This window comes from Clytia hemisphaerica, unplaced genomic scaffold (assembly GCF_902728285.1).
Source record: "Clytia hemisphaerica strain Z4C2 unplaced genomic scaffold, Clytia hemisphaerica genome assembly, whole genome shotgun sequence".
Taxonomy (NCBI): Eukaryota; Metazoa; Cnidaria; class Hydrozoa; order Leptothecata; family Clytiidae; genus Clytia; species Clytia hemisphaerica.
The window spans coordinates 1,044,139-1,112,385 of NW_027104274.1; the positions used below are offsets into that span (position 1 = coordinate 1,044,139).

The 68,247-nt window shown below is 33.8% G+C and overlaps 1 protein-coding gene and 1 long non-coding RNA gene across 3 annotated transcripts; both read left to right on the forward strand.

Annotated features, from left to right (window-relative positions):
- The first annotated feature begins 3,025 nt into the window (after window positions 1-3,025).
- Window positions 3,026-20,119, forward strand: LOC136816782 (lysophospholipid acyltransferase 2-like). 2 transcript variants are annotated; one of them, XM_067073102.1, is made up of 16 exons: window positions 3,026-3,132; window positions 5,590-5,676; window positions 6,224-6,369; window positions 6,787-6,864; window positions 7,126-7,218; window positions 7,767-7,822; window positions 8,727-8,772; window positions 8,920-9,046; window positions 10,164-10,196; window positions 10,598-10,688; window positions 14,572-14,670; window positions 15,041-15,144; window positions 15,424-15,488; window positions 16,154-16,286; window positions 17,200-17,351; window positions 18,099-20,119. In XM_067073102.1, the coding sequence occupies exons 2-16, from the start codon at window positions 5,611-5,613 to the stop codon at window positions 18,265-18,267; spliced, it is 1,458 nt and encodes a 485-aa protein (XP_066929203.1). In that variant the 5' UTR covers window positions 3,026-3,132; window positions 5,590-5,610; the 3' UTR covers window positions 18,268-20,119. The 2 variants fall into 2 exon arrangements, with proteins under 2 accessions (XP_066929203.1, XP_066929204.1); XM_067073103.1 differs by having other exon boundaries at window positions 5,602-5,676.
- Window positions 20,120-23,131: 3,012 nt separating this feature from the next.
- Window positions 23,132-51,628, forward strand: LOC136816720 (uncharacterized). The gene is made up of 3 exons (XR_010847975.1): window positions 23,132-23,241; window positions 30,678-30,779; window positions 51,516-51,628. It is a non-coding gene; the product is annotated as an uncharacterized lncRNA (long non-coding RNA).
- Window positions 51,629-68,247: the final 16,619 nt, after the last annotated feature.

Below are 68,247 nucleotides of genomic sequence, written 5' to 3' on the forward strand. Positions count from 1 at the left end.
TCCAGCTTCAATTGGATAAGCCTAACTGAGACAGGGTTTTCCTAGCTCTTTAACAAATTAGATAGGTCTAGCTACTGTGAGCTTTGCAGCAAGCATGCAGAGCATGCATGAGCATTAGAATTAGAAGGCACAATCAATGCCGAAATATTTGGCACAAAAAGTGAATTCCCTCAAAACTTTAAAACTTCAAGTGATCTTTAAGTGCTTTTGAAGTACAGTTCGGAAGTAGAGTTCAGTCAGTGGAACTCTGGGTTTTAACATAAGACTTAGGACTTTAGGATCTCAGGATTTACAAGCTCAAAAATGTTCCAATAAGGCTGAGAATATAGTCTGGAAGCCCGGGGGGGCACTGGGTTTGCGGACTGACGGTATGTGCGGGCCAAAAATTGGCTTTTATAATTGCACCCTTACAGTGCAGCAAAAATCAGTGAAAATCATACCCTTAGAGTGCATTTTCCCCCAAATTTTCGATCCCTCTCGTGCAAAAAATGGTCAAAATTCTAGCATTTTTGGTCAAAATATCTAGATTTTTCAAGAATTTTCTGAAATTTCTACCCTTACAGTGCATCTCTAGTTTTTCCGACCCTTACAGTGCATTTTAAACATATTGGAAAAGGTACCCTTAGGACCCGCACATACCCGTCGGTCCTTTTGCCCAGCTGCCCCCCCCCCCGGGTCTGGAAGCCACTTAACCCCTCCCAAATCGAAAAATCCAATGAAGCAAAGTGGAATTGCGGAAACTGTAATTCTCGCCCAACCTTTAAATTCTGAAAAACGTTAAAATACACAAAATTGCCAATATAATTATTTCAGCGATTATTGTAGCCATTTAGCACAGTATATATAATGTGACGTTATAGAAACAATAAGCTTACAGGCGGAGTAGCATATTATCACTCGTATGATCAATGCATACTATAACCACAAGATCACCATAGCAACTCTATGACAACGCACAATTTGCTCACTAATTTTGTTATTATAGCGTGATCAAATCGTACCATACTTTTAATACGGAACTTCCTAATTACAAACACAAACAAGATTGTCATGATTAACTTTTCTAACAAGTGTGTGCAGTATGAATGATAATTTTTGAGCTATGTGCATAGTTGTTGTATCATATGGGTTTTTTAATCTAGGTTGTTGAGTTAGTTTAGAGGTACAATATCAAACCCAGACTAGCCTAGAAATGATCACAGTATGCCGAATATATTCGGAGTGAGGCAGCTATTACTTTTGGTGTATTGGCGTAAGGAGCGGATATAAAGTAAGATATTGGTGTAAGTCAAAACTTCGCCCCCTGAACCCCCACCAGGACCCTGGACCCATTGGGGGGGATTACAACACCCCTCAAAACCACCTACAAGCGGGTATTTTTTTGGCGTAGACTTCAGTTCCAACAAATAACAATTCGGCGTAGACTTTGCATCGTTTCCACACTGGAGAGCAACTTGTACCACTTTTTTGATGTTATTGATCGACGTGATACAATCATGATACCTTTTGTGAGCACTGCATATATCAGAATAATCGTAAAACGATCTAAAGGACTTGGTTCGAGTTTGTTGCAGGTAGTCTCATATTTTTCAAGTACAACTTCAAAACACCGTTCTTAAGGTCCCCTAACGTCAATATAGCGCTGAAACAACGTTGTTCGCTAGCTGAATGTCTGGACATCTCTAGATTGGGGTGGGATGTATGCAGTCGTCAAAACCTTTTTCATCTTCATGTGTAGGTATCAACATAAAATTTAAAAATTGTCAAAAATTGAATTTGCTGATAACACTGGGTCATGATTTAAAATATGAAGTAAAGTTTTTTTAGAGCTTGAGCTTACTTTTGAGTTTCATTTTCGTTTTAAAAGATCATTGGCCATTGATAATGTTTGGGCAACTCTACTACTTAACTCATCTTTAATTTGAGCTCGGCGGATATCTTTTAATCAAAATTGTTTGAATCACAGAAACTAATCATACTCATTTATATGGGATTTTTATGCAAATTGTGTATTTACAAAGTACGATGTTAAAATGTTTTTTTTAGGATTAATTTAAAGTGATTTAGACGGCTTTTTTTCGGAGAGCTTTATTGTTGTTAACGCTAGCCAGGATTCATGAAGATTCGTTCTAAGACAGATTTAAGCCTCCCACGCGAATTCAAATTCTTATCAACGGTTAGAGAAGAAATGATGGATTAAAATAAGCCTAAAATCAAAACAAAATATTCTTCTTCCATTCTACTATGTCGTTTTTTAAAATAATCTAGATACGATTTTGTTTGAGCTCATTGGATCCGTATGGTGTATTTTTATAAATCAAATTGCAATAATGGGCCATCTTACTATCAAAAATATTCAGGAAATGAATAAGATAATAGCAGCAGATAAAGTATGAATATTTACCTACAATAAAAATGAAGAGAAGCGGAAGGAAGATTTTTTTTCAAACGTGCGAAATTTTAGCAAGGTAGCAGAGCGGAAGAGTTTAACTTTTTTTCTTAAATCTAAAATGGAGATTAATCCAGCAAGTTGCAAATGCGTTTTTGAAAGCTTTACGCAGATGGTTTAGAGGTTGATTGATTTTGTTTAGAGAGGCATCAGAAAGAAAACAGAAAGGTACATTATGACATATGATGGAAACGTTGAAAATGATAAAAGTCAATACCATAAAACTAACTTTTACATTGGCGCTTAATAAACTAAGTACAGTACAACAAGTCTAGTTTTGTAATGTATAAATTTGGACAAAGCTATTTATTCATCTGAAAGTTTTGGGAAGAGCCTTGATAGCCCTTGATATACACCTACCCAGTCTGCTGAACGAAAGGGCGCAGGCGGGATTGGGCGTGAAGTTTAAACGTGGCGAAAAAAGCGCGCTAAAAAGTTTAGTGGGTGTGTTCGTAGGAAAAACCGCGTAATGAAATAAGAGCACGTTTTTGGAATCAAAATGGTAGCCGACATCATAACAAAAAAAAATTTTGGTCAACGTCAGGTGAAACCGCTTTTTGCCTTTTTGCAGCTTCCAAGTCGGTTAGAAATTCTCCATCATTTTTCCTATAATAAAGACTTATGGAGTAAAATTATTACATTATTGGCGCGTACTCTTCATAGATTTAAGTCTCTGAATTTCTGTGAGTATTTTTTTTATTTCTTTTCCCATTTTCTTTATAAAAATCACTACTAAAGTGATCCTTGCCCTAAACATACCCCCAGTTTCGGGTCATGTTTCTGTACCAAAATAGCAAAACATTCTTTTGGCTGAAATATTGATGATTGGGTCAATTTTGGGCCACAAAACTTTAGATATTTGCTTCTGAAAACCTGGCATGAACATGACATGTGCAAGCCAGGTTTGGGTCATGTTTTTCTAGGAATTTTCAAATTCAAAATTGCCAAGTGGCATGAGAATACACCTTTCCCGTAATTTGTAAAACTAATGCGCGCGCATTATTTTGATGCTCTCCACCGTTTGGTCTCTGGAGGTAAACAAACCGGTTTTTGCCTGCGTTCCCTTAGGGAAAGTTGGTTTTTTGAGCTTTTCTTAAGTTCTGTCGAACAAAATCCCCTCAAATTTTAGTATGTTCAATCTATTCATGATATTATACCACCCTGAAAATATTTTGCCAAAAGAAGATCGCTGTCAAAAGTTAGAGGCTCAAATCCCACTTTCCCTAACCCCTCGCAGGCAAAAACGCGTTTTTTACCTCCCAAGCAATTTTATACACAACGGTGGAGCGCACATTTTCCCGGGCAATTTCTGAGAAATTTGAATTACGGGAAAGGTGTATTTGGGCTATACCGTGAGTATTGTCTTTAAGCTAGTTCTGGTTTTTACCAACTGACGAACCATCCTGTTGTTTTTTTATTTTGCTGAAATTCTAATTCAAGTGTAAGCAGATATTCATTAAGGACCAGAATAAACTCTTTGGACCAGTGGTTGTAATCAATAAAATCAATCATCAATTTAAAATGATAATAGATATCGATAACTAACAGTCAGGGAAATCCCTCAATTGCAGTATACTGCAATTGCGGTTGTTTTCATTTGTGGTTAGCCTAGAAAGGCTTATAACGGCTACATATAGTGCTGGTCAACCAAGTTAAACAAACATCCACTGTAAAAAACATACAAGAAGAAAGCTTTTCTTTAATAAAAGAATCTGATCTACGGAAAAAATATTTTGTCTATGCGTTAAAAAGATATGATGAATTATGTACAAAAATTGCCTGTTTTCTCCTTGAATCTTGAATTCTGTTTCTTTAATATACTGCAATTGCGGTATATGAAAAATGTAAAAGTGACATTTATACCCCAATTGCAGTAAAAAATTACTACCGCAATTGAGGGATTTCCCTGACTGACTAATCGATTGATCAGTTATTGATTCAAATCTATAATCGTTCGCTAATAATCAATATTCATAATTTTGTTGACTTCCATTAGCTATCCATTGCTATCAATCCAATCGATGTGATCAATTAATAATCGATGGATGTTATCAATCGATACCATCAATTTGGAATCGAATTTTCCTTTAGGCTTACAATCTTTTGTCTAGCAATGAATTATTGATACTGCAAGGTAATCAATATTAATTGATAGATAATCAAAATTAATCGATTGCTCATCAATATCCATTGTTGACTAATCAATCGCTAATCAATATTTACAATTTTTTTGACCTCGATAGCTATTGATTATAGATTTTAATCGATAACTGATAGCTGACACGATAGCTGACATTTTATGTCTCTGTTCTACCCTTTTTAAACCCCCTAGGGACAGTTTGTGTTTAAAGTCTTCTTAAAAGTAAAAAAAAGGTCTGTCTCAAAATTCAGTAAAGTTTAAAAAAAGTATGTATGTTTTTGACCACAGAAGGAGGCAATCCTTTCTATTCCTTAATTAATTGCTCCATTCTCCTTTGGCTACTCTCTTTAATTGCTTAGCAACCATTTTGTACTGAGAAAATCCAACCACAACTCTGCACATCATAGCTGAATGCTCTACCTTGCACTATGGTTCTTTTGTATTGTAAGGTTTACCATTATTTGTTAACTCTTATTAAAGGCTTTCGGGGAAAACATACTTTTATTGCTTGAAAATCCTTTTTTCAAAAGTTACAAGTTAAAAGAGTGAAAAGAAAAAGTGTGATTCATGATATGCACCATTGCAATGTCTTCCATTCCACCCAATAGTTGATTGGTTGAAAGTGACGTATTGACTGATTATACGTCACTTACAACCAATCAGCTGTTGGGTCCATGATGTAATGTCAGAAGACATTGCAGTGGTGCATATCATGAATAGCTAGATTTGAGTAGTGGCCAAAGCTTATCTTTCAAAATTGTAAACTCTGATATTTATTTCACCAGAATATTTTAGTATCCTTTAATTCCCCCATATATTTTGTGTTCAAAATATTAATGGAGAAAACAGACAAATTAGCAAATTATCAGGAAAAAGCATACTCAAAGCAGATGGAAATTTTTGATTTATAGCATTAGGGAGGTATTAGAGGGGGTTTATGTAAGTTGTTTGAAAAATTTTGATAGTTTTTTGGAGAACAATATAATTAATATATTTGCAGTTTCTACTTTAGAATTTAATAATGGTAGATCATGGGGGAGGACTGGTGGAAGATCTTGAAAAGAAAACTGGCTTAACTGCTGATCAGGTAAATCTGGTAAATCTCATGCCATATTCCTATAACATTTATTTGGAATAATGTTTAATCATCTTTCGGATAACAGTCTACATGGTCATTAAAATGACATTCACAGTTAGAATTTAACACAACATAAATAATCTTGTATATATAGTATGTCATGACATGATATACACTTTTTTTATATAAGAACAAGTAAAATGTTGTTGAGGCTCAGCTGTTCTTATTTTTTTGGCACTTTGAGCCTCAAATTGTTCTTATCAGCCTGTTCTTATTTATATTTATAAGGTGTAATTGAGGTGTTTTGGGTGTTATACCCAATTTTTTACTACTTTGACCCATAAATTGCATGAAACTGAGTAATTTCAGACTGAGCATTGTTCTTAAATTGTTCTTTTTTTGGCGATTTTGAGCCTCATTATTCTTATAAAAAAGTGTGATTGAAAATATTCTTGAAATCAAAACTCTCTCTCCTTTTAATTGGACATTTTTTCCTAGAGAAGAGTGTGTCAAAATTTTAAAATAAGAGAATCATTCATTCATTTCATTGTTTTAGATTGTACCGCTTATTACATTATTCTTTGCCTTCTGGGTTGGTCACATCTTCCGAATATGGTTAAGTCCACAGCGAATTTCAAGTCAAAAACGACACTTCATATCAATGGCTCTTGGAATTATCATGCTATCAATAGTTTTTGGGGAGTAAGACTTTATAAATTACTAGTATCAATCATAGCCCCGGCAATAACCACATCTTTGTGATAATAATCCAAATAACAACAAAATTTATTTGATTAGACCTTTTCTACAGTTGAAATTGCAGAAGACAATATATGGTACAAGCATGGGTTTTGCTTTGTTTTTGATAGGCTGGCTCAAGGAAAAATTAGCTCTGGCGAAATCTAGATTCTAGACCGGCGAATTCTTAGCAAGCCCAATGTATTGATTGGCATGAATATGTACTTGAGGCAGCGAATGGAATTGTTAGACTGGAGAATCTTTTTTGTGCCTTGGACCGACGAAATTCGCTGATTGCCGGGCCTTAAGACCCCTGGATACAAGTTTTCTATATAAGATATGTAAGACAAAGTTATTTTAAATATATTTTCTCCATTTTAGACAAGCATTCCATCTGCTGTATTCATGTCTCATCTCATACACACTGATGCGTTTTGTTGACACTAGTGTTGTACACGTGTAAGTAACACAAAAAATGTTAACGTTTTATACCCTTTGTAAATATGGGAAATCATATGCAATTGGAAGAGGGGAGCCAAATGAATTAAAATTCTCTTAGATTTTGAGGAAAAAAATTATTTTGTTACCAAAGCTTGAAAACTGAAATGATCTCTGATTAACTGCTGTTTAACATTTCTCTCTCAGAATAGCGCTCTCATTCAAAATTACAACATTTCTTTTTAAAATTGTGTAATCTTATTTCTACTTCTTCTTTTTCAGATGGGTTATGGGTAGTGCAATGTTATATTTATCATTGATACATTTTAAGAGAATGATGCTGCAAGATGATAATTATGTTGTGGATATTTCTGGGTAAGACCAATGACCTTTATATATCCTTGGACTAAGCTATATCCGCCATCTTTGATCATAGTTTTTTTTGAAATTGGTATTGAAAAGAAGCCATTGCAATGTTAAAAATTAACGTCTAACGGCGCTACATCATCAAAAGTATCAGAGGAAAAGTAGATCTAGCGCTATCAATGTATTTTCACCGCTATTGAGTAGTGCCGCCAATAGGGCTCAGATCAAAGATTTTTGGTTGGCCCGGATTGAGTAACTTGGTAGGGATATATAAGGTTCAGTGGGTAAGACCCTTTACCTTGTTCTTTATTTATTTAATAGATTGGTTGAAAAAATATTGTACACCAGTAGTGAATGTAGTCTATTAGTTCTACTTTACTTCGAAAGACAATACGGGCACGCTTCGCACAGTAAGCTCGAGCCTGACTACACAATTGTATCATTGGGGATATAAAATGTTATATGCACAACACTAATAGCGTTTTTCAAGCTGTCTATCATTTTTATTGCATTGCTACTCAAATTTTTCTGATGATTTATATGTTATTTCTTCTTAGACCATTGATGCTTGCCACTATAAAGATAACTTACGTTGGCTGTGGAATACATGATAGTAAGATGTCATTTAAAGCATTTTAAACTTTATACTTTAATGGAAAATTTTTTTTGCGAGAATTAAATTTCGCGGATATCGTGAATTTGGGTCTTATCTGCAAAATTAAATTTTCAATTGGAATTTGAAAAGACCTCATCCACGTAATATTTTTGAGAAAAACGCAAAAAAATGTCAAATAACTATTTCTAAAATGTTTACTGGCATCAAAGAAGCACTGATAATGCGTGCTTCGACAGTCGACATGCAAAAATAGGTGTAAAAAGGCACAAAGTCGTGAAAGAATTGTCTCCCTATAGTATCATCCGCAAAATTAAGTCCCGGCAAAATCTAAGGGATGAGCTCAACTGCAAAATTTAACCCCTGCAAAAGTTTAAACCTTTAAAAGTATGCGTTCAGGGCTTGAAAATTCTCAATGGAGGGCAGTTGAGTGTAGGCAGTTGCCAAATTTTTTGGGAGGCGATATAAGGCAAGAGGTGCCTCTGATTTTGAATTTCAGAGCTCCTCTGCTTTTTTACACCCTAGTAGGGTTTGGTTTACACCAAAAGAGGAACCACTACTGGAGAGAACCCATTTTTGTGTTGTTTTTGTTTTAACTGCAATAACATCAACAGTGGGGAAAGCTCTTACAGTCTTAGTCTCTATCAACTTCCTTGCCCTAGATCACAATTTGAATAAAATCTCCCCCCTTCAAGTGCACGATGAATTTTTCCCCACTTTCAAGGTAGAATAGGATATTTTACAGACACTTTTTACTCTACCTGAATATCGAACTGACCTAAAATTTGAAGAGTATTGTCTCAATTTTGCTCTAACTTAATAACTAGATGTTTTTCTGTGATCTATTTCATGTAACGTGAAAAGGAAAATTCATCACTTTCCCTTTGAAATTCTTGTTTTCTAGAATATCATCCACGTACAACATCAGATGATGCTCGTATCATTTTAAAGTGAGTTTTTCTTAAAAGAAAAATTTGAATTTCCTGAAGGGGAATGATCTTTAAAAGACCTTTTATTTCTACAATTTGCGTACATGTTTAAATATGTTGATTTCTAATACAATTTGCTATTGTTTTAAATCTTTTTTTTTATTCTAGAAAGTTTCCTTCTCCTTTGGAATACCTTGGCTACATTTTCAATTTTTCATCAGTGTTTACCGGACCACCTCCAGAATACCAAGATTATATGGATTTCATAGATGGAAAACAATATGATAAATATAAGGTTACCCAGCTTGCACACAACGCTTTTTCAACGTTTATCTAACGTTCACAACGTCCATATAACGTTAGATGAACGTTGAAACAACGCCGCGTGCTAGCTGGGTAATGATCTATTAAAAATTTTAAATCTCGACTTTGGACAATTAGACCAAAATACTTGGCGGTAGAAGGTTATATTACAGGCCAAATATCTCAAACCATCTGATTATCCCTTTAAAGGCTTTATTTTTGCATAAGTGTTCCTGTTTCATATCAGACACATATTTCTTATCAGGACAGTGTCTGTCTATTGTTATATTATGCTGATATAAGCAAAAAATGTTTTTCTTTTTCTCTTTCTGACCAATCTTGCTCCTCATCCGTGTCAATCCAATGTGAAAAAGCTTGTGAATTAAAATTAATGAGTAAGCAAAAAATATCGCTCTTATTTAAAATCAAAACCTTTAAAGGGATAATAAGATGGTTTGAGATATTTGGCCTGTAGTAACCTTCTACGGCCTACGATCCTGAGTAAAACCTCCAAATATTTTGATCTAAATATTTTCAAAAGTCGAGATATAACGATTGGAAATTACTGAAAATGGGTTCTTACACGGTTCTTTTGTTATATTTCTTACTAAAAGTAAAAAAACTTGTAACTAATATATCATAACTTAGGAAAATAGTTAGGCAAAAATATTTTGAGGTTTTGTTCTTGAAGGAACCCACATGCCAAATATCTCAAACCATCTGATTATCCCTTTAAAAATACTTTTGGAAATTCAGTTTAGTAAAAGAAATATTTTACTTTTTTAAAACACTTACCTAATAAATGAAAGTAAAATTTGAATTTCTTCAACTTGCCTAGCCCTAGTTTTGGTACCCTGTCCAGATTTAGTGTAATGAGGGCAAAGGTTCGATAAAAAATAATAAAAAAGGTAAACTGAACATATCGTTTGTTTATTTGTCGTTCTTCAAAAGAATCTTTTGTTTTATTTCGGTTTATTAATCTTATTTTTTACACCAAATCTGGACATCACTCTTTGTAAAGCCACAAAACCCTTTTTGGTGATCCCTTTTTCGGTTGGAAAGTTTCCTCTTCCCTTTAATTTATTTTTATTTTTTTTCATACTTTTTAGGACGAGTTGAAAGGGAAGCAACCTTCACCTATGGTATTGAAATTATAACTTTTCTTGAAATGTTTTGTTTTGTAGAAAGGACTACTATTAACACTATTACTAAAACCTGTTTCTTAAAATTTGCGGTTTATTCATTTTTTGTAAATATTTCTCTTGAGAGATTACTCGTTGAAAAGATAATTTAGAGTGGTTTTGCGAGAAAGTTCGAATATGAAGATAAAAATTGAAGAAGAAAAAATTGTAATCGTATATTTTAGGTATCACTTTAAATGCTATCTTTTATTTTTCCCTCAAAAGTAATGTTTAAAATGTATTGACTGCAAATGTTTTTGGAACAGATCATTTATATCAGACACAAAATACATGTTCCCGAAAAGTCCAAATTGAAAGTGATTTATTTTTTTCTCATACCATTTTTTTCTTTGTTATTTCAGCTCGTATCCATCCAAAAATTCATTCTTGGATATATGGCTATTGGAATGTACGGTTTTGTCAGCTCAATATTCAAGCCTGACTTTTATAAAAGTAAGTCGTAATCCATAATAATTAATACACCCAGCGAATATTATGGTAGGTTGTTACATAAAAGGTCTCCTCTTTAAATGAATTTTAGTGGTTTAAAAAGCAGCCAACGAGTAAGGAAATTGTTCTCCTCAACATTGATATGATGGAGGATTTCTTGGAAAAGGACACAATTGTTATCTTGATGGACTTAGATTTTTAAATATGTAGGTACAAGTCCGATTAATTCAATGGGAAATTTACGGGAAATAAAGTGCTGATAAGCTTGATTCATTTAACAATCAGCCCTTTATACTTAACTATCCCAGAAAATGACTTTTGGTCTTTCAGTGTTTAAATCTTATAATCGTCAGCCGTGCAAAATTACTCGAATCTGATTGGTTTAGAGGAGTGCGATTAATCGTTAATTGCACTATTACCACTTTTTGCACTCTTCGGCGGGGGGGACACTTTTGTCCCCTTATTCTTTTCTCTCCCAAGTCCTGTGTCAGAGACTTTTTTTTACTATATAATAAAATACAAAGACATTTTTTTTCTTCAATATAAAAAAGAACAAAGAAATTTTACGTTACAATAGCTTCTTTTAATTGAAAACAAAGAAAAATTACACTGCAATGTTTTTTTTTTAAACAAAAGAAAAAAAGGAGGTTTTCGAATGTTTACAAAAAAACTATGATTTACTAATGATTATTTACTGACGATTACCTCGGAATCGTATGTTTTGTCGTGCAATTAACGATTAATCACTCGTAACAAAGGAGAAAATACCGTAATTTGCACTCGTCCTTCGGACTCGTGCAAATTACTATTTTCTCCTTTGTTACTCGTGATTAATCGTTAATTGCACTCCAAACCATACGATTACTAGTACTAATAGCATCAACACGTCAATTAAAAAGAAAATATCTTATTTTCACATACCATTTTCAGTAAAAAGTGTAAAATAAAATCTAAAAGAAAAATTATCAACAATATTTTTATACATTTTAAATAACCTTTCATTCCTTTTCATCTTTACCAATTTATAATAACTTCATTAAAACAACAACAATATAAAGGTTTGCTTAGAGTGCCAAGTAAATCTGTCCAGTTCCCAACGTTTACGGATAAAGATTGAAAGAAAGAATTTTAGCCCTCTACTATTCTTTGTTTTATTCTACTGTTTATAATTTTACTTCTTAATTATAGTAGAATCTCGGAAGAGATATCTTCCTTTTTAAAATAAGTTCCCTTCCTTTCTACTAGAGAAGGCCTTGAATGTATTAGGTATTTTTATTGAGAGAGAAGTTTCTTCTATAATATCAAATTTTGAAAATGTAGCAATTCTTCTAGTTGAGAATTTATCAATAAGATCCCTCTGTTAGAAGCTCGTGTATTGTAAAGAAATTTCTTTGATAAAGTCATCACACCTGGCTATCGACATAATTTCTATAGAAGGTTTGAAATTCGGGCACGATGCCTGTAGATAAATCATTAATTGTTGACTTATTTGATTTATCAGTGTAACCCTCTAAGGATCTTTGCGCTGTTTTTTCTACCAATGTATTCCCTGATGGGTTACCCACACTACAGATTCTACCTGATTGTTGCAAAGTCAAGTCATGCATTTATTCTGTTTAACATCTGTAGTCTTGTTCCGTTTTGCCGAAATATCTTTTTCCAAGTACGAATTCCTTGAGTACGAAATCCTGAATGTTTCCCGAAATAAACAGCCGGGTTCACTATAGAGCTAATAGACCATATAAAGCGTCCAATTTGTAAAAGTTCATTATTGTGTTGTTCAAATAAGATTTTAAAATGTTCAGGCAATGTCGTATATCTGTTGATAACCATGGCTAAACGTATAATGAAAATACCGGAAGATAAAAGCCATGTTGCTGCAACCACCCAGTTAATAATCATCATTGCTTTTTCGTTACGTTCGACTGATCTTTGTTTGATGACATCGGATTTAGCTTCCTCTTGTTGTCTATGTAAATCTTCCTTGGTTTTCTGTGAGAATAAGTGAACAATAACAGCTAATACTGGTATTGTTATAGTGACAAAAAGATCACTGGCATCTTTATTTATTCTTTTGAGAATCATGTAAGGTATTGGCGAGCACCAGGGTAGTACCAGCAACGCAGTCTTCTTCATTTTACAATTAGCGCCAAAGCCTGATCGGACAATTTTGACATACCTATAGAAAGCTATACTAATTAAAGTATATCCACTAATCGCTATAATACCTGTCAATGCTTTTGTCAATGTGTGCAATAATGGACTTGCTACTTCTAGAATCTCCGCAATCGTCAATGGTGAAAGAACTGTACTGACCAATAAATCACCAATACATAAAGAAATCAATAAAGAATTTGGTAGATTTTGGAGTTTTCGATATCGTATGAAAAGATAGATAATGAATAAATTTATAGGTATCCCGAACGTCATTGTTGTGCTGTATCCTGTTAATAGAATGTATCTCCATACTGTCAAGTTAGCCATATCTTAAGGAGCGATTGATGAGGGGTGTGAGACGTCGACTGCGCGTGGACAAATCTTTGAACAAAGGCTTAATCTCAGAAGATCGGTAACGCAAGGCTACTATGCTTTATACAATACCCTGTTCTCGTTCAAGTTGTCTGCATAGGATTTATCTCCGGTGGCAGTCAACGCCGGGTACGAGTCTGCCCTCCTTCCAGTGGTCTGTTCGATTCACAGATAGTCGAGACGGCTTTGTTTTTATTGAAACATTTCGAATGTTTTGAATACGTCGAACGATTTGATTGGTACAAAATTGATCACGTGCTTAAAATACTGCAATAACTTCTTGGAAGAATACGATAAAGCACAACACAATTCTTTGCGATATATTTTATCTCTCTCTCGTGAGTAACCTTCTGATTCAAAGTATAATCTTTTCACTCTTTTAAACTTTTTTTAATAAAATCTTTGTTTTTAATTGGCTCATACGACCTCCGTTATGCTACAATTTTTTTGATTCACGAAAATTTCACAATTTTTTTTAATTCACGGAAATTTCACAATTTTTTGTAGTTCACGGAAATTTCACAGCAAACACTTTTTCTTCAAACAACTTTTACCGATCTTTTTGGGCGTTTTAAAGAAAAAAAAGTCAAATGTAATAATGTATTATACTTTAAAATGCAAAAGGAATATTTAATCCGTTCTTTAAAGTATCCCTCACTTTGAACGATTAATAGAATAATAATAATGCTATTTTTCCGGCATTTCCAAAATTTACATTTCGCTCTTCCACCTGAAAATTCTGTATAATATATATGCAATGTCTAGAAGATTTATGAAAAATAACCTGCTGGTATACTGAGGAATAATATTGACGGGCCGTATAAGACTTTACAATTAGGCCTATTTTCTTCTCTGTGCACTTTTTCACGTGAATTTATATTTTCGATTTTCACCGTCTCATCCGAACATTTTCAACGGCTTTCCTTTGCGGCAAAAAGTTAACGGAGAGTATCTGTAAAAAATTCGTCGGCAAAAACTAAAATCGTCACTCACCAACAAATTCGTCCCTTTTTACCGACAAATAGTTTTTGCTGACAAGTAGCGTCGGCTTTTTAAAGGAATCGAGGCTTGTAAAGGAATCGAGGCTTGAAAACACCTATAAACTGAGCAATAGATGGGTAGAACGGAGAACTTGGGATGTCTAAATGTTAAATTACAGTTGACACTCTCTAATTCGACGTTCTACTATTCGATAGGCTCCCTTATTCGGTGAAATTTAAAGTCCCCGTCAATAAGAAACTCTCATAAACGGCGCTCCCTTTATCGATAAGCTCCCTTATTCGATGAAAATCCAATTCCCCTTGAAGATCGAATTAGAGAACGTCAACTGTACTTCTGTGTTTTCTTTTCATTTTAGCACCAGAGCTATACGAAAGTTCTTTTTGGTTCAAAGTAATGTTCGCTGAAATCATGGTTTATCATCACAAATTTAAGTATTATGGTGCTTTCGGATTAGGTACGTTATTGGTTAATACACTGGATTCCTTTTCTAGTTTAGTTCAAAGATGGCAGAATATAATACAACTACCTAGGTGAATGAAGTCGCTCAGTAGTTGGCTCACAAGTAGCAAAAATTTTAAAATTGCTGAAAAAAGACGGATTCGGATCCTCTGGATTTTTTTTCAATTATGAAGGACCCCCTTAGGTTTTTTTCTCATTTTTTGGACCACCCTGGATTTTAAACCTCGTTTTACTGACCACCCTGGATTTTTACACTCGAAAAACCAGACCCCCTGGATTTTTATTTACCAGACCACCCGAGACGTCACTCCTCCTTAACATTGGATGTAATTTTCTCATTCGATTTTTAATTAATTTTACTTCAGGTGAAAGTATATGTAATGCTTCTGGATTGGGATTCAGCGGTGTAGATGAAGACCGCAACCCAACATGGGATAAATTGAAAACATTAAGGCCACTTCAAATTGAGGTATAGAAAGCGTTAGGGCTATTTTATCAATTTTTATGCACTAAACACTTAGTAACCATTGAGTTTAAAGCCGAAGGCTAGAGAGGATTCTTCAACCTTTTCTAAAGCAAAAAAAATAAAAGAATTGAAGCCACTTTAGGGATGACGGATTTAACCTAGCGCTTTTTTTCGAAACCCGGCGATAAATCATCTTCGCTTCTTCGGGGGTTTAAACTCAATGTTAGTAACTCAATAAAAGTCGTATCACGTGAAGTTTTATTGGTTTTAATAATTTTCCAGTATGCAACAAATATTCGTGGCTATGTGGATTGTTGGAATTTGACTGTAAATGTTTGGCTTAAAAAGTAAGTTTGGTTAAGCCTTAAGTTTATTTCCACCTATTTAGCAGACAAATTTTTACATGTAGCAAAATCATCTTGGGAATTAAATATCTATTTATTGAACCAAAATTTTACTTTATATAAAAATTTGTCTTTTTTTTTTTCGAAACAACTAATAAATACCGTGGTATTGAATTTCTTTCAAGGAATGTAAGATCACAATATCATACGGTTGATTCTCTGTAGTTTGAGCTTCCATTTTTCGAATCTTCCTAAAGTTTGAACTAATTCCCACAAAGGGGTAACTCTTGTAGACTTGAATTAAAAGGGATGAACCATAACTAACGCCCAGTTCCCACAAAGACACCCCCTTCTCACATACCCGGTGGGATTTTTTCAGCCAAAGGGGATAGGAATAACGGACTATAACTGATAACTGAATATTTTGTTTTCAAGTCAGAAAATCCATTGTGCATGGGAAAAAATGGCATAATACTATGCAGTGAGAATTGGGTTATCTGATTATTTTCAGTGGGAACGAAAATGGTAGGATAATTTTCCACCGGGGACGATATTTTGGACAATTTTCCAGTGGGTCTGTGAGAAGGGGGTGTACGCAGAAGAAACTCTTTATACTTGAATTGAAAGTGATGAACCATAACTAACGAGATTGTTATACTTTTGTTTAGATGTGTTTATTCTCGTCTGAAAGTAATACCATTCCTTGGTACTTGGGTATTCTCGGCATTATGGCATGGTTTCTATTCTGGTTATTACACATTCTTTATACCACTTGGGTTTGCGCTGTTCCTCACTCGAAAGGTATGCATTGTTTTACATTTACAATTTTTTAGGTGCCTTCTCTATTTCAATGAGATATAATTTTACGGTTTAGCTCTCTACCAAGAAATTTCAAGATTTTACCAGGACTTTTGGTTTGTGGCAGATATTTTCAGTTAATCTAGATTTCCACCCCGCGGTTTTTTATGATGGATATTTTGATGGAACTTTTAGGGGAAAATCATCCTATAATATTCTTAGAATATTCTTAGGTTAGGACCCTAATTCAAACTAGATTTAGCATGTAATATACACGTCTAAAGCATAAAATGACAATTTTGTGAAAGTAGTGAGCCTTACTTGGGGGTAATTGGCAAATTATAATTGAAAGTGCTCTAAAAATGGCATTCTTTTATTCTTAGCATATTCTTAATTTTTTGGTCAATTTCATCATGAATATTCTGATAAAGTATAATTCTTATATAAAAAAGCGTGTATTCTAGTTTGTTGATTAGGCAACAATTAGGCTAAAATTGAATATGGGGGTGGAGGATATAACATTTTTTGTAAGATCGGGTTAACCCCCGGACATTGTGACTTTTGACCACCGGACAACAGATTTAACCCCCGGACAACAGATCTAACCCTCCCGGACAAGCATCATTTGACCCCCCGGACATTCATAATTACCCCTAAAAAGAGCAGTTTTGCCCCAAACAAGCCAAATTTTTCACTACCCCTGGACAATATATCCAATATATCCTCCACCCCCATGTACGATTTTCTGTAAGAGCACAATTAACTGAAATGATAATCAAGAAGACTCAAAAATCTCAAATGAAATCTATAAAATAAACAGGTTTTACTAAGGATAATGGAAAGAATCTTTTAGACTAGATTTCTTTTTTATTCGGCTATCCCTTTGAAGACAAAAGCTTTTCAAATTACATTACAGGTCCGAAGAACAATTCGTCCGTACTTTTTATCGTCGCCATCTTTGAAATTATTTTATGACGTCATCACTTGGTTCGTCACTAGACTCTTGTTAAATTTCTACGCCGTTGGATTCGCAACATTGAACTATGCAATCACCTTCAAATTTTGGAAGTAAGTTTACCACATATCTTATAAAACACTAGAAGCAAAGCAAAAAAATTAATCCACAAACCTTTGTAAGATGACCCCAGTTTGGTGCCGGCAATTTGATCAATCAAGACCATTCTCTCATCTCCTCGTTTTCTGCCATTTCAGTTGTTTATTCTGATTGAACAAATTGCCGATACCAAACTGTGGTCTAATACTGTGATCTACTCATCAAATATTTTTTGCTTCAACTGCGGTGGCTTGAGAAAGACAGGGTATATCTAGTGTTTTATATAAGATATCTGTGGTTGACCAAATTAGCTAGAAACTTCAAAACAACTTCTATAATGTCCTTGTAGCGAATGACTGAAAACCGAAGCCCATTTCATAATATGCATAACTGTAAAAACATCGTGGAATTATTTCTAACCAACACGTCAATAATGAGCTGGTTCATGTAAAAATGACCGAATGTTAGAGCATTTTGCACGTAATAAGACAGAGTTTTTGCCTCTTTCTTTAAAGTTGATGTCTTTGAAAATTCTTTCTAGAGTAATTTGCGAAATTTTATGCTCGGGAAAATTCTTGACAAAATAGAAAAACTTAAAACAAAATGTAAGATCTACGGCACTTTTTAGCCTGTTAAAGCCTCATAAGTGAAAGGACAAAGGTTTCAATCCAACTCAAGAAGTATTTGTACATTTGAAGTATTTTCATTTCAAGAAGTTATTAAATTTCATCTAATCCAATATTTTACTACCCTCTTGCTAGCTCTGCAAGTCATTATGGAACCGCCATTTTACTTCTTGGCACCTTATTGGTTATTGTGTTTCAAACGCAACAGCAGAAAAAAGATCACAATCAGAACGACCAATCACCTTCCATCTCTACCAACGGTCATCCCCATGTAACCAATGGCAACCATAATGGGTCCAGATGAAAATACCAGTTGTGTTAGCTTCTTGGATGGTTGATTTGTTGAGTATTAAAAAGTTTAAGATTAGTTTGACTGTCAGGTTCTTTTTAACACAGTTGACGCTCTCTAATTCAACATTCTACTATTTAATACCATCGATGTTAATACGCTCCATTGTTCGATAATATTGAAATTCTCCTAGACGAGGCTTTGCCATTCGATATTCCCTTATTGCATGAAAATGCCATACCTTTTGAAAATTGAGTTAGCTCTCTAATATTTTCTCGAAAGCCATTGTATCTTATTTGCGATGATTATGGGGCTTCAGGTACGCAGTGATCTAATTCTACTTTTATCTCCTATTTCTCTGTGACATTCTGGTGTATGTCGTTTAACCACAAGAACAAAATTTCTCAAAATGGCCATTTCTTTTTATATCCATATAGGGAGTGGACGAACATTTCCAGTGGGTAATCCAAGATGAATTTCCAGGGGCTGTTTTTTCATTTTTCTAAGGGGGTAAAAAGTTATTCTAAAATTTCCAGGGGGTAAAAGACTGATTTTAGTTCGTCCACCCTCACTTTTAAGATATGAAAAGAATTTTTTAAGGTACTTTTGCCATTTTCCAGGGGGTATCCACGCATTTCAATAATTTTTTTTTTAATTGAAAAGGTTTATCCACCCCCCCCCCCGAACGGTTTTTTAATGGGACAGCCCATTGTGAATTTTAGGGTATCAAGCTCGTTAAAATTTTGTTTTTTTTAATCAAATATTTTTGATAGTTGTACATAATAGTTATCTTTAACAAATTAAGTCGAGTATTTTTTTTTTAGTTCACAAAATTTTTGATAATAATAGTATTTTTTTGGGATAGTTTTGATACAGTTAATATTTTTTCTTTGTTTTATATTTACAACTTTGTTTTGTTTATGCTGGTTTATGATATATTTAACCTTGTTTTAGTGCAGTTTTCATGCGATTAAGCACCTAAGTTTACGGTTAAGACCATTGAAAGAAGAATGAAAAATGAAAGAAAAATAATCAAAGAATGGTGTAAGGAAGCCGAAAAAATGAGTGCTTAAATCAAGGGAGACAGCGCAAAATGGAAAGTCCGAAAAAAAATATATTTTAAAACGGTCATTGTAAAAGTACGAGCGGATAATAAAGGCCCATGTGTCTCCACGGTGGCCTGCAAACCTGTAAAGCTTTATTATTATAAGAAGAAAACAAGGCATTTAAAGTTCCAAAACGAAATAAAAACGCTAAAAACGTTTTCTACGTTGTGAAATTATGGCTTAAAATTTTCAATTCTCAAAAAAGGTCCAAAGTAATATTTTCTTTAAAAAATAATTATTGTTTGGAGACAATTTTTCATTCGTGGGTAATAGACGATATTGGCTTAACATAAAAACTCAGATTTGATCCCCGAGAATTCCCCACAATGCTTTGCGCGGAAAATATTTCACCGCGAACTTTTTCCGCCCAAAGCATTGTGGGGAATTTGGTCTTTACTTCTTAAGAAATATTTTAGGTTCTCTCACGTTTTAGGATTTAAAGAATTGAAAGTTACTGCCTAAGTTTATTTTGTTTTTTTTTGAAAATTTTTGTTGTTATTTTCCCGGTTTTTTTGTTGTTTTTTCTGTTTTATTTACAATGTTTATTCATGTACAGTTTATTTTTTTATGATATATTTATATATTTTTTTCTATCTTCTATGTTAAAATTTTGGAACAAATTTATTTTGAATAAAGGGGCCAATAACATATTCTCTTTATCTAGTTATTAATGTATATTTAGCAATGTTTATATTGGTTTACAGTTAAATTTCTTTAGAATTTCTTTTGATATTCGGCAATGTTATCTGCGTTTCAATATTGTATTTGTTGACCAAATGTGGCCATGGTAATAATCCACGACTTGGTAGGGTGAAATTCCGAGTGAAAACCTTGAAATCACAAATATAATTTTTCCACCCTCGACTCCAGGCCTTACCTGACCCCTTTACGATATTGATAATTCTGATGGACGTGTTGACGGGAAATGTAACGATGTAAACGATTCCTCCAGTTTTACGGTACTGGCCTGTTTACGTCGCAGAATCGTTTAACGGCCCTGGCTCGCGAGGGTGGTATTTTTCATATTTTTCCCGTACTCTTATGAGAGGCCTAATTTCAAATTGTCTCGCGGATTCGGAGGAAATAGGCTCTTATCCAAACAAAATTAAAAGCTTAAGGGCTCTGACCATAGTCCGAAAATTTAAACCAAAATTAAAATTGGTCAAAAACCACTATTTTTAAGATTCTGAGACAATAAAAAAGCTTTTATAACAGTCCTCCGAAAATCTATTTTTAGTTTGGTTAAAGATACATCTTCTAAACTGGAAAATTTTTTCAAAATGTTTTTTCTTTGCCGAAAATAGGGTCTTGAAAGTTGAAATACTTGTCTTCGCAAAAGTCTTCATTTTCTTCTCTGTCAAATTTTTTCATTGCAATTTTTAAATTTTCAGATTCAGGAATAGTTGGCCTAACAAAAAATGTATAACATGCTATAGTTTTGTTTGGTTACATCAGGCAGAAAGAAGTCTTTATTTTGTACATGGCAAAGTTGAAAAATTCACTATGGTCAGGAGCCCTTAAATAGTTTTAATGGAGCCTTTTAGAACAGCTGGCTGGTTTTTCTTGAAGTTAATGGATCATTTCATTATATATGTGGACGAACATTTCCAGAGGGTAATCCAAGAAAAAAGCCAAGGGGGTAAAAGGTTATTCTGAAATTCCCAAGGGGTTAAAGACTGATTTTAGTTCGTCCACCCTCACTTTAAGGTATGAAAAGTATTTTTTCAAGGGTATTTTGGCAAACTTTGCCATTTCCCAGGGGGTATCGACACATTTTCAATAAGTTTTTTTTACTTGAAGAGGTTTATCCACACCCTGTATGGTTTTTTAATGAAACAGCCCAATATGGAATTTCGAGGATTTGTTTCTCTGAATATATAGATTAAGGTTCGAAAATTCCTTGTCTGGTTGTCTATTTAGATAATGTCGATAATATTGATAACCGATAAACTTCCTACTTTTTTTTTACAGAGCTAAAAAAAATTCAGATACAACAAAAAAAGACAACTATAACCTATTCATCGAGACTACATACACGTTTTTTTTTTATTAGAACCTAGTTTATAAGAACATATAGGCTGAAATTCGTCGAAAAATTAAGAACATCTTAAGAACATGCCCAGCCTCAGTTTGGAAAAAAATGACAAGAAACTACAATTTTTTCCTCTTTTTAAGCAGTTTTAACCGAATTTAGGGGTGGATCTTTAAAAGTCGAGAGTCAAATATTGTCCAAATTTTGCTAAATTTAAGTCCTCTTTATTTTGTATCATATTGTCGATTTAGAGTAGTCTGAAAAATTAAGAACGCATTTAAGAACATTTTAGGCTGAAAATTGCTAAAAAAAATAAGCACATCCAGGCTCAGCCAAATTTTAGGTGTTCTAATAAAAAAAAAACGTGTAATGAGGACAAACGTTTTGGATGTCGATTCTGGAGCAAAAAGGTGAAACACATGTTAAAGGTGAGATTTTCTCATTTTGTCGCGTTCCAGTCTTATAACCTATTTAAATGAAATCAGGAAATAGAAAATCATCCTAAGATATTCTTACAGCATTCTTAGGTTAGGATCCTAATTCAGACTATATTTAACATTTAGTACATACGTCTCAAGCATAAAATGGCATTTTTGTGAAAGGAGTGAGCCTTTCTTGGGGGTAATTGACAATCTATAATTGAAAATGCTCTAAAAAGGGCATTCTTAACTTGATTAGCAAAATTCCATGATGGTAATATTCCTAGCATTATCCTTTTTTTTTTTGCCATTTTCACCCATCTAGAAGCTAGGCCTCTAGCCTAGAAATCTAAGCCAGATTGATTCAGTCACTTGGTAAAATCTGATGGTAAGTTGTGACTTTTCAAGGCAAACTTAAAATTCCGTACATCATAAAAAATCATTAAAGCGCCGATAACGCTATAATGCCGTCAGCCGTATCTATAGCCGTATCTTAGCCTTGTAAAAACTGGCTTGGTTAACCAGGCTACTAGGCCATCAGAGAATGTGTAAAGTAGATCTCGCCAAAGCACGTTTATAACGAATGAAAATGTATAGGGTTACCTTGGTTACATCGTAAATAAACATGGCTAATAGGTTTTTCTTTCAATTACCCTTAACTATCGATTATTCTCAGACATTAAGCTTTCTATCCATAAATGATAACTTTGAGTGTTATTAATAAATTTTCTAAGAATGTTTCTTTGCCAAGGTCAAACAAAATTCTATCTAAGTCTGTAAAACAAATATTGGTCATACTGAAACCACATTAATTGATTTTTGCTTTAAGTTATCTGGAAGAAAGATCATGCTAAAAAGATTTAGCTGAAAGTTAAACATACTTTGGCACATGTTTGATTTTCTTCAAAGCCAATTAAATCAGTTCTTTTGAAAAATGTTATATTCTTTTAACTCAAAGTCCATATATTCCAGTTCTAGGATTTTCAAGGAGGCAGTTCTCCCCTTTTCTGATCTTTCCCCTTCAGAATTTCAACGTAAAATGCGCTAAGTCGTGTCGTTCCAGGCAATAATTGAGCTGCACCCCGTCTGGAATTTGGAAATGTTACATTTATCCAATCATTTTCCTATACATAAATCAGCAAACTCTATATAGACAGATTTGCATAATATATTCTTATAATTTTTTTTTAACCGTTCCATTTTTCAAAATTAGCCTCCTTGTGGACATGATTGGTACCTCCTTAGAAGGGATTGTTAAGATTTTTTTTGGAAATAGGCCGATCTTTTTACCGAAAAAGCATTTTCGTTAAATCTTTAGATGGCTCTGATTCACAGTCGCCCATTACTTAATCATACATCCATCCACTCCTCTCAGGAAGTGACAAGAAATAAGACATGACGTATGCATGACACTCTGATGCAATCTTTAAAGGTGAGGTAACTTTAATTTACTCATTTGTTAGTCTTGATAAATTTTTCTACTGTCCCAGCTGGCACACAAAGTTGTTTCAACGTTCATCTAACGTTTTTTGGACGTTGTGAACGTTAGATAAACGTCGGAAAAACGTTGTGTGCTAACTGGGGTTGATTGCCAAATCATCTGCAATTTTATTTTCTTTGTTGAATACACCGTTAAGCGATGAAACCCTAATATAACGTTAAAGCAAGGCGATACTGCTGGTATGGTCTTCTAATCCCTCAGATCCGCACATACCTATTTTGATGGGCGCAATATCCTTTATCCTTGAACTATTGTAGTTTCGAAACAATAAACTTCTAATTTGATAAACTTTCATTAAATTTTCATCAAAAGCGTGGATGAATTTTGATTCAACCAAAATAGGTTTTGTTGTAGAACACAAAATCATTAGTTAGTTTTCGTTATTGTTCTGAAGCACGCTGAAATTTTGGTATTCTAAATAGTCGAAAAGTAACGTCCTCTATATGATCGGCTTTAGGATTTAAAGTGGTGAATTCTAACTGTTATTGTGATAGCTGTGTTTTCTTTATCAAGAGAGCCGAACGGTTTCGTGGTAAACCTAAACCGAAGTTATTTTCCGATTTCAGATTCTAGAAAACCGCCAAGTAATGTTATTATCCAAATAACCAAATCATCTGTATAGACATGCTATCTGTATGAGTCATATATCTAACCTAATGCCGGCATTTCTTTATAAGGAAGTTGGTGGATTATTTTCCTGGTTTTTATTCTTGCCGACGCACTTTGGAAGAATTTGAGGAATGTTTTACGATTTTCGGATTAAGTTTGTGCTTCCACGAGCTCCTGACATACATAGGAAGTTGAAACGTACAAAAAACTTTACTGTAATCTTAAAAGAATTTGATAATCAATCAAAATAAATTTGGGTTGATTAAATTTGCCATACTAAGATTACACTTACTTTTCCACAACCCAAAATAGCTTAAGTTGAGTTAGGAAATTTTCTGAAGTTTAACCTCATTTTCCGTAGAAAGTGGCATTTGAATCTCAGCCAAAATGATGGTAGTTATGAGGAGTACTGTAATCATTAGCTCCCAGTCTAAGCTAAAGCGTATTTTTCATTCGCTCAATATCAATAACACTTGCTGATTTAAGACAATAGAGCGCGAGTACGTCGGTAACATGCGAAAGAGTGCAATGTTCGTTAAAAGACAATGAAATTACAAATATAAATCTCTTCATCTGATAAGTTCGACATGGTCTAAAACCGCCTATGATTAGGTAATTCCTGGATTCACGTTCTTTGGAAATATTGACACAGGAAGAAAAACTAGTAAGTGACTAAGGTGTGAAGATTGGACCTTTGAACTTTACCCATTCGATTAAGAATGATTTTCCTAACCTTATTCCCCACCTGATGATATACCCCATTTTCATGTGAGGTTTTGCGGAATGACAGGAGTGAAAACTGAAGATGTAAGCAAGTCCTTTGCTAAATCTTTTAGCCAGAAAATCAGCCTTGTGTTTTGAGCTGATTCTCGCAACCCTTTTTGTAGTTGGGTTTAAATTTTAGATTTTAGATTTGGAGTTCCAAAAAGGCATCCCTTAAATAGAGATGACATACTTATCATGTAATGCAATTCCGAATCTGCTTTTGTAACTTTAAAGAAGACTGATATCGTTTGCTTACTCGTCAATTTTAATTTACAAGCTTTTTCACATTGAATTGACACGGATGTGGAGCAAGATTGAACAGAAAGAGGAAAAGAATATATTGTATACACTGTCCTGATATGAAACTCGTGTCTGATATGAAACGGGAACACTAAACTAAAATCTTTAAAACTTAGAGCAATTCACGATTATTTGATCAAATTGACACCATTTTCACTTGCGAAAGTACAATTAGTACTATCGACAGATGGTCTAACCAATCATAGATTACAAGCAGATCATATATAGAAACCGAAAATAGCGAGAAAATAAAATGTAATGATCGATTATAATGATGATACGTTTTCAGATAGTATTACAACCCACATTTTTTCGCCTAAAATGATGCCACCTGGCTAATCAATTTTCACCCAGCTGGCACACAACGTTGTTTCAACGTTTATCTAACGTTCACGACGTCCATATAACGTTAGATTAACGTTGAAACAACGTTGTGTGCCAGCTGGGCATGCCAAATCTCAATGATTGATTGACATGTCTAGCATCGCATGTTTTTACGTTCATTCATCCGACAGAGCCTGAAAAAACCGAGACCGGAACTCGAATTACAGAATGGCGAATGCAGAGCGTCGCTTATGAGACTCAATTGAGTAAATTTGATGGTAACTTTATTGCTCAAAACGACCGTTTATTGAATTAGGGGACGTCATATATCAGAGAGTATCATCTTTAACATTTTTAGCATCAGGTATAGTGGTTCAATCGATCTTGAAAATTATTTGAAAATTTATAAATGTTAAAAAATTTGCACCTGAAAGTTGTATTTATTTTACTTTTTTTCTAAAAACTTTGGACTAAACAAGTATGTTATGAGATTCCTATCCTCAAATTTTCAGCCCTTAAATTAAAAATCCTAAATTGTAAGGTTGCCATTTTGTTCTATATACACTGGGATTACTCATTTCAAATCCCGACTCCTAGGAGAATCAAAAATGATCGCTTGACATTTTAGCTTTGGAGACTTTCTGGAGAAATTTTGATCCTTTTAAAAGAGGAAATTTTAGCTGACTGTGATTTTAAGACCCTTCCAACTGAAGGATTGTAGTTTTTAACCATTAGTGAGACAGTGGTCTGAAAAAAATTCCCCGTAAGGTTTCGTACCGGATTTTTTCGGATTTTGAGTAATTCGTAAAGAATTTTCTTCCTTCAATTACCCCCTTTAAAATGAGACGTTGTACAATCAATATTTAATGAAAGGCTATAAACGCACATTTGTCCTTCATTCTCGCCCTTCATTATGGATTCAATACACGGGTTTCGAATTAAATTTTTGCTTAGCTTTAGGTTTGATCCCATGTAAATTTGCACGAAAAAATATCAAGTATACAGAACGAAAATTGGCCGTGTATCAAGCAATTTTAGCTCATTTTTCCATTTTGACAGACTTTATGGGTCATTATGAAAACAAAAAACATTAAAATAAAAAGTCAATCGTTTAATCATAATCATATTTCTTTTATTGAATTTAAAATAGAAAAACATCTTTTGAATGAATTCCTGGCTTTCAAAAGAGAAGAAAGGAAATCTATCAACCTTTTATAAGGCATTTCCCCTTATCGCTCCTTTTTATTACTTGATTTTTTCTCTCGCGCCAGATTTAATTCGAAACCCGTGTATTAAAAGTGTAAATGTGCCATGTAAAAATTTTCAAATGTAGAGAGCAATTTTAACTCGTTATTTCCCCAATTTGTTTGCGGCTAAGGCATCTCTTTGCGGCGTTTCTTTAATTTTTTCTTTTGCTGACACGCTGCTGTTCAATTTTGATGAATGACTCTAGTTTAAAAATTTGATGTCACTTTTGTCATATTTTATTTTATTTCCAGAAAGGTAATAATTCTTTCTACTTTATCTCTAGACACTTAAAACTAATCCTTATCTCTCCCGAATTCATGATTCGTACCGGTTCCACCACGCCTATTTCGGTTGGGATTGAACTCCATTGTGTCTCTTAGCTTAAAGCCCCATGATTGTCGTATCCTCGATTTAAAGGTTCGCTTTCGGTCAAGAACACACTTGATCTTTAAAAACTTTGACTCTGTAGTTCTTAGGTTGTATAAAATCTACTTTTATGAAAAATATTCAAAATACAGGCTTCAATTACTGATGACTCTTGATTGATATCATCACCAGGGGTGCCTGAAAATTGTACAACAGTTGTTTTTCCTTTTCAAACCATCATAAATCAAACACCAGACGACACTAAATTGATATCTTGTTCGCTATTTCCAAATTTGTTTTGCCAAACACCGCTCTTTGAAGCAGTTATCTAACCCTATTTTTAGTACATATTAGTCATCGCCGCTTTTAGTATTACCCCCAGCTGGCACACAACGCTGTTTCAACATTCATGCACCTAACGAAATATGAATGTTATTTGGACCTTGTTATGACGTCTTTTACCAGTTTGGGATTCCCTAGCACGGGGGCCACTTATAGCTTTTTTTGCTTGAGGTGGTAGCAAATCCAGTCCACTAGATCCAGTCTTTAAAATATGTTTCATTGTTTTGGTGTTCTCGTATGATTTTTGAAAATAAAAGTGAAAAAATCCAAGATGGTGAAATCCTCTAGTCTACTTCACTGGACTCAGCGCCATCAAAATCATCAAAAAGCAAAGTTCAGTCAGAAGTAGACATGATGGCAACAGTTTTGTAACGATTATGTTCCTGGTGTTTTCGTAAACATTAGTGCAAGAGTAGCCTATACTAGACGACGCCAAGGCTTTTTTCCAACGCAGAGAGAAACAACATAATATTTCGCCTTATTTGGTAAATTTTTCAGCGACCAAACCGTTGTTTATCTAAAAGTACAGTTTCATTTTTATTTTTTCCCTCGGTCGTGAACGAAAAAGATTTTAAAATGGGAAAAGTTTGTAGAACTACACGTTTTTTTTTTTATAAGAACGTCAAAAATCTTCGGATGTTCCTAGTTTTTTTGGATTTGAAGCCTAAAAATGTTCTTAAAATGTTCTTATTTTCAGCATTTTTTGAGCACTTTGACTTTGATTTGACTTTAATTTCTTAAGAAAAATGCATGTTTTTAAGTCTCCACAGCCTTAGAATGTTCTTAGAATGTTCTTAAATTTTTGGGCCTCGAAGCCTTATGTTCTTATATAGTTTGTTCTTATAAAAAAAAACGTGTAGATTAGTGAGAGTCCACTGCCAATTTATATGAAGGGAACTCGCCCATGAAACGATGAATAAAAATTACGGTGATTTTATTTATTTTATCCCTTCGCTTTGTCAATTCAAGTTCATTTTGGAGGAAATGGCGCATTGTAATAATCAGCGAACAAACATTCGACTATTCCAATGTCGCTGAACTTCATGCCGCTTCGGCTTCTTGTTTCCTTACACACATCATTTAAATTCAATTGACTCCAGAATATTCTAAACAATTATTCTACCGGGTATTTTTTACTTTTCCTTGAACTTTTATTAGACATCTGACTGCGACTTTGTAGTGATATGACCGGAAAGCGTTTACCCCATGTTCTATAATTGATGGCATTTTGTGGTCGATTAAATTTATACTTTTTTCAAGAAATAAACACAGCTAAAATGTTGTGAAATTCGAGAAAAAAAGGAGATTTTAATGAACAATAATCTCAAAGGAAACCATAATTAGTTTGGTATTTTTGTAATTGGTATTTTTGCCGGAAATTAAAATATCCGATCTTTGTCATGTCTAGAAACTCTTTCAATCCCGCATTTGTTGTCAATTTAACTACCTAACTATAATAATACTCCCGAAATTAAATTCCCAATTAATACATCAATTCTATATCTGTATTTGTTGTTGAATTCTAATGGTCAATTTAAACGGTCTGTTAAATTTCCCGAAACGTTTGTCTGCAAACAGAGCCGATTTATACAAAAATATCAAGATCCTTTACCGTAGAGCACTACGTTACGATATATGTGAGATACATTATGGTACAAATTAGATAAATGTGGGTTTGTTGTAAGAACATTTTTGTATAAACTTGTCTGAAAGTCGGTCAAAACCCTTAAGAACAGTTTCCTGTTTAGAATCCCTGGTCGTAGTTCAATAAAAAGACTATCTAAAGGTTCTAGATTATTCGGCTATTATTCAGACACCCTGTTTCACAGTCCTGGTGAGAGTTTTTCCCTTGATGGGATGAAAATTTCCCGGGGGGAGTGGGTTTACCAACTGACGGTATGTGCGGCGAAAAAATTGGCTTTTAGAATCGAACCTATACAGTGCAGAAAAAAACGGTTTTAAACTCTTTTAGAGCAAAAAAATCAAGATTTTCGAGCAAAGATTTGCATTTTTTTCCCAGATTTGCTGAAATTTCCACCCTTACAGTACATTTATCAGAAGTCCACCCTTACAGTGCGTCTCTGATATTTTGAAAAACATGCCCTTAACCGCCGCACATACCCGTCGGTCGAATTCCCAATGGGGATATAAATTATATTGTTCCTAAGTCGAAAAATCCAGTAAATGAATTGTTGGATGATTGGAGGATTTTCGTTTGAATTTCAAATGGAGATCTAATCAAAGCCAAGTTCCCGGTGGGTTTGAAATAGTGAGAGCTGCCCGAGAGCTGCAATGTTCTTCGTGTGCACAGAGTTGTTAAAAGCAATCTAACTTTTTTAAATGATCAATTAGGTTTATAAGATCACAAAAACGAGTGGTGAGAAAAATTTTGACCATTTTGCTGGTCCCCATGTGACGTCATCACTTTCCCTGGAGCTTGAAAATGAAAGTGAAAATTAGAAGCTTATATATGACTCAAATGAAAGATATTTATCCAAGGATTCCAAAAAATATCACAACATATACCTGAAAATTAATATTTGAGAAGCTATAAAGGAAAATAACTCAAAAAATGACGTCATCGATGACGTCATCGGCAATTAAAAAATCGTCGAAATCGAAAAATTTTTGTTTCATTTGAAAGAGGACCTTCTTGGGAACAAAAATATTACTATGGAAAACTTTGAATTTCACTTGATAGGAAATTATTCTGTAGAATGCGTTTGACTTGACTCTCAAGCTTTTTAAAGATTCCTGGGCGTGCCCGAAGCTAACCTTTCGCAGGCAAATTTAATGAATTACAAATTTGCTGACACGGGCTTATAAGGAGAAATTCAGATTTTTTTGTAGTAATATTTTTTGTTCACTAGATGGTCCTCTTTCAAACGAAACAAAAATTTTTCGATTTCGATGATTTTTTAATTGCCGATGACGTCATCGATGACGTCATTTTTTAAGCCATTTTCCTTTATAGCTTCTCAAATATTGATTTTCAGGTATATGTTATGATATTTTTTGCAATCCTTGGATAAATATCTTTCATTTGAGCAGCCCTATATGGGCTTCTAATTTTCACTTTCATTTTCAAGCCCAAACAAAAGTTATGACGTCACACGGGGACCAGCAAAATGGTCAAAATTTTTCTCACCACTCGTTTTTGTGATCTTATGGACCTAATTGATCATTTAAAAAAATTAGTTTGCTTTTAACAACTCTGTGCACACGAAGAATGCTTTCAGAACATAGTGGCTCTCACTAAAAGTGTAGGGTAATTTTCCCACGAGAGACGAAATTTTGGTCAAATTTTCTAGTAAGATTGTGACAGAGGGGTGAATTCGCGTAAAACATCGACTGTAAATATTTTGAGATAAATCATAGTTGTGTCACATGTATTACAAATTCTATAATTGTAGGTCAAAAACGATAGAGGGCTGACTATGCAGAAAGTTGATCAATTTTGCGGCCAATATTTCAATCAGTGAAAGTGGGTGTTAAAAGAAACCAGAAGTTTTGCAGTAAGTACTAGCATGAAATTACATTATGTGTTTTTAATTATGCCTAATGACCTAGTTATCATGATTACTCGGCAAAAAATCAATTTTTCTTTCCGGTTTTTTTTACGACATTTTACAAGTCAAGAAATCTGATTTATTTCTTTCATCCATTTCTGATAAATTCTTACTTCCTCCACATTCTGGTTAATTTAGAGATAGTAATGCTGACTGTGTTATAATCTTCCTTATTTGAAACTTCTTCTCTGTAAAATACGGACACTTCTGAGTAATTTCCTAACTCGTACCGTACTCGTACCGTACATCCTGTGCCCAAGTTCAGGAGTTGCCATAAAGCCATTATGGTAATAACCGGGAGGGCACATTGCTATACATTGTAATTTCCTAACTCTGTAAGTAATCACCACAAGTTAGCTTTCTCTGAAATTAATGTAATATTCGTACGCTGTGGCACTCACGGTATGTAAGTAAGGTTTATAGAATCAATTTAAACCTCGATAAGCAATAGATGAGCATGGAAGTGTTAAACAAAATACTAGTCCCTTTTCTTTGATTGGATTGGATAAGATACTATTGGTATTTGTACTATTGGTATTCGACCAGTTCTGGTCTGAAAATTAAATGGGCTATTTTTCAAATTCGACCAATCCAATTAATCGAATCAATCGAGTGATCAAATGCAGTTTTAGTAATGTTCCACAATAACGTAACGTTTACATCACTTACAACCAATCAGCTATTGGGTCCACGTGGTATAATGTCAGAAGACATTGCAATGGTGCATATCATGAACAGTGCCGTAGGAAGCATTTTCATATTGGGGGGGGGGGGCTGAAGTTTAGTGACACCGCGAGGGCCAACCATGGTTTGACCCGAGGGGGAAATTTTGAAAATTTGAGCTCTAGATTTCTTGAAAATGCACTCATAACATGCTAAAAGACAATTATGACAAACTAAAAAAGAAAAACTTTGCATTTTGCAAAATAACTATTTTTTAAAAGATTATTTGGGGGGCATATTTTAAGGCTTTGCGGACTCTAAAACGTATAAACTATCTAAAACGCCCGAGTTCTTAGGAAATTGGTCAGAAATACTCACCATATAGTGGGAATAAGAACATGTTAAGATCATTTTCGACTTAGATCTCAAAGTTAAGATCATCAAAAATTTTTGAAGCATTTAGGAAAAAATGTGTATCCTAGGAGCATTGAAATAACGGAGTAGAACAGACACAATGATTACAAGCTTAATATTTAGATTACCCTGCGAAAATGTAAAAAAAACATGACGCTTAATTTACACACTTGTCAGTTAAGCAAATATTGCACAAAATTTGATATAGGACGATATGATACGAACTACATCAGGAAAAAATAAAAGGAAACGGCTCATTTACATACTTTGCTGCATTTTCCCAGATCATCTTGTCTTGTTGAGTCATTACTTAAACTCTAAGCAAGAAAACAAGCAAAGGTCAAATATTGAAAATAATTGAATCTACAGTGTGATATTGGTTTTCATACACGTTCTTTTTAAAAGAACATCCGAAAGTTTTTAAGCCTTCGGATGTTCTTAACTTTGAGTTCCAAGCCTAGAAATGTTCTTATTTTCTCTATTTTATGAGTATTTTTGTGCAATTTCCTAAGAAATTGGGTCGTTTGAGTCCCCGGGGGGGGGGCACTCGATTTCGAAACGACGGTATGTGCCGCGTAAAATCTGCTTTTCAAAATCGTACCCTTACAGTGCAGTTCAATATGACTGAAAAGGTACCCTTTCAGTGCATTTTCTCTTGATTTGTAACCCAACCCTTATAGTGCACTATATTTCTCAGCTGTAAATCTGCGTGAAAGAAGAAGCTTGGGAAATTTTCTGTTTCAAAGAAAAACTGAGAAAATTATTCTTGTCAGCCGTAATTATCGGACAATAGAAATTTTTTCAAACAAACGAGAAGTAAAAACCTTTCTTTTTAACAATTATTTTGAATTTGTTTTAAAATTCGACCCTTGCAGTGCAATCTCACAGAAACACACCCTTACAGTGCATTTTGGGATGCTGAAAAACCCCACCCTTAAGCGCGGCACATGACGTAGGCCAGATCATATGAGAGCCCCCCCCCCCCCGGGTTTGAGTCCCTAAAAGGAAAGCCTTAAAATGCTCTTAACTTATACTTAATATTTTAGCCATCGAGACCATTTGTTCTTATATAGTTTGTCCTTATAAAAAATGTGTATTTAAATCTTTGACTTTTATGATATTAGTCTTGAAAATACAATTTTTAGTTACACATAGTAAACATGCGATTTCGCTTCAATTAAGCCCGGATATATAGGAGATCTATTTATTAAAAAAGGGAGGAATGAATGAATTCCCCTTGCAGGTATTTCTGCAATGCAGAAAGGATCTATTATAAGGTTACTTAGAAAAAAGTGGTTATGTGAAGTCCTGAAGTCCAAAGCTCCCTTCTACCCCGTTTGGTTGCTGGAATCTTTGCGGTCCTTCTTTCCATGCTTCGTTCAGGTTAACCTTGAATTGGAACAATATTTTGGATTTGACGATGTCGGCTGGTAAGAATGGTGCTGTTTCATTTCATCGTGGATATTCTTAACTTTTTGGGAAAAATCATCCTGAAATATTCTTACGATATTCTTAGGATCCAAAGCAAGCTTAAATAAATTAAATTTTTGAAGCATTCGGGTGTTCTTAACTATTTTAGTTTACGCCTAAAAATGTTCTTAAAATGTTCTTATTTTCAAAATACTCTTAATTTGTTCTTAATAATTTGGTAATCGACGCCTCATGTTCTTATATAAAAAACATGTATATACAGGCCTTTCGCATACATAAACACAATCTCTCTACGTTTGGCACACGACTGCAATGACCCACTCAATATTTTAAATTCCTATCTCTTATATTTTGGTTGGCAACAAATCCATCCTTGAAACCACATTATCTCACACTCTATCTGAAGAAGCCACTTTAACACAAACCTTCACCACATTTTGAAGTGGTAAGATCTTCAAAGTTGGCACGTTCTTTCTCTACTAACTCAAGGACTGTTAGAAATTCATCAAGAGTGATTGCATGCACGTTTTTTTATAAGAACATCTTCGGCTGTTCTTAATTTGTTGAGTTTCAAGCCTAAAAATGTTCTTAATATGTTCTTTTTCCCCATTTTATGAGTATTTTTGTCCATTTTCTTAACCCTTTAAGTGCCGATGTCGTATATATACGACATGGGCTATATAGGAGGGCGAAGCCCTCCTGTAATGCCCAATTTGAGTTAGAAATCGTTATTTTTGGTCGAACTCGTAGGAATTAGATTGTCCTTTATGGTCAAGCAAAAAAAAATTCAAAAGTGAGTCTTTCCAGCGAAATTTTAAGCAAAAAAGTCAAAAAATTGCAAAAAATTGACAAAAATTCACTTTTTTGAGATTCTGACCGTTTTTTGACTATTTTTGGTCAACGAGTGATCCAAGAACCTCCAAATTCGGCCCTGTTTTACTTTATTCTGTCTTCTAGTGAATTGATTTGAAATTTTACCACTGGGCACCTTTTCATCAGTTCAGTCAGGTCCGCGCAGCGGGCCTGACTGCTTTAATTCCGTAACCTACCCCCCCCCTTGGCCGCCGCCCACCACGCCCTTCCTAAATCGGGCGGCGCCGAAGGCGCCCAAAAGAAAGAAGAGACTCTAAGCTATCCAACGAGCTATATACGAGCTTCTAATTCCTTCTAGATCAGGAGATATAAGCCCTTAAAGTTTGAACTAGCGATTTTTTAAAAAAAACTTAGAAAAAAGGACCCTGGCACTCAAAGGGTTAAGAAGTTGGGTGTTTCAGAGTCGTCAAAGTTTTAAAATGTTCTTTACAACTTGTACTTAATGGTTATGCCATCGAAGCCTTATGTTCTTATATAATTTGTTCTTATAAAAACGTGTATGGTAACGTGTCGCCCTGGTAATGAAATATCTTGAACTTTCACTCCATTTGAAAAGCTTCATTTTGTCCGTCACCCTTATAGAAAAAGAACTATTTTAAGATTCCAGACTAAGTTATTTAGTTGATAATGGTAAATTTAAACCATCAAACGCTGAAGATTTTCTTTACCCCATGAATTGATAGGAATTTAACCTCTCACAGACAGGGGTGTTTTATATTTTTTACATACTTTCGGGTACCTAATAAACGGGGGACTATGAATAAGCGGGGTTGGTGGGAAAAAATGTCCTGGGTAGAAATTTTTTGAAAACGAGGCTAATAATACAGCAGAATTAGAACAAAAGAGAGAACTTTCAAAAAAAAAATTTCCTATAAATCAATAAACGGGGAAATGGAATAATAATGTCCTGGGTGGAAGATTTTCGAAAAATTAATTAGCGCCCCCCCCCCCACTTGAATTTAATACCGAGTTTATGTATGTGTGTTTTTCAGCGACGGAGGCGGTAAGGTTCTAATTTGGCCCATTGACTCGGTCATATTTTTGACCCAGTTGACCCTTCTATTTTTTACGACTCGAGTCGCATAGGAGGAGGTCTAAGTAACCAATCCTGTATTACTAAAAATAGGCAAAAAGAACGACACATTTCATAAAAGAAAAAAGACAAAAGAACGACAAATTTCGCGGGAATTAACTGCATGTGGTTTAAAAGAACGACAAATTACGCATGCGTGTTACAATGGCAGGATTTGCAAGACGAACCTACTGATAGAGACTCGTTCGAGGAGTTTTATAAATTTTTTTTATTGTAGATCCAAGAAAATTGGGAATTTATTCTATTAATAGGGGCCCTATAAAATATCTTACTACTGAAGGGTACTTTACAGTTAAACACAAGTAGTACATATTAAGAAATAATTTCGGTGGGTTGATTTCATCATATCGCCGAAACACTCCTGATCTTGCAATTTATGTTTAATCTTTAGCTGATGAAATTCTTCCGTAACTAGATGAAATTCCTTTTGGATTTTCTTTCCAACTTTCGTCACATTGGTGTTATATCTGCTTTCGAGAAGACACCCACGTGCCTTTTTAACCATGATCCGAAAAGACTCCGACAGGACGGTATTATCTACATGAAAAGTCATTTTTCATCTCATGTCGAAAGCCTTTTTATGTAATATGCTTGTTTATAATATTTCTTTATGATTTTATGAAAACTTCCCGCTTTGGTCTAAAAAGTCTCCGCGCTATACACGCTTTTTTTAATAAGAACATGCAAAATTCTTGAAGCCTTCTCAACTTTTGAGTTTTAAGCCTAATAATGTTTTAACATGTTCTTACTTTCAACATTTTTTAGTATTCTTGTCCATTTTCCTAAGAATTCAGGTGTTTTAGAATCTGCCTTAAATTGCCTTAAATTTGTTCTTAACTTTCTTAACATTTAGGCCATCGAAGCCTTATGTTCTTATATAGTTTTTTTTTAATAAAAGAAACGTGTAATGAATACTGGGATCTACACTTGGATAAAAATCCTTGAAAAGGCGGGAAATCTATTGAAGTCCTCGTTACATGCATTTGATATCGAAATTATATCGTCTGATCTCATTTGTCAGAAATTCTTCATTTTAGGCTCATTGAACTGGTGACGAAATTCTGCTCTCCTTTGTAAGTTTCGGAAGTTTGCGTTGTCTATCATGGGGGGGGTTGTAGGGGTTCGAAATACCGTTTTCCCGTCAAAATTTTTGCTGAATCCCGGAATCCCGAAAATTGAAAAAATAATAACACCGTCACACCGGCTTGCACAGGGCAAAAATGTACCTAAATACCGTCACCGTCTGATTTTAAAATACCGTTTTCCCGTCTCTTTTTTCGTCAAATCCCGTAATACCGTACTAAAAAAGGGCCAATCCCGTCACACCGTAAAAGTACAAACCCCCCTATCATTACACCATTTAAGAACCAGTAAATTATGACTAAGCCTCGATTATTATTTTTGAGATTTTAAAGGCTTCAAGATTTCCAAATGTTTATAAGGTCATTCATAATGTTCTTATTAAGAAAGTACATGTACATCGTGTTTTCATAAGAACAATAAGACTCAAAAATTCGAAAGAATAAGAACAATTTAAGAACAATGCCGAGCCTGGAACGGCTGGATTTCAACAGTCTGGCCTCGTCAAAAAAAAATTACTTAAAAATAAGAGTGACAGGATTCACGTAATAAAATATACACTTTTTGTGTAAAAACATGAACTTGTCATTATCAATCAAACTTTCCACGTGTTTTTTTTCTGTCAATTTAGAGATTGGAATTTAGGGTCAAATTTTATTGGCCTTGATAGAAATTTGATCCACGAATGAATTTATAGCACTCATGGTTGAATTCTTCGATAGGTTTAATATCTCAAAACATTGCTTTTCATTTCGCGAAACTTTTTGTCTTTTTTGCTTCAAATACTACTTGCTAATTTACAGCGTAGTCAAATAAATGGGTGGTTTTAACCCTTTAAGTGCCAGGGTCCTTTTTTCTAAGTTTTTTTTTTTAAATTGCTAGTTCAAACTTTAAGGGCTTATATCTTCTGATCTAGAATGAATTAGAAGCTCGTATATAGCTCGTTGGATAGCTTAGAGTCTCCTCTTTCTTTTGGGCGCCTTCGCTGCGCGGACCTGACTGAACTGATGGAAAGGTGCCCAGTGGTAAAACTTCAAATCGACTCACTAGAAGACAGAATAAAGTAAATCAGGGCCAAATTTGGAGGTTCTTGGATCACTCGTTGACCAAAAATAGTCAAAAAACGGTCAGAATCTCAAAAAAGTGATTTTTTGTCAATTTTTTGCATTTTTTTGACTTTTTCGCTTAAAATCTCGCTGGAAAGACTCACTTTTGAAATTTTTTTTGCTTGACCATAAAGGACAATCTAATTCCTACGAGTTCGACCAAAAATAACGATTTCTAAATCAAACTGGGCATTACAGGAGGGCTTCGCCCTCCTATATAGCCCATGTCGTATATATACGACATCGGCACTTAAAGGGTTAAGAACCTAGGTAATGACTTCGAGCAAGGAATTTGAAATATTTCAAATTCCTTGCTTCGAGTCAACGACCTCTTTGAAAAAGAAAATTCAAATATGCTTATTATTTTATGCTATTCGTTAGGAAAATCAATGACTTTGCTTTTTCTTATTTTTCAGTTTCAAGATTTTATTTCAAATTTTATCATAATAACAAAAAATATAATAAGATAATACATAAATATTATGTATTATAAAACAAGTTGAATATTATACACAAACATTCCAATATGATATAATTAGAGGTAAGCCTACACTTATTATCAAACCTAGCATTACATTAAAAACCATATTATAATGATTTTAATTACAAGGTAAGATAATAACGTAATATCATAATATTAGAAAAATATAATTACTTTTTTCTTGGCATCTTATATTTTACACTATATTACAAATTAATTGCATTAGTTTTATAACTATAAAAGCATATTATATTTACATGAATAATTTCCCCCCTTTAGAAGGAAAACTGGTCCAGGGACCCTTTTTTGTTGTATTATATTTTTTCTTCTGAAATCCAAAATAGCACAAGCATGTCAAGTTTAACACTGTCATTAAAATATTTAATAAAACCTGTTATCTAGCATTTTTACTATAAGTTCCTTTTTGTCCCTTTTTTTTTACGATTCCCTAAAATTGTGTTGTTATGAAAATCCTATAATGGCTTCTCAAAATTTGGGTAATGTTTTTAGAAATTGATTTCGAAATTTTGGCATGAAAAGAAAAAACTCATTTCAAAGGTATTCGAATATATCCTACTCAACACTTTTCAAATACGTTTAATGCCAAACCGCTTAAAATCCCTTAAATAGAACACTCATTAAATTCTATTGTTTTTCATCCTTATAAAAATGTGTAATTTCTTTCCCCTCAAGAGGGTCATTAAACATTTTTTGAAGGGATGGGTTTAGTTAATGACCGCTACCTAATGATCTATTGTCTCATTTTTCCGCGCTATAATTCATCAGAAATATCTTAATTGTTATCCGGCAGCCATCATTTTTCGATTCCTAAACGAGTTTTTTAAGATCCTGTTCCTTGAATTTAAAAAATCTAATTAAAACACGCAATTTTTAAGTTTACTCGTTAAAATCATAGATAAATTTTATGATTTTTGAATTTGGTAGGTAGTATCCGACAGCAAAATCCGCTAGATTTTGAAAGCACAAAATTGTCAATCCAGCTAACAAGCCTTGTTTTTCTTCTCCATTATATTCAGAATACCCAGACATGAAGTTCTTTAAAAAATTCAAATTTTTTTTCCATCATCAACTTTTGTTTATCAATAAAGATGTCATAAATTCTGTTCACTTCCTTTTCCTCATTGTTTTTCTTAGGGTTTCTAGAAACTTGGAATCTAGTTTCTCTTCTCTAAAATCACCCACGAGGAAGAAGGAAGAAATGTCAGACGGTTTTTCCCTTCTCCCACCAAATCGTGTCAAAAGTTCGTTAAAAAGTTTCCAATATACTTTCAAAGTTACTTAATATTGTTTACGTCAGCAAAGTTAAGTTTCCATATGTAATAAACATCGTCGGATGCGACACATTTGAAGTTGTGATGTAACATACGTTACATTTTATGACCAATAAGAAATTGTCATATCAAAATAACTTTAGAAACTTTATATTACCATAACATGCCAAATGAACACGCTTAGTATCCATATTTGTTTTCGTCAATTAATTAAACTAGCCATGCTGTGTCAATTAGCTGATTGAACTGTACTACAAACAGTCAAAATCGCGTCCAACCCAACATTATTTACTGCAGAGCTTTCAGATTCTTTAATTCTGTATCTGTCGTTGATATTCAAATTCATTGTTCTATCTCTGCCGATCTTTACATTGTAAATTTAGCCATCTCACTGCATTTCAACGAAACTAGTTTGGCGCTCATGGAACGGAAACTCTTTTTTCTGTGACGGTGATATTTCAAACAAAGACTCAGTGCGGCTCATTATAATTGAACCACGTTCGTCAATTCTGGAAAATTTTGGATCAAAGCCGTCTTCTGGTGCCTTTCTCGGAATAAAACTTGAATGTCGTTGGTGTGTTTTCGCTTTATTTGGTTTATAGTTCAATCGTACGCTTTTGTAAAAACCAGCCTTGAAATTCACTACATATTTCTGTGTGATAACAGTCAGTAAACAGGCTAACCATGTGTTTCGATCATCTTCACTTTCAGAACAAAGTGTGAAAGTTTGTTTTCCTTTACAGATGCGGATCAAATATTTTGATTTTCCTTTTAAGTTTTCCTCAGGGTAAATACCTGTATCAGCTTCAATCTCAATTGCAGGTGTAGTGTCTTGAAAAATCAAATCACCTTTACTTTTAGTGAAAAACAAAACATCACCTTTGAGAGTGAAGTATCTTTTCTTCCATAAATGATTTGGGAACATCCATAATGCTTTGCTTTGTATAAACAAATACCCTTCGCAAAGACTTGAATTGATGCCTTCGAGTTCGTTAAAACTACCTTTAGCGTTTAATTCAACGGGTGATGGAGGTGAGAATTTCATCCTTTTGTGATGTGATATATCGCCACCGTCAATACTCTTGGATTTGACGTGAAAACAATGTCGTAGATTATTCGTCGTCGGAGTCGGAGTCGGAGTCGGAGTCGGAGTTGCTGTTCGTTGTTGGTCTGGTTGTATTAGTTGAGCTCGTATGTCGTTCATCTCCCAAGTTAGTATGGAATGGATATCTTTCCTTTTTGTGCTCTTCGTTGTGTTGGCACAGCGATTGATATGTGCAATTAAATTCCCCGTTTTGAATTTCGGTTATGATGTCTCCTTAACTTTGGATCTGATGTCGTGGGAATGTTTACTTTTTGGCTTTGTTTTTTTGTTGTTGTTGTTGTTCGATGTATTCTTTTACAAGTACAATAATAATGTGTTCTTAAGTTTCCTTTTTGTTTTATGATTTGAATTTTTCTTTTGTCTCTTATTTCTATGAGTAAACAAAGAACAGGTTAATAAAAATGATTTTGCTAAAAGAAAATTGATAATCAAGGCAACAGGTCAAGACAGGATAAAGCGTGTAATGTTCGTTAAAATCTGTCCGGTTATCCCGGGTAATCCAAATGTTTCGACCCTGTAGTTTTACCATAGTCATTATGAAAAACCCCGGTCTGGCAATGTATTGTTTTAGCGTTTTGTTCAATTTTCTTTTGTTACAAACAAAAGACAAAGTTGCGATTTGGATACTTTTTGATCACGTTACCAAAATATCATATTGGAATTGGTCTATTTTCTAATCACATGATCAAAAAAATTGCAAAATAAATCGATTTTGGTACATAAGCTCCATCTCTTAACAATAAAAAGAAACAAAAGCCTTCCATACCAGTGACTATGGTTTTGGGAAACTTTTTAAACAAAGTTATAAGTCTAGCTATTAAGTAAAACGTTATGCTTGAAAATGTCCAAAAAGCTAAATACCGTACTGGAATAGCGGTCCCTCAATTTCCTGAAATAATTAATGGAAATTTAGCGGATATGGCAACTAAAATTCGCCAAAACTTTAATATTTTGTCATCAAAATAATGCAAGTACCACAAAACTTCAAAAACAACATTACGTTGTTGTTATATCAAAACCCCCAATTCTATCCACCCCCATTCCTTCCCTCTCTCCTTAAAATATGTCAGAATGTTACCGTATCAATCACCACATGAAAAGCAACTGATTTGACAGTTTTAAAGATTCCTTTTCTAATAATGATAATAATGATGCTGATTGATGATGATTGTGTTTCTATTGATTTGTTTATTCAACCGACCATGACTGATACTTAAATTATTTTTTTTATAAGAGCATCCAAAAAATTTTGAAGCATTCAGATGTACTTAAATTTTTGAATTTTTAGCTTAAACCTGTTCTCAATTTTTTCCTATTTTTACCGCATTGTGAGTATTTTTGCCCATTTTCCTAAGAAATCACGTGTTTTAGAGTCTGTAAAGCCTTAAAATGCTCTTAACTTGTTCTTATAAAAAATTGTAGATGATAATACGTTGGTAACAATAGCAAATGTTGTTTATAATGAATGATATAATTGATGACAAATTGATTTCATTACTTAATCTTGAAACTGATCTCCCTCTTAGTTTCAAATCCACCCTTACACCGCTTTTACACAACTCCTGGGATACGCTTTTTTTTATATTAGAACATATATAGGCTTCGGTGGCCAAAACACCAAAAAGTTAAGAACACTTTAAGGCTTTTCGCACTTTGAAAGCACCCAAATTCTTAGGATTTTACAAAAATAATTACAAAATAGTTAAAATAAGAACCTTTCTAGGCTTAAAACTGAAAAAGTTGTACTTAATAGCTTTTCGATCCGACGTACATAATATGCCGTAGCCAAAACACCCCTGTCTCAGTGCCCCGGTGGCATGATTTCAGTACATGATTTTTTTCAGTACATGGTTTCAGTACATGATTTTTTCCTACGTTACTGCAGTAATCAAATTTTTATTGCACTCATTTGTGAATTGAGATATAAATTGAATAAAGACAGCGACAATAAAAAACAGTTCTTGAATTCCCAAGCCATTTAGGATGATTACAAATGAGTGCAATAAAAATTTGATTACTGCAGTGACGTAGGAAAAAATCATGTACTGAACCATGTACTGAAAAAAATCATGTACTGAAATCATGCCACCGGGGCACTGAGACAGGGGTGTGCCAAAAATCTGGAATCAATGCACTGGAATCTAGAATCTAGAATGTAGAATTCGCTAGAGTTATTCTATTATTTGCTAGCCTATTAAAAACAAAGTGAAACCTTTGTTCTTAAAAAAAATCTTACTGCATCATCACTTGACACTTATGACTTATGGTTGGCAAGCAGCTTTATTACGTATCTTTGTATTAGATCTCAATTGTTGCAATAATTAAATACCATCAATCAAATGACAAAACAGAATTCATACACAAAGCAATTAATTCGGTCTCATTTCTGCTTCTTTATGTTCTTTTATTTATAAATATATTCATTATGTAAATATTGATGCCGTTTTTGAATCATTTTTCTTTGCAACATTTCATTTTGCATAAAAACAAGTATTTTTGACGATTGATTTTTCTTGGCCCAGCTTTTAAGTGATTTGACGCAGTATTATGCATTATGACAATTTTTCCCATGTCGTTTTACAATTTGTGTGACTAAGAAGATTATTCAACATTTACATTATGATGAACTGTAAAAACAAATTCGTAAAGAAAAATTGCAACATTTTTTTTAAATACTCATTTTTTTGGCCTAAAATCACTCAAAAAGGCTGAAAAACACTAAAATCACATTTTCAAATTTCTTTATCACCTTGTTTAAAGATATTTCCATGAAAAAAATCAACCCAAGTTGGTTGGAAATTTCTGCTGGTCTAATGGGCTTTTCCAGAAAAAAATCGTGCATTTCCGTTCCAAGGGGGTAAGGTTTGAAATGCAGTGGAATTCCATAAGGGTAGACGAAAATCCGTCAAAAATAAGCGGAATTCCAAGGGGGTAATGATTAAAAATTTGTAAAAATTCGGAATTCCAGAGGGGTATGATCCTAAAATTGCCTGGAATTCCAAAGGGGGTAGGTCACAAAAGGTTGGACCTCCTCAACAGGGTTTTTTTCTGGAAAAGCCCAATGAAATTATGTGTTAATATTCCATTATTAGAACAGAGCTCTAGAATACAATAATGTTAAAATGTTGAATATTTTAGAATAATACCATAATACTTTCGAATAAACAGCCCAAGCGTTTTTTAAATTTCTTTGATTTTCAGGAGGGGGCGTTTATTCGAATTAATACAGTAGTTCTGAATGAAAGAATAAGTTGTAATGATTTAAAAATAAACCATGTGTTTATTATTCTTTGAATCAAAACGTTGATGACGTCAGCATGATAACTGTTAAGAAGAAGCTTCAAACGTCTTGTTTCAGCAAGACTTATTTTCGGATTAGACGAAGAACAATAGTTGAAATAATACCTTTAAAGTATTTTGATTTTCGTATGACATAAAGTACGTGATGCTAAATAGGAACCAGGGATTATTTTTGTCAACCCACGCGACTTTCTAACTCCATTGAATTTAAAATCCCCGGACAGTTAGCAATTTCAAGAAGTTTATGAACGCTATTCTAATTATAGATATCTTAAAAGCTTTGGTTCAATTACCCAATTAGAAGTTAAATTTAGAGGGGACGTGAGCCTATTAAAAATCTTACAGAATAAGTAGAAAATTGTAGATTTTTATAGAACGTTTATTTCACTGAAGATTGCCATCCTGGATGGCATGAAACTTTAAGGTATGAAATTAACTTAAATCGGTTTTTCTTTACTCAAACTAAGCAGAATATAAGTATTTAATAAAGTGTATTTATCCACCAGAACAATACAGATCAAATCAACAGCCTTTAAAAATCTCAAACCCTTCATAGTTACATTATATTTATTTGTCATTTTGTGCTTTACTTTTGATAATTGACATCAAACAAATTTCCGATAATTGCTGCTGCAACAATATTTTGGCATAAACAAACAATTATATGTTACATTATTGTCAAATTTAAATAGAATTTTGTAATAGCTTTAACATGTTATGAAAATTTAAGAATGTTATATGAATGTAGTATGAATGTTGTTACAGTATTGTATAATAGATTGGAGAGGAAAGACTATTGAATAATGGATTATAAAAAGAAAAGTTATCCGGAATTTTAAACCAGAGCTAATTCATTATTTCAGCTTTAAAGAAAAAATATATTTAGAATATTCTTTTCTTCTTTACGGCTATTTCAGGCAAAATACTGTCAGAAAATGCGGATCGTTCATATAATATGTTAAGGACATTTAAAAAACTACATCTTTTTCATGAGAACCTCGACACAATTTTAAAAAACATCCTTAGCGTTTTAGTTTATTTTTATTTTGTTGTTTAGAGTGGTTAGAAAGTATATATTTTTGGTACCCACTTCTAATATAGAACCCCACCCCTAAAACTTTTACAGCCAGCCCCCCCCCCCCCCCCCCCTAGTATCCTCCATCCCACACCCACAGCTGATATTTTCTGACCACTCCCTTAGCCCTTTGTGAGTATTTCTGGTTAAATTTTCTAAACCTTTCGCAAGCGTCCGTTAATCCTTAAAATATTCCTACAATGATTATATTGAAAAACAAAGGTAATTTTCAACCAGGGGCTAACAGTCCTATTGAGTAATTGAAAAAAGAATACATATCAATTTCAATTGTAATGACTATAGTAAAAAGGTTTAGAAAATTATATGGAGTAAAATGAAAAAGTTTAGAAATTACATTATTTCATTTAATCTTAAATGTACTGTTTTACAACATTCTTTTAATGGTCATCCCTGTTGTGATTTATTATTTTATTTAATTGCGAAAACAATACTTTTCTATTGTAAATTTCAATTAAAAACTAGTATATTTTAAATCTAAGAGTATGCTTAAAGATGAACTATAAACAAACCATACTAAGATAATTATTTTATTTTATTTTTATTAAACACCGTGATTATTTGTCTATTTATAGTGTTGACTTCTAAAACCAATTAGAGTCAGCATTTATTATACAGTATAACATAATTTTAAATTACCGAGACCCCTCGACACAGACCAGGTTTGATTCTCAATCGCTGGGAAATCGACCTAAAAATACCCTCGGTGAGAAAAACTCCCTGGCATGTCACACAATTCGAATGTGCACTAATGAACCCTAACCCATGGTAAATGGCTTTAAAAAGTAATCAATGTGTTATATAAAAATCGTACTTAAATGTCTATCAGACAACAGGCTTTGTAGCGGTTAGCGGCGAAACTGTACATTACTCTCATTCCAAAAAATATTTGATACAATTTTCCAGGCTATTCAATAATAACTTACCTCCATTTAGGTTGAATTTAGAAAAGTAACTGTACGAAAAATCATTTTACCACACCAAAACAAGAAGTAACAATAAAGTAATTAACGAACAAAAGATCGTAAAATATAACAATAAAAATAATTATAGTAATGAGCAAAGTTCCTCTTGAGATTATATATTTAGTATGTCTGGAGAACAATGGGAGGTAGAACAAAAGAGCGTCGGTATTTCTTAGTTTATTAACTTATAAGAATCTAGTTTTTTAGGAGAATTATTGACATCGAGTCCATCAACGATGTAAAAATAATAGATAACCAACTACCTCTAGAAGGCACTTCTCCCAAGAGAACAACCATTGTTTTCCTATTGAAATGAGCACTCTATTAAAAAGCTCTGTGTACAGTGCGTGTTATGCTTTTAGCTAGATTTTGACACATTTTTTTACATCCACTGAAATGATAGAAAATTGAATTGTTATTTACTGCAACTTTTGGAATTTTTTTCAAAAGATAAAGATACCAATCTTTAGACAAATTGACTACGGATCGGCTTGATACCACTTAATCTTCATCTGGATAAATAAACGCTCATAAAATGCTGTTATCTGAAAAATATATGTGTGATTTGAAATGCGATATCTCACGTATAAAAAGTGCATGATAGGTTGCATGATACAAAATAAACAGATGAATGTTTATAGAACAATAATATCTAATTAAAAAATTCCTTCTGTGAGGCTGCCTATAGGAAAATACACTTTTTCTAACCCAAATTTTAGAAAAATATACATCACGTGATCGATTCTGTCCAATAGAAGGTTGCAAATGAGGCAAGCTTTTATTTAATTGCACTTTTTACGATGCAAAATGTCATTAATATTTTTACAACCGTAACATGGATGTTTTTTGAGAATCAAGGCAAGTTGGTTATCTATTATTTTTACATCGTTGAGTCCATTGACTCTTAAAACCTGGATACAACTATGGCCATAATATTTGGCACAAAAGGAATTTTCCTGCAAAATAAAAAAAACTTAATCAACCACAAGTAGTTTTGCCTGAACTTCTTCCGAGAACCTCATCACGGGGGGGGGGGGGCACTGACTTATGGAAGGGACGGGGACGTGCCGCTGGAGTTTAAAAAGTGGAGCCTGTGAGATATAAAAGTTTGGTAAATTTGGGTCCTGTTAGAGTGAGAATTCGAAAGATTTTCGCATTTTCAGCCTGAAAAATGGCAAAAAAAATACTAAAAGTAGACGAAAAACTGACAAGTTTTCTAACTTCCACTCTTGAGATTGTCCTAAATAAACAAAAGTTGATCCTGTCAGATACACATCTTGAAAATTAGTAAATTTAGGGCCCTGTCAGATATCTCCTGAGCCTTAAAAAGTGACCCTGACCAGCGGCACGTCCTCGTATCCGATTTTGCATAAATGCCTCCCCGGACCCAAAGACCTTTGGATTTCCTTGTTATCGTTAGGTTTCAAGACAGATTGTTAAAAAAATTAAGAATGTATAACGATAGTAGTACTTCAACCACAACCCAAGTTTAGACTTTTCAAATACATGAATTCTTATAAATGAAAACGGGTTTTCAAGAAGAATTAATTGCTTTAGTAGTAAGTTCCGGCTATAACTCAAAAAAACAAATGTCTAGGTAGTTAATGCTTTTGTTCTTTTGTTTCTTTTATTATTTTTCTCTGAATGACAATGCTAATTACCTGATACCTATTATATTCATAACTATCCGTCCGTTTTATGTCCCTAGCGAATGTCGTGCGCTCGACAGCTTAGGGTCATGACGTCACAATGTTGATGTTTGCGTTACGTAAGGTTTTGTCATATTGCATGTATTTCTTTTGTATTTGTACTTATTCTTTGTAACTGTAAGTTTTTTTCAAAGTTTTTTTGATCAATTTACTATGCTGTTCTTATTTTTATGACAAATTTGTTGTTTTCACGTTTCAACCCTTCAGATTTGAATGACTTTTTGATCGTTGATTTGCTTGTAAATTCTACCATTTTAGGCTGATGGTTGACATTTAAATCTTAGATTGAGCCTCGTTGTATTCATAAAATTGTTCCGATTCAAAGGCAGTCAAATTAATCCTCCCAGCTTCACTTTGTCTTCCTACTTTATCTTATCTGATATTATGATGGCGGATTGGCGGCCGCCCCAGCTAAAGCTTTAAAGGGAGCGGGGAAAATTTCCCATCGAAGAGCAATGATAGTCTCTTTGCCGATGTATCACATCTATATTCGGGTTCAACTACTCTTGCACGTAAGGTTGAAAATATTCAGTTTGAACCGCCAATCCCCGAATTACTAGGGTTTCGGTCCAGGCCTTCCACTGCGAAATCATTGACGCAGTCTATGGAAATTCTGTAATGTAAACCTTCCAGAAGTTGAAAATTTTGCCGACCTTCAGAGCTTTATAGCGTGTCGGATTAAAATTTCTGCATATGGGTACCATATAGAAGTTTCATATTGTATCCGATCATATGGCGCTTAAACCGCACGCCTTGTCGGAAGTAGCAACATTTTAAATGAGGAGAAAAATTAGTCTAGAAATCTAAGCTAGTTTTATTCAGTCACTAGGATAAATCTGATGGTAAGTTAGTTGTGATCGAATAACAGTATTCAATGGCAAACTTCAAATCCGTAAATATAAAAAATCTTTAAAGCGCCGAAAACGCTGTATTGCCTAAGTCGTGTCTTAGACTTGTGAATACGGGCTTAGTTAGCTAGGCTAGAGACAAATAACAGCTACATTCACGACGGATAGGTTAGTTAGCTAGTTTCGGTACTTTGTGTGATCAAATCTGCGTTGACAGTGAGCTCAGAAGTGAGGTAGTGGTTGTAACGTGTGACTGTCTACGCTCTTTCTTTTATAAGAACCACCAGCACATTTTTGCTGAGGCATGGCTGCTCTTATTTTTTTTGACAATTTTAACCCGAATTGTTCTGTTCTTATCCTGTTTTTATCATGTTCTAATTTTTTGGGAAAAATTTGGGTTATATCTGGTATGATTTCCTACTATTACCGTTTTGATCCGCAATTTGCCTAAAATTTAACTAAAGTCTGTCCAGATATAATTGGCAGTGGAAACAAGAATGCCTGTAACTTTTGATAGTCAAATATAATTATGGAAATTCTTTTTGCTTGTTTTAGAAAATCAAAAGTGCTATATTTGAATGTATTTTTGATTGAAAAATTCGCAATTTTTAGCGGTTAAATTTGCGTTTGCAAAAATTGAGCTCTTGTTCTACTTATGCTATAACGTTCATTTTTACATCAGTGGTAGTTCGACCTTAGGCTAAGAAGTTTGTTCAATTTCAAGGCAAACAGAAAAGTCCTTCGGAAGATATGGGACCCGAAATACCCCTTGGTAGCACTTTTCTGTGAAATATCTAATCTCCAACTTATTACTAAAAACGGGGGTAGTGATATGATTGATAAAACAGTTTTTCGATCATAACACATTTTACGATCTTTTTAATGACCTCATAGCCAAACTGTGTTTAGTGTTTTGGGAATTAGCAAAGTTCTTTAATGACTTAAAAATAACAAAGGCAATATAAGTTCATGCTTATCTTTTCAATAAAAACAATTATACTGTGATTTCACTTCGTTTCGAAATAATCAATGATACCAATAATACCAATGCACCAACACTTAACATTTTCCAACTTTTAATTTCACTGTTCAAAAAAGATAACATAATCCCCGTTTTTAGTAATAAGTTGGAGATTCGATATTTCACAGAAAAGTGCTACCAAGGGGTATTTCGGGTCCCATATCTTCCGAATGACTTTTCTGTTTGCCTTGAAATTTAAAAAACTTCTTAACCTAAGGTTGAACTACCACTAATGTAAAAATGAACGTTATAGCATAAGTAGAAAAAAAGCTCAATTTTTGCAATCGCAAATTTAACCACTAAAATTCGCGAATTTTTCAATCAAAAATACATTCAAATATAGCGCTTTTGATTCTCTAAAACAAGCAAAACAAAATTCCATAATTATATTTGACTATCAAAAGTTACAGGCATTCTTGTTTCCACTGCCAATTATGTCTGGACAGACTTTAATCCAGGCTGAGGGTTGTCCTTAAGTCGTTCTTTTTTGACATTTTTTTAGCTTCATTGTTCTTATATAATTGTTCAAATAAAAAAGAGTTTAGGTGAGTTCAAAGGGGGGAAACAGATGTAGATCATAAATTTATTTAAATGATATAAGGAACTATCAAATTAGCAGATTCAATTTTCGCATATTTATGATTTTCACAGCGGAACTATGCATACAGGTGGGCGAGAGACGTATATGCTGTTCTCTCATATTTTTGTCAAAATTCAGGGTCATTAATCAAAGAAATGTCGTAACAATCTACTTCTTCAAATTTTTGTATATTTTTTACCTACAGTATATCAAAGCAGTTTTCAAAGCATTCGTCGTATTTTCTTAACTCTTTAAGTTTTAAGCCTAAAAATGTTCTTAAAATTCCCTTATATTTCACCCTTTTGCGAGTATGATATCCTAAAGCCTTAAAATGTTCTTAACTTGTTCGGTTTCCTTAAAAAGAGTCCGTGAAGGATTAAAATGTTAACTTATTCTTGATATTTTCGAGTCTTTATGTTCTGATAAAGTTCGTTCTGTAGATGACGGTTTTTTTAGAATGTACCTGTATGACTTTTCAGATATCTTTAAAAACATCTTTTTCGCAATATCTTCTTCAATTTTAAGAATTTATGGACCTTATTTTCAATAATGACGTATTTTTCCATGAGGGTTCCAATGATATAGGTTTCGGAGTAATTTGGGATGAAATTTTCCAGAAAATCAAAGGAGAAGGACATAACTTGGACCCCCCAGAAGTCTATATTTCAATATGGACCGCCTTATGGACCCCAATATGGATCCCCTCAAAATGGCAAATTTCATCACGGCACCATGCTTTCGAATTGTATCATGGTTACCACATGTTTACATTCACAGCTATCCTTATTATCCTCGCTATGCTCATTATCCTCACTATTCTCATTATCCTCACTATCCTCATTATCCTCACTATCCTCATTATCCTTGCTATCCTCAGTCATTATCCTCACTATCCTTATTCTCCTCACTCTACTCACTATCCTCGCTATCCTTACTATCCTTATTGTCCTCATTGTCTTCGCTATCCTTATTGTCCCCATTTTCCTCACTATCCTCACTATCCTCGCTATCATCATTATCCTCACTATCCTCACTATCCTCGCTATCATCATTATCCTCACTATCCCCATTGTCCTCATCATCCCCATTGTCTTCACTATCTTCATTGTCCTCACTATCCTTATTGTCTTCGCTATCCTTATTGTCCTCATTGTCTTCGTTGTCCCCTCTATCCTCATTATCCTTTTTGTCCCGATTATCCTCTTAATTCTCGTTGTCCTCACTATCCTCACTATCCTCGACTATCCTCATTGTCCTCCCTTTCTTCATTATCCTCACTATCCTGCGTGATAGTAAAATTCGTTGCATCCGCTTATATGTAGAGAAATCAGTAGCTTTTCAGGTTTAAAGTGGCTGTGTGTCTATAATGCTGTATACATTTAAGCGCTCTGCTGGCCATAGTCGAAAAAAATACGTTCAACTCATCCAATTAAAGCTGGAATGAAAACATCAGAATATTTTATATTTTATATTTTTACCCCCTATCTCTTTTGCTCAAAATAAATTGAAATACTCATGTAAAAGTTTTCACTAAGAAAAGTTGTCTTAAGCAGGAGATACCCAAAAAAGACAATTTGGTACATTCTAAATAAACACAGACAGATACATATTTGTTTTTTTTTCTTCAGTGCAACTCCGTTTGACTTGTCATGTCCCCAAGTCATCAGTAGGATACATGTCAAAGCAGAGGAACTAGCCAATCAATTAGCGCCATTTTGATTACAATAACACGTGACATCATATTCATCATCATCAGGTGAGAATTGTCATGTTTCTGTGAATTTATTTGTTTTTTTATGAAAATAAAAAACGAGTTTTTTCATAAGAACAAACTATATAAGAAAATAAGTCTTCGGTGGCCAAAATATTAAGGACAAGTTAAGAACATTTTAAGCCTTTATGGAATCTAAAACACCTGTTTTCTTGGGAAAATGGACAAAAATACTCAAAAATTGTTGAAAATAAGAACATGTTGAGAACATTTTTAGGCTTGTAACCCGAGAAGTTAAGAACATCTGAAGGCTTGAAAAATGTTGGATGTTCTTACAAAAAAAACATGTATCCGAGAAAGGAAATTCATGCTCGCAGGTGGCATCACTATTTTCTGCCCTGATACAATACACTATTAATCTTAAGCTGAAAAAAAATAACTTTTTGTGACCTCGTTTTGAAAAAGCGTACTTTTATAAGAACCAGTATATTTTTGATGAGGCTTATCTGTTCTTATCTGTTTCTTATCGTGTTCTTATCTATGAGGTAAAACTGGAGCATTTTAAGTTTATTACCCTCTATCTTTTTCTGATACAGAATTTGCTTAAAATTCAGCTATTATTCCAAACTCAGCATTGTTCTAAAATTGTTCCTATTTTGGCATTTTTGAGTGTCATTGTTCTTAAAAATTGTTCTAATATAAAAAAGAGTGTATCTTTACTTTATTTATTTGGATATTTCGATTTGGGAGAAGTTTATTGACTTCCAGGCTTTTTTGAGATTAAAGTCTAAAATGTAAAATTTCTACAATACAGATCTGAAGTAAGTTAGGACATTTAACTCTTTCCGTGCCGATGTCGGCATATTCCGACATAAGCGTTTTCGATTTCCTTGCCATTGTCGGGATTTGCCGACATGCGAAATTTCGACCTATTTGCCGAAAATTTATCATTTTTACAAGATTTTTGTATTAAGTGGTTTGAAATGAAAAAAAATGATAGTTACAATAATTACAAACAATAGTTACAAACTTTTCTATGTTGAAAAATAACTATTCTACAATGTTCAACTCAAAATTATAGTCCTTGGCTAATACTTCATATATTATTCAGAAAATGAAGTCAAAATCGCTACTTTTTGCCCATGTCGGCATATACAGATCGAACCTTCTTTTTTTCCGTGCCAAATAGGTCGAACCTTAAAAAATACGCACGGCAGTTAAAGGGTTAATATTTACTTGTGGTTTTCTAAATTTATACGCAGAATTCCTCTTTTGTTTTGCAATTTGAGTGATGCCGTTGGTTTGATTGTGATCTTCTTGGCGTTTGATCTTTAGTGATTTTCATAAATTTTGTTGATTCTTATTAATTGAATTCGGTAATTGTAGGATTAATTGATTGAATTTTGACCATTTGATAGTGAATGTGTGATGTTGCATTCCACAGTGACTTGATAAAGAAACTACTATGAAAATTGGATACTGCGACAACACTGTTTACGGTCTACCTTAAAGGGGGGCTTATCCGGCTAAAATCATTCGCTGGGGAAATATTTTCGTTGGTTCAAAAGCTTCGTCACATTTGTGAAAATCTAATGTTACATGAAGATGACCAGAAAAATGTTTTGTCATGGAAAACTGTTTCACTTGCCTCGGAATTTTTCCATTTTCCCAAGTTTCCCTTTGGCTTTGCTTTTGAAATTTCAAAATTCTACTTTCAACTTTGTTACTTATAATGCAGCAACAAAAAGCACAACAAAACTTTTTTTTAACGATCGTTAGGACCAATTTCCCCGCTCTTCCCAAAAATTACTGAATTATGCAAATTGCTTGTGCTAGTCGAAAGTGATCATTAACATCATTAATTTCTACCAACTTATCAAAATAATTTGATATTTTCGTCATCACTTGTTGTTTTGATCAAGTTGTAGTCTACCGAGAGTGCTGTAAAAGGGAAAATTGTAATTTGATTGTAGTTAGGACTTAATTTCTACGACAACACATTACACGTACAATTTTCTCCAAAATCATGAAACTCGTAATGAAGTCAGAATTTAAAAAACATTAAATCGGTTTTGACCAACACTTTGGGAGGTAAAATTGGAAAGTAACAACTTAGTTTCCTTTACTTTTGTTTGTGTATATACCATGTGAATATCGTATCCACTAAAAAGTCGGCTCCGACCCCCTCCCTCCCCCTTAATCGCAACAGGTATCGATTCGAGATGAAATTACTGCACTTAAAATTCAAACTCACGTATGAACCCCTATACTAAATTGGATTCAATATGAGAAATATGTGCCTCCTCAACATTTTGCTAATAGCCAATTGCTCGACAGTGAAAAAGAAATACAGTAGACTCCCGGGTATTCGAAGCTCCAAGGGGGATAAGAATTAACTTCGAATAACCGGGAGTTCGAACAACTGAAAAATTTGCTTTACAGTCAGATTTTTGATTTAACTTTAATGGGATGGACCTTTTGAAGGAATTGAGGCATTGTGGTTAAGTTGAGCGTAATAAACACAAAGAATTTTTGAAGGAATTGCTTGACGAGTATAAATAGCCATGAATATTGAAACCTGATTTTTTTAAGAAAAAAAGTGTTTTAATCTCACAATAAGAAAAGTTCGAATGACTGAGGGTGATTTAGCCTATAATTAACCCAAGACGAATAGAAATCTCTTCAAATAACTGAAGTTCGAATAACCGAGAGTGTTTTTGCCTAAGTTTGGTAAGCAGATCCCAGGGGAATCTCATTTCGAATAACCGAATTATTCGAATAAGTAAGGTTCGAATAACCGAATTATTCGAATAAGTAAGGTTCGAATAACCGAATTATTCGAATAAGTAAGGTTCCCCCCCCCGCTTATTAATTTTTGGAAAAATATTTCTGAAACTTCCCTCTTTTACCCTAATTTTAATTCTAAACCCTATTAGGTCCCAGAGAGTACTACGATTTTAGATTGCTACTGATTCAGGGAACTCTTTGGAATCTTTTATCCAGTCTTCAGTTTGTTGTGTCTCTCTATCAGACCCTTGAACATTAGAATAACCATACTAGAACCACCATATTATTACCACTTGCAATCATCGAAATCATCGAAATTATCGTCACTCATAACATACCTTAAAGGAAGAAATTTTGGCGGAAAGAAAATTTGGCGGATTTGGCGGATTTGACTGAAATCCGCCAAATTAAGTTCCCGCCAAAATTTTTTTTTCCGCCATCCGCCAAATTAATTCCCGCCAAATTAAACATTTTGAAAATATGATCTCTTTTAAGGTGTTTTTGCTTTTTTTTTCACTGTTTTGACGCCATCTTAAGGTTAAATTTTTAAGCGACCGCCAAATTAAATTCCCGCCAAATTTAGTTTAATAATCAGACTCTATCAGACCCTTGAACATTAGAATAACCATACTAGAACCACCATATTATTACCACTTGCAATCATCGAAATCATCGAAATTATCTTCACTCATAACATACCTTAAAGGAAGAAATTTTGGCGGAAAGAAAATTTGGCGGATTTGGCGGATTTGACTGAAATCCGCCAAATTAAGTTCCCGCCAAAATTTTTTTTTCCGCCATCCGCCAAATTAATTCCCGCCAAATTAAACATTTTGAAAATATGATCTCTTTTAAGGTGTTTTTGCTTTTTTTTTCACTGTTTTGACGCCATCTTAAGGTTAAATTTTTAAGCGACCGCCAAATTAAATTCCCGCCAAATTTAGTTTCTTCGTCCTTCCGCCAAATTAAATTCCCTCTGAAAAAACTTTTTTAGCCATCCGCCAAATTAAATTCCCGCCAAAATTTCTTCCTTTAGGTAGTCCGAATCGCAGGCCTCTATAGATATACATCCTATATAGAATAAGAAAATTTTTTCGCTAAGAGGATGATCAGAAGCCTACTCATAACAGAATCCTCTTAACGGATATCATACAACTTCGTCCCCATATACCTAATCTCAATTTTTTTTTTTTTTTTTTTTTTTTGATTGATGAGGAGATTAGCCTTGGTAGCGTCTTGATCTTTATGGCCTGTAAGAGGCGCTTTTCAGAAAAGATTCAGTAATATTTGAAAAGCTCAAATAAAAAAGTCGATGATTTTCGCCCTGGACTCGAGGTTGTGGATATCACTAATTTGGGGCAAATTTGAGCCAAAAAACGGCTAAAAAACGGGTTTTTGGACTTTGTGAAAAATAGGATCATTAATTTTTTCTGATTCTTTGCATGAAAGTAGGGTACCATCATAAGTAAAAGATGGCTCAAGCAGATTTTTGCAAAAAATGTTTGTTGGATCAAAAAACGCATGTACATCGATGTTCTTAGCCATATTATTATTTTTATTAGTTTAAGATGAAAATGTCACGGTGGAGGGCAATGATTTGAGTTTCTGGAAACACTGATTATTTTTTGGCTGAAAAACGAATCCAAATTATAACTTTATTATTATTTTTTCTAAACAAAGAAAATGTCACCTTAGAGCGCGATGGTTTGAGTTTTCTAGAAGCCTTATTTATTAAGCTGTGCTTTTTTCTGATAGTGGATTGTTTTTTTAAAAACAGCTTTTAATAGCTTTTTTATTTCTTTTTCAAAAGTCTTTTAGGTAGGTCCATAAAAGTAGCACTTGTTAAATATTTCCCGTTTTCCAAAAGGGAAATATTTGTTAAAATGGGCTTTCTCCATAATAATTTTCAGTGTCAAAACGCCTTCCGTACGCCCTGACTGACGCCTGTTTTAGCGCCTAAAGAAAGTATACTTTATAAGAATCAAATCAATAACTCTTGATTGAAGGCAATATGCCTTTCGGTAATTAGTCCTTACAAAGTAAACAAAGGATGGCGAAAAAGATGAGCATATTTATTTTTATTATAAGCATCTGCTTTATAAGAATCAAATCAATAGCTCTTGATTGAAGGCAATATATCTTTCGGTAATTAGTCCTTACAAAGTAAACAAAGGATGGCGAAAAAGATGAGCAGATTTTTTTTTATTATAAGCATCTACTTTATAAGAATCAAATCAATAACTCTTGATTGAAGGCAATATGCATTTCGGTAATTAGTCCTTACAAAGTAAACAAAGGATAGCGAAAAATATTTAATTTTATTATAAGCATCTGCTTTATAAGAATCAAATCAATAACTCTTGATTGAAGGCAATATATCTTTCGGAAATTAGTTATAGAAAGTAAACAAAGGAAGGCAAAAATGATGAGCATATTTATTCTTATTATCAGCATTTTCTTTATAAGAATCAAATCAATAACTCTTGATTGAAGGCAATATATCTTTCGGTAATTAGTTCTTACAAAGTAAACAAAGGATGGCGAAAAAGATGAGCATATTTATCTTTATTATAAGCATTTTCTTTATAAGAATTATATCAATAACTCTTGATTGAAGGCAATATATCTTTCGTTAATTAGTTTTTACAAAGTAAACAAAAAATGGCGAAAAAGACGAGTCTACTTTATAAGAATCACATAAATTTTAGAATTTTTGGCGTTTTCACTGTGATTGAAATTGAAATTTCCAGCTACTATTTTATTTTTACCAACATTTCTAGCGTAGTGGTTTCCTAGAATATTCTAATATTTTTTTTAGTTTATTTTCTAGGCCAGTTCCCCTGATGGGATGGTTCATGTCTCTCTCACTGTGATAACATATGAGCGATAACTTCTCTTTTTGAGATGTAAGCGACCATCTATCCTGTGTCATCTCAAAAGTAAAGTTGAAACTAAGTTTTCTTCCTCCGACTTAAATTTTATCGATAAAACGAATTTAAAATCTTCAAATGCGTAATTTTGCTTACTTAGGGATATTTCGATAGGAAGCTCTGCGGGGCATTCTTAACGAAAACTACTTGCTAGTATATGTCAATAATGACCTTCATTTTTAAGGAAATATTTAGTCGCAATTTTGCGATTCTTGTTTTTATAAGAATGGTGAAATCCATTTCACCATGGGTATTCTTAACTGTTTTGGGAAAACCACCCTAAGATATTCTTCTTTTTTTTTCTTTTTTTTTTATCTATAGTATATGTAACACGAACAAATAGTACAAAACTAAAGGTTCCTAACCTCCCGCAAAAGGACCACCAGATCATACCGCCAGGAGGAAGGAACCCAAACTAAGCTAACAATAAATTAATTAATAAATTGATAAATGGAGAAAAAAAAACTAACTACAGAGGATAAATACTAACCGAAATAAAAAACAAAAACAAAAAGAGCTAGGAGAGCAGTTAGAGTAAAAGACTAAAATAACGGTCCCCCAAAACGGCTTGTATCGAGTCTTTTTCTCTTACTCACTCTCTTAAAAGTTTGGATCAGATATCGTAGTTGAAGTAATGAAAATTATTGTTTCAATACTGGCAGTTTCATGTTTTTACAAAACAATCCTCAGTTGAAAATAAATCTTTTTTGCCCCCGCAGGAGCGCAGCGACGAGGAGGCACTCATAGCTTCACGCATAGATATTGGACTGGAATCTCGAAATTTTGTTGTTTGTTGTCGCGCAAGCATCCCCGTAGTTAGTCTCTTCCGTAAAATATTCGGTTTTTTTCCGGGACGGTTGTATAAATATTTTCATATTACGTTATTATATGCTATTACCATTATTACATATTACATGTTATTAGTTTTGATTTACCACTGAAAAGCTGAAGTGAGTGTTATAAATGCAAATTAAATTATAACAGGTGTATGATATAACACAAATTACAATATTACTTGTGCGAATCAAAACAAACAAAATGGCAGACTGGTTATAATGATAGATTTCGCTATATGCACAGACCGCGCAAAGCAATTTTTTTCCCCGATAATTTTTCCTATCCATCATTCCGTGATTCAGGGGGTATTGGATCAGGGTCAGGGTTGCTAGTAACGGCTTGTCACTGTGCCGGGTGCATACTCGGCGCCTTGGGCCCCGCAGGGTTGCTAGTAACGGCTCGAATTTCAGTCAGGTTTAAAAAAGGGGTACTTTTACCCATATTATAATAACATTACCCCCGTCTTTTGCCAGTTCGGTATAATTTGTTATGAATTGCGTAATTTTGCTGTGCGGCGGTGGCTCAATGGATAGTGCGCTGGTTTCCGAATCTGAAGGTCTTTCTTTGGTGGTGGTTCGAATCCCACTCGGTGCGAAAATTAGATTAGTCGAAATTGATGGAAAATGATTGACAGGTATGAAAACTCAGTCAGAAATGAGAAACAAGTCTCAGAAAGTAGAATAAACAGGTAAGGTGAAAGATAGGAAAGGGAAAATGGGCCGGCGCGCTCTGAGCATTTAGCGAAATGTATAATGATGAGCTGATTCATTGACTGGAAAAAGTGTTTGGTATGTCAAATTTAGTTTCTTGTCTTTGAAACTGAATACTAACTACTGTAATTCAGTCAGAAGTTCACTTCAGCAATGATTTGAATTCTTTTTCCAGAATCTTTAAAGAAATTTGCTCAAGTTTTCAAATGTACAGTTGATATTTTTGTTCAAACTCTAATTTATTTTTTTCTGTTATTTTATTAATAACTACCTTTATTGTTTATAGGGCTTCTTGAGCTTTAAATACCATCATATGGTCGTAACTCGAGAAAGTCCTTCTTAACTTAGTAAAACAAGATACCGGCAAAGTACAAAAAAGTTGAATGATGTACGCATTATAATGTAAAGTTGAATCCAAACGTGGTTCAATGAATGTTGAATGTCAATCAATATAAACAAACTTTTTCTTTCATGGTCTTCAAAATAATTTACCTCACTTAGAGTGTTTTTACTGTCTTTTCAGTGTGGTAAATCTATTTCAAAAACCTGAAAAATGTTTGTTTACTCGTTTAACTTTACATGCGCACGTTCAACTTTTTCATGCAGTTGTGATAGCCTAAATAACTTATGCTCCAGTGGTTTGGTGAAATAGCTCCAATTCTGGCTTTCCAAGTTAGGAGAGACCTTCCCGAAGGCATTTAACAGTGGTTAGACTAGGTACACAGGCAGTCATACAGAAACACCATAAAGTGAAAGTATATAGCTAGCTATAAACTCAAAAAGTCTAGCTTCCTGAAGGCACGTCTCTTCATTGTCTGCGCTGCAATCATCTTAATGGATTCAATCCTTTCAGCTTGGAGAAAAGATTGCATCATGAAAAAGTACTATGCACTTGAAAAGAAATTTAGGCGCATTTTACCTTTTCTCGACTGTACGTCTGAATGAAGCACAATGGCATTCCTTTATTTTTCTTTTGACCAACAACATAAAAGATTTTGCTTGAGAAAGTGCAATCACAGCGTACGCAAGTGGAGCCCGGGCCTTAACTAGGATTGGTTTCTATTTCACCCAATTTAAGATGGCGCAGAACTTTTTGATAAATTTTATACGCAGTATTCTTGACTATTGTTTTATTAGGCAAAGTAGCAACAGAGAAATGTTGAAATATAGCAGCCAATGAAAAAAAAAAAAACAAGCTATTTCTGATTGGTTGCCTTTTTGATTTATTCAGTCACCGCTATATATTTTGCCTACAATCTAAGATGTCTGCGGCATTATCAGAAAAGGTCTATTGTGAATAATAATAATGACATATATTGTTGTAAGAAAGAAACTGGGAGAAAAAAAACAAACAAGATGTGGAAACCAGTAAGCTAATGATACTATAATTTTTGAAATATATTTTTGAGAAGCTTTTCCTTAAATTTTATCAAATTATCAAGCTGTATTATATATTATATTGTATATGAATTCTTCAAATATAGACCTTTTTTTAAAGAGGCAGCCATGTTGAATAATTATGTACTCCAGCATAAAAACAATGATACAGCCATGCATAATTATTGTATCTTGCATATTTCAAAAATTATGCATGGCTGTATCATTGTTTTTATGCTGGAGTACATAATTATTCAACATGGCTGCTCTTTAAAAAAAGGTCTATTGTGTTAATGGAATATAATGTTTTTTTCAAGTATATGCCTCAATCAATTAATTAATCAATCATTCAATAATTAAATCAATCAATTATTCCTGATTATTTTTACTACTTTAATCTTTAAAGCATTAAAAGCTTTAAGTGCATGACATGATCTTCTGCGTGGGCATTTAGTGAAAGCTATGACTAGTTTAACTAGAGTTCCGTTACTCTTACAAAAAAATAACATTGATCAGATATTATATACATTTTGAGCTACATTATTGAGCATTTTTTAGTTTTCTTGATTCTAAAATCTATTTCATAGATATTTGTAATCAGGGTGTCTTTTGTAGTGCCAATACGATCTCTAATTTCCTCAACATTCATTTCCTTCGGTAAGAAAGATTCGCGGATTTCTTCCAAGAGGTCTAAGACGGTTCTTTCTTCATACCCTGGTAAAATTTCAAATCTCTCCTCGATTCGATTATCTTTTGCAAAGTGAAGTCTAATGACTAGTTTTCGTTGCAAAGTTATATTTGAATAATCCAGAAACTTATAATCTTCGACTTTTTTTGTATCACACAAAATGTCTTGCGTTTTTTGGTCAATGAGATGTATGTTTTGGATAGGAATATCTGTTTTTGCTTGTATTTGCTGCTTCACCTCTTCAATGTTGTCAGAATCATTGATAGATATGCTAAACCATGACATAGATCGTATTTGAGGTTCTATTCTGAGCATGAATGGCTTTTTTTCAATCACCAAGCTAATAGATACGTCTCTTAATGAATTCATTTGATTTTCAAGAAACACATCTCTAGTTCTTTGATTCTCCATCAATTTTTTACCTTTATAAATCAGAACTTGGTCACCAACTCTGATGTTAAATTCTTTTTGAATATGAATTTTCACATCTCTTATTAACCGAAAGTTTTGGAACTTCAACTCCACTGTTTTTGTCAAGAAATTTAATCGAAATGTTGATATACAGTTTATGTCGATAATCTTAGCAACCATTTCTTTAATATCTTTAATACTGCTGGATCTATCGATTTCGAACGAGCAAATTTCCTTCGGTTCTTCAAAGTTTTTATTACACATGATTGAAATTTTGGTTTTATTTTCAACAACCATATACTTGTCTACTTTGTCTACTTTTATATCATCATAATTAGTGCGACGGTAATAATTCAATTCTTTAGGTCCTTTAGTGATGCTGTAATGGTACTCTATTGTCTCAAAATCATTCAAAGGGTGCCATATGGAATGGCAATGTTTGGATGGTCGAATTTCTTGCCCAATATGAGGATTTTCACGTAAATGATACAATCTATTATTTTCAAAAGAGATTCCGGTTATTTTGGACACCAATTGTTTTACATCTTTGATGTAACTGGACTGATGAATAGCAAAATCCCAAATCATAGTTAGCCTTTCTGTGTTCAAAGACCAGATTTTGATATATATTACATCATTCATACTGAACCGAGAACTGTATGCGTTATTATAGTAAATACTTGTATATCGCAGAGAGCAGCGATCGCAGATCCCACCGCGGATGAGGTACCGGTCCAATGATACGAAAATTCTACAACATCTGCAGTACTGTAATGTGTCCATTCGATTTGTATTTGAGATGTTTATTTTGTTGAAACAGTCTCCGAGGGGAGTTTCTAAACGTCGACCAGAAATGACGACCACGACCGGCGACCACGACCAGCGACCAGATAAATTTGGGTTATCGAGTTTTTTCTCTTTCTCCAACGTAGAGTGTCTCTCCTAATCATTTGAATATATTTAATATTGAAGAGTAAGCTCACCCCTGTCTCATCTAATTAAAGCTACGTGCCAAATACGTAAAACAACCATTTCGACGCTCTTGGAGCTTGATTATGGTGTCAATTTCTATCCTTTTGTATTATCAGCATCACAATAATTAGTGGCACAAAATTTTTTGAAAATGGTTTGAGAATTTCTGTCGAAATTAGTCATTTTGTCAGCATAAAGACAATAGAATAATTGATTAGATCCATATCTCTAAAACTGGCCTTCCCAATTTTTTCCTACTGACAAGTTCTATCTATTCATACTAAAGGCATCTTATTCAGCATAATTAAAATATTTAGTTTAACAAAGCTTACTTAAACATCATACTTTTAATGACCCTGTCAATATTTTTGTCAAATAGTGTCACTTTGTCAAGAAAATGACTGGTTACTTCAAAGGCCACTTTTTAGTATTCTGAGGACTCGATTTAATCATTCTCTACGGTGGAGAGAGCAGATAAACTTGATAATCCAAATTTATCTGGTCGGCGGTCGTGGTCGCTGGTCGTGGTCGCCATTTCTAGTCGATGTTTAGAAACTCCCGTCTCCGAGAACTGCCATTTTATTGACAATACTTATCCTTTAAGAATAGAAGTTTAGAAGAGAATAATATCACAATAATATGTCTTCGTCTTTGAGTTTTATACGCTCTCTTCGCTACTTTTTTGATTTTTTTTTTATGTTTTATCAGCTTGACAATCTCACCCGGGGGGGGGGGCAGTCAGGCAAATTGACCGACGGGTATGTGCGGCGGTTAAGGGTATGTTTTCAAAATATCAGAAATGCACTGTAAGGGTGGACTTTTGACAAATGCACTGTAAGGGTAGAAATTTCAGCAAATCTGGGAAAAATTGCAAATTTCTGCTCGAAAATGTTGACTTTTTTTGCTCTAAAAGAGTTTAAAATTTGAAAAAATGCACTGTAAGGGTATGAATTTCACCGATTTTTTTCTGCACTGTAAGGGTGCGATTCTAAAAGCCAATTTTTTCGCCGCACATACCGTCAGTTGGTAAACCCACTGCCCCCCCCCCCGGCCAATTTCATATAAATACCTTGCGTCCTCTTTTTATCATCTCTTAGAAATTTTTTGTTTTGTGATATTATCAGATCAAAAAAAAGAACTAGAGATTTTTTATCCTTATCATGTGATCGTTTCAAATGAATTTGCATTATATTGTACGGTCGACTTCTATTAAATTAAGTACAAAACGTAAATGACAAAGAAGAGACAAATTACAAAAAAACTTATCCTTCTTATCTACTTCGCATAAAATTCTCTGCATTCCATCTGCACGTCACAAAGAAAACTGTCAGGCAGCAAGAAATATAGGCTTAACGAGATAAAGGTTGTCAAAGCATAGAGAATATAAATTAATGGAGAGTTATCAAGCGTTTTTCCTCAAAATGAAGCGCGTCTGTGAGGGGTCCCTTAGTGCCAATGGGATTTCTTTTGAACGTGCGAAGCAGTAATTGCATTCTTTTGTTTTGATCGTATTTTAATTGTATATTTTCGAAAGCAGCCACCGAGGTCAAAAGACGAAAAAGCCGTTCCGGAGACCCCCTTCAGCTGGAAATGGCCTAGGTGTTCCGGGAAATTTTCAAAAAAATTTGCTCCTGGAAATACATAGCTGTGAAAGTTCTATATCAGCTCTCCAGTTGGAAATTCATAAGTGTTCCGGGTTGATTCCATGTAATTTTCACAGTTGATATAGAACTTGGAAGCTGTTCCTGTAACCAACTAGCTGGAAATCTAGCTGTTCCGGTCGCGATTAATTTTTTTTTTCCGGACAAAGATTGAGGCTGTTCCTTGAATTAGCCAGCTGGAAATACAGAGCTGTTCCTATTAAGTATCACAATTGCTCCTGGCAATTCGGAACAGCTAGCTTTTGCTTTTTTATCTCCAGCTGGAAATAGAGAGCTGTTCCTCTGGAATTACAAAGTTTCTCCTGGCAAATCGGAACAGCTACTTTAAGGAACAAAGCAAAAACTTCTTTTGCAGAGCTGTTCCTGGCAATGTGGGACTTTTTCTAGACAAAATTCACTTTTCCAGCTGAAAATTTGGAGCTGTTCCGAAGAAACTAAATATGTCAACTTTTTAGTAGTATTCTCCTGGCAGGCAAATCGGAACAGCTATTTCATCTTTTTGCCCCGGTGGCTGCTTCTGTATTTTCTCACGACTGATTGAATTCTTTTCAATTCTAGAAAATTATTGACATACACGCTTTTTTTTATACGAATGGTGTAAATCCATTTCATCATGAATATTCTTAACTTTTTTGAGAAAATCATCCTCAAATATTCTTACAGCATTCTTAGGTTAGGATTCTAATTGACAGTTTATAATTTAAAATGGTCTAAAAATGGCTTGAGTAGCAAAATTTTCTGATGGTGATATTCTTAGCATATTCTTAATTTTTTGGCGATTTTCATCATGGACATTATATAAAGTGTATTCTTATTAAAAAAAGCGTGTAATTAGAAGATTTTTGAGCGGAAATTTTGGGCACTTCGGTCCTTTTAATCGAAATAAAAATATATTTTTGGATTCAGCACCATTTATATATCTTAAAAACTATTTAATTAGAAATTTTTATTCATAGAGATTTCAACGAAATTAGTTATTCCTTCTGATTAGATTTCTATTCACGCTTCAAATTTTGAGATGAAGAAAAATTTAGTTCCCAAAATTTCAAAACAAAAAGTAAAGTACATCGAAAAATAACAATGGTTTTCAAAAATTAAAATCTGTTGATTTATAGAAAACTTCAGTGTAAACGTACCCTTTTCATGACATTTTTTTCCCCGCATCAGATTTTGAGAAACTGTTTTTACGACCAATAATTGCTTTTAACAAAGGAAAAATGAATGGATGACGACACAGCTTAGGGGTGGTTTTTCACTGAGACTGTCTGGCGAAAATCGATTAGCTGAAACAAAGAAAATTGATAGGAAAGCATTACTGACTCCCAAAACAGTTCTCAAAGCGTTTACAACTCTTTGAATTTGAAGAAAATTTTATTAAAAATCATCAACTCGCATATCAAGGGATTTAGAATTACAGCCTTCTAATGAACATTTTCTGTCACAAGATTCTTCGTCTTTGTATCAAATCAATACAGATGATAGTTTGCTCTTCCAACTCTATCGGGAAAGAAAACACTTTTCTCATATGACCAATTTTTTACAAAAGAATCCCACTGCACATTCTGCTACTTTTAGGGCAACCAATTTATTTATGCTGCCTTTTTCGCTTAATTGGTCATTAAGCCAAGAGAGGTCTACCCCTATCTTGGAGGACAAAAGGTTTAGTGACCAATTTTCGACGTTAAATCTGGAATTTATGAAAAGGACCGTTGATGAGAACCACTTATCTATCTAGCTTAGTGAAAAAGCACCCTAGGAAAGATGTCTCTCTTTTAATAGCTATCTATGGTCAAAGACATTTTTTACAGTTTGTATTTTAAATCCTATATATTTCTTTTGAGACAATTCTTCTGTATTGTTCCTGCCGATTTTCAGGAAAGGAAATTCCAAACGAAGTACGCGTTACCAAGTTTCCATAATACTAAAAACACCTTAAAAGCCCTAACATTTTTAGCATTTTCGCTACCGATTTTAGCTCTCTGCTCTGTTTTTTGAACCTACAATCATGGACAAAAGGTTTGTAGACTTCTGCAATATTTGCAAAATACTTCAATATCGATCCAAAACAAGTTCCCAAGAGGTTCTGTGTGCTTTCCAAACCCATTCAAAGCTGTTCAAAGTCTATGAAAGTCACCCACTGCAGTCTAACCACAAGGGCAAACCACAAGGACTTATAACTGGCTTACACCAGTATCAAAACGCTGATTTTTTGCTTGTGGTTGCCTCAAAAGCAATTCAAAAGCAATTCAAAAGCAATGCAACGACTTCGAAAGTGTTTTTTTTAACTTCCCTCCTTTTTCAGACACATTGAAGAGTCATTTTGCTCTATTTCTCACCATTTTTCACTGAAATTTCATTTGTCTACAACCTTTTGTCCATGATTGTACCCCGGTGGAGGTCCTATAAATTAACCTCTTTCCGTTCGTCCGTTCGTTACCAACTTTTCTCGAGATTGGCTTGTCTGTACACAAACCCAATATCTACGGCTAATTTCAAAATTCATTGCCGTAGAACGTTGAACTACGCTACGATAATCGTGAGATACACTCTGGTACAGAGTAGAGATTGGCTCATTAGTTTTTTCTGATTTTTTGCACAAAGGTATGTAACTATAAACCCTCGAATGTAACGGAGTCCGATTTTCGAAAAAATAATTTTTTTGGGCAGATTTGGGCCAAAAAACGGCTAAAAACGGGTTTTTTGGACTTTGTGAAAAATTGGATCATTAATTTTTTCTGATATTTTGCATGAAAGTAGGGTACCATCATAGATAAAAGATGGCTCAAGCAGATTTGTAAAAAAAAATTTTTGGCTCAAAAAACGCATGTTTATCCAGGTTTATCTATAAGAAGCGCTATTAATAAGTATACATCAATGTTCTTAGTCAAATTACTCAATTTATTTTATGAGATATATGTTTTTTTTGCTCACGAAGTCTTGAATATAAAAGAGTATTTCAAGAGCATGAAATTTGTGTTCTGAATGATTATTTAATGGTCACGCTCACGTAGATATCAATTATATACCATAACCAGGTAGGTTCATAAAAGTATCACTTGTATTATAAGAAACAAACGACTAATTTTAATAGATCCTCACTATTTGTGTTCTGAATGATTGCTTAATGGTCATAAGATTTGAAATTATGCATCTGCGGTTTTTGATTATTTATAAAGCATAAGGTTACTATGGAGATTTTCATAATGGCCCACATAAGGTGGTACTTTAAGTCTCCAATTATAATTGGAGAAATACGTAAATCAAATTACACATCTTCGTCTTGTAAATTAGAAAAGAAGGTTTAAGCAACCTTGGTCTGTAAATCAAAGGTTGATAAAATTTTGCACCCCCTTAATTACGAAAGTTGGTTTTTTCGTCGATGCAAGGCCCATACTGGCTCTTTCAATCAAATTGATTGACAAAAGGCTGGTTTTTTTTTCGTTTTTTACTATTTTATAGAGTCAACCAGCAATAATTTTTCTTTGATACCATTTGATTGAATGAATATTTTTGAAAAAGATTTTCACAGTGATGATGATCTAAGGTTGAAGAATCACTCCTGTGAAAATGGTAATCATACCACATTTCTACAAGAAGTTGATTTTTTTCTTCTTCATTTTCATTTATCTTGTTTTTTCCAATTTTTTTTGCTTGATAATATTCCACTCACAAATATATTTTCAACGAGCACAAAATCGTAACTTGATTCAAATTCTATCAAAATTTACAGCCATTTTTGTCTCAGCTGCAAATTTTTTGAGACAGACTTTTTTTAAATGACTTTTCAACATTAATTGTTTCATATTGCAAAAAATAATCAATAATTCACTACTACTTCCAACTGCTACATAGTAATAAACTGTCCTTTACGTGTATTTCAGGAGGATGTATATGACAGGACGATCCCTCTGAGACAACTGCCTCCAGACTATTACTCTCGGGAGTACCTAATAGCCGGGGATTGGAATAAGCAGGGGGGGTTGGAAAAAATCACAAAATTTAAAAGTTTGAACCTCGTTGTATAATTTCCAGTAAAATGTTTAATTTTACTTGGAAATTGTCCAGGGGCAATTGCTCTAGGGGGAAGCGTCCTAGGGGGGCAATCGAATATGGAGTAATTGTCCGAGGGGCAAGCAATTGTCTTGGGGGAGGGAAATTGTCCTGGGAATATTAATCCTAGAATCCCCTATAAGAATACACGCTTTTTTATAAGAACAAACTATATAAGAACACAAGGCTTCGATGGCCAAAATGTTAAGAACATGTTAAGAACATT

What these genes read in the sequence shown, in the direction of transcription:
- LOC136816782 (XM_067073102.1), top strand. Translation starts at nt 5,611, where the DNA reads ATGGTAGATCATGGGGGAGGACTGGTGGAAGATCTTGAAAAGAAAACT. An exon ending in TATGTTGTGGATATTTCTGG is followed by an intron (nt 7,219 to 7,766) that starts GTAAGACCAATG and finishes ATTTCTTCTTAG; the next exon opens with ACCATTGATGCTTGCCACTA. An exon ending in GTAAATGTTTGGCTTAAAAA is followed by an intron (nt 15,489 to 16,153) that starts GTAAGTTTGGTT and finishes ACTTTTGTTTAG; the next exon opens with ATGTGTTTATTCTCGTCTGA.